This window comes from Pristiophorus japonicus, chromosome 7 (assembly GCF_044704955.1).
Source record: "Pristiophorus japonicus isolate sPriJap1 chromosome 7, sPriJap1.hap1, whole genome shotgun sequence".
Taxonomy (NCBI): Eukaryota; Metazoa; Chordata; class Chondrichthyes; family Pristiophoridae; genus Pristiophorus; species Pristiophorus japonicus.
This window is the reverse complement of record NC_091983.1, coordinates 227606930-227679018: the sequence shown is the minus strand read 5'-3', so window position 1 is coordinate 227679018 and position 72089 is coordinate 227606930. Positions and strand designations below refer to the sequence as shown.

Below are 72089 nucleotides of genomic sequence, written 5' to 3'. Positions count from 1 at the left end.
TTACTCATGTCTACAGTATTCAATCACATTACTCTATTCTGAACATAACAACTGGAGACGAGATAACGAACCATCATGCGAAAATGCGGAGAACTTTTGGTATCCTGGAGAAATTCTCAGAAAATGACAATTGGGAGGCCTTCCTGGAGCGATTCGACCAATACTTCATGGCCAATGAGCTGGAAGAGAATGAGAATGCTGCCAAACGAAGGGCGATACTCCTCACTGTCTGCGGGGCAACAATCTATGGCCTCATGAAGAATCATCTTGCTCCGGTGAAACCAACAACCAAATTGTATGAAGAACTGTGTACACTGGTCCGGGAGCAAGTAAATCCGAAGGTGAGCATTCTGATGGCAAGGTATCGATTTTACGCATGTCAACGGTCTGAAGGCCAGGAAGTGGTGAGCTACGTTGCCGAACTAAGGCGCCTTGCGGGACATTGTGAATTTGATGGATTCCTGGAGCAAATGCTAAGAGACTTTTTTGTGCTTGGCATTGGCCATGAGGTTATCCTTCGCAAACTATTGACTGTTGAAACACCGAACCTGAGCAAAGCCATAACAATAGCCCAGGCATTTATGTCCACCAGCGATAACATCAAACAAATTTCGCAGCATAAAGATGTTTCGGCAAGTACGGCACACAAAGTAATGTCGTTTTCGGGCAGGAATGCATATGGCAGAACGTACATGCCTGCAGCTGCACGACCTCAGATGACTCATAGACCACCATCAAGTGTTAATGCGAGGCAGTTAACACCTTGTTGGCGTTGCGGAGGTGATCATCGAACCCATCAATGCTGCTTCAAACACTATGCGTGCAAAGGCTGTGGAACAATGGGACACCTCCAGCGAATGTGCAGACGAGCTGCAAACTCTGCAAGCCATCACGTTGCAGAGGAAGACTGATCCATGGCGGATCAAACTGAACTAGAAACTCAAAGCGAGGAGGCAGAAGTGTATGGTGTACATACCTTCACCACGAAATGTCCACCGATCATGTTAAAAGTTGAACAAAATGGAATTCCAGTTTCCATGGAAATGGACATGGGTGCTCGTCAGTCCACCATGAGCAAAAAGGCCTTCGACAGGTGTGGTGCAACAAGGCACACAGGCCCAAGCTGAGTCCCATTCACACCAAGCTGAGAACTTACACTAAAGAGCTGATCCCTGTAATTGGCAGTGCAGCAGTAAAAGTCTCCTATGATGGAGCAGTGCACGAACTACCACTCTGGATAGTACCAGGAGCTGGCCCCACACTATTCGGCAGAAGCTGGCTGGGAAAAATCCGCTGGAACTGGAATGACATCTGAACGCTTCCGTCCATCGACAACACCTCATGTGCCCAGGTTCTGAGCAAGTTTTCGTCGTTGTTTGAGCCAGGAATCGGAAGTTTCTCGGGGCGAAGGTGCAGATCCACTTGATTCCCGGTACACGACCCATCCACCACAAGGCACGGACAGTGCCGTATGTGAAGTGAGAGAAAGTGGAGATCGAGCTAGACAGGCTGCAACGAGAGGGCATCATCGCGCCGGTGGAGTTCAGCGAGTGGGTCAGTCCGATTGTTCCGGTTCTCAAGGGCGATGGCACGGTCAGAATTTGCGGGGACTATAAAGAAACGATTAACTGTTTTTTGCCGCAGGACCAGTACCCGCTACCCAAGGCAGATGACATATTTGCGGCGCTGGCAGGAGGAAAGGTGTTCACCAAGTTGGACCTGACCTCGGCCTACATGATGCAGGAACTGGCGGAATCTTCGAAAGGCCTCATCTGCATCAACACGCACGACGGTCTGTTCATCTACAATAGACGCCCGTTTGGAATTCGATTGGCCGCGGCAATTTTTAAAGGATCATGGAGAATCTGCTAAAGTCGGTTCCGCGCACTGTGGTTTTCCAGGATGACATACTGGTCACAGGTTGGGACACCATCGAGCACTTGCAGAAACTGGAAGAGGTTCTAATTTGGCTAGATCGTTTAAACGCTCGAAGTATGTTTTCCTGGCGACAGAGGTTGAGTTCTTAGGGAGAAGAATCGTGGCATGTGGCATCATACACACTGACGCCAAGATGGAGGCCATCAAGAACACGCCGAGACCACAGAATGTGACGGAGTTGCAGTCGTTCCTGGGACTCCTCAATTATTTTGGTAATTTCCTAACCAGTTTTAGCATCTTGCTAGAACCTCGACACATGTTGCTACGCAAGGGACATGGCTGTTTATGGGGGAAATCACAAGAGACTGCCTTTGAGTAAGCCCGAAATCTGTTATGTTCAAACAAACTGCTTGTCCTGTATGATCCTTGTAAACGTTAATGCTAGCTTGAGATGCGTCTTCGTATGGGGTGGGGTGTGTGTTACAAGCAAACGAATTGGGAACATTGCAATCGGTCGCTTATGCGAAGACCGAAAGGGCCGACAGCATGATTGAAAAAGAAGCTCTGGCATGTGTTTACGGGGTGAAAAAAATGCATCACTATCTGTTTGGGCTTAAGTTCGAGTTAAAAACTGACCATAAGCCGCTCATATCGCTATGCTCAGAGAGCAAAGGTATCAATACCAATGCCTCTGCTAGCATCCAAAGATGGGCACTCAAGCTGTCTGCATGTAGCTATATAATTCGTCACAGGCCAGGCACAGAGAACAGCGCTGACGCCCTCAGTCGGCTACCATTGCCCATCACCGGTGTGGAAATGGCACAGCCTGCAGACTCGCTCTTGGTGATCGATGCATTTGAAAATGAATAGTCACCCGTTACGGCCCACCAGATCAGGACTGGGCCAGCCAGGATCCTTTACTGTCCCTTGTCCATGGGAGCTGGTCCGGCGTCCCAGTGGAGATGCATGAAGAGATCAAGCCGTTCCAGCGGAGTAAAGACGAAATGTCCATACAGGCGGACTGTCTTTTGTGGGGTAATCACGTGGTTTTGCCCAAGAAAGGCAGGGAAACATTCATATGCAACCTACACAGTACTCGCCCAGGCATAGTAATGATGAAAACAATAGCCAGATCCCATGTGTGGTGGCCCGGCATCAACTCAGATTTGGAGTGTTGCATGCGCCAATGCAACACTTGCTCTCAACTGAACAATGCACCCAGGGAGGCACCGCTAAGTTTGTGGTCACGGCCCTCCAAACCGTGGTCTAGAATCCACGTTGACTTTGCTGGCCTGTTTCTAGGCAAAATGTTCTTGGTTGTTGTGGATGCTTATTCAAAGTGAATTGAGTGTGTAATAATGTCTGTAAGCACATTCACTGCCACCATCGAAAACCTACGAGCCATGTTTGCCACACACAACCTGCCTGATGTCCTTGTCAGCGACAATGGGCCGTGCTTCACCAGCGCTAAATTCAAGGAATTCATGACCTGCAATGGGATCAAGCTTGTCACATCTGCCCCGTTCAAGCCTACATCCAATCACCAGCCAGAACAGGCAGTCCAAATCATCAAGCAAAGCTTGAAACGCGTGTCGGAAGGCTTCCTGCAGACCCGCCTGTCCCGAGTCCTGCTCAGCTACCAGAAGCCACTCTCTCACTGGGGTTCCCCCTGCCGAACTGCTCATGAAAAGGGCACTGAACACAAGGCTCTCTCTAGTCCACCCTGATCTCCATGATCATGTCGAGGGCAGGCGGCATCAACAAAGCATGTACCATGATCGCGCAAGTTTGTCATGCCATATTGAGGTCAATGACCTTGTATTTGTACTCAACTATGGACATGGTCCAAAATGGCTTGCTGGCACTCTCGTAGCCAAAGAAGGGAGTAGGGTGTTTCAGGTCAAACTTGCAAATGGACAAACTTGCAGAAAGCACTTGGACTAAAACAAACTGCGATTCACAGAAACCAATAAGCAACCTGAAGAGGACACCACCAATTTCGATCCTACGACACACACACAAGTGGCAACCGATATCACGGTTGACCATGAAGCTGAACTCATCACCCTCTGCAGCCCAGCAAGACCAGCTGCGCAGCAACCCAGTGAAGAACCAACCAACTCACCTGCACCTGCATTTGTACCGAGGTGATTAACGAGGGAACGAAAAGCCCCAGATCGTCTCACCCTGTAAATAAGTGTACGATTGACTTTGGGAGGGAGTGATGTTATATATGCAACCCTATGTAACCAGCATTCTACCGCCACCAGAGAGCATGTCTGTTGGAGTCCCAAGGAATCCCAGCATCCCTTGGGAGCACTGTATATAAGCAGGCCTCCCATGCTGTTCCAACACTCTGGAGTTAGAATAAAGAGACTAAGGTCACACTTACTCACGTCTACAGTACTCAATCACATTACTCTATTCTGAACATAACAAGATCCAGTCTCAACCCACTGAAATTGGCTTTCTTCCAATTAAGTATTTTTACTCTAGATTGCTCCCTGTCTAAACCTTATAATACTATGCTCACTGTTCCCTAAAGGCTCCCCGACTGCCACTTGCTCTACTTGACCCACCTCATTCCCAGAACCAGATCCAGCAATGCCTCCTTCCTCATTGGGCCAGAAACATACTGTTCAAGAAAGTTCTCATGAACGCACTTCAGAAAATCTTTGCCCTCTCTGCCCTTTACACTATTACTATCCCAGTCTATATTAGGATAGTTGAAGTCCCCCATTATCACTACTCTATAGTTCTTGCCCCTCTCTGTAATTTCCCTGCAAATTTGCTCCTCTATATCCTTCCCACTAGTTGGTGACCTATAGAATACACCAAGTAGTGTAATGGCACCTCTAGTGTTTCTCAACTCGAACCAAATAGATTCTGTCCTTGACCCCTTCAGGACATCCTCTCTCTCCAGCACTGTAATAATCTCCTTAATCAATACTGCCACCCCACCTCCTTTCTTTCCTTCCCTATCTTTCCTGAACACCTTATATCCAGGAATATTTAATACCCAATCCAGCCCTTTATTGATCCAGGTCTCCGTTATCGCCACAACATCATATTCCCATCTGTCCATTTGTGCCTGCAGCTCACCAACCTCATTTACCACACTTCATGCATTCACACACATGCACTGTAAACCGCTCTTACACCTTCTTGTGTTCTCTCTTAGTCTGACCCTACCGAATACCGTAATATTTCTTACTCCAGTGCTATCTGTCTCCCCAATCCTTTGTGCACCTTGTTTCTCCTTTCTAATATAAGAAATAGGAGCAGGCCCCTCTTGCCTGCTCTGCCATTTAATAAGATCATGGCTTATCTATTCTTGGGCTTAGCTCCACTTCCCCGCCCACTCCCCATAACCCTTCACTCCCTTATCGTTCAAAATCTGTGTCTCTCCACCTTCAATATATTCAATGACCCGGCCTCCATGACTAATGATACATCCTGGTGGCCATCGCAGCTAAATTAGTTTAAACCCTCCCCAACAGCGCGAGCAAACCCCCCCACTTCGCCCCTCCATCCACCATCCCCCGCCCCCCCCCAGGTCACCCACAAGGAAATTAGTCCCAGCTCTGTTGAGGTGTAACCCGTCCGGCCTGTACAGGTCCCCCCTCCCCCAGAACCGATCCCAATGTCCCAAGGGTCTGAAGCCCTCCCTCCTGCACCAAGCCATGTATTCATCTGCTCTATCCTGCTATTTCTCTACTCATGTGTTACTGACATATTTATAATTAAACACCAGCCTTTTAATTCAATGTAAACTGCACTGTAGGAGCAGTGACTGATGTTACTGGGATGCCGATATCAGGGCAGTCATTTCATTCATTAACATTCTCTGTGAATGTGGAGAAAATCGATGGTTTGTTCCTGACACCCACAGCAGGACAGACAGAGGGCAGGCAGGAGGGAGAATCACTTCATTCATTCTCCGCATGTTGGCGTTGCTGGCAAGGCCGGCATTTATTACCCATCTCTAGCCGGCCTTGAGAAGGTGGTGGTGCACTGCCTTCTTGAACCACTGCGGTGCGTGTGGTGAAGGTTCTCCCACAGGGCTGTGAGGGAGTGAATGTTTGAAGGGAAGAAGCCTTGGCGAGTTGCTTAAGTGCGTTTGTAGATGGTACACTCTGCAGCCACGGTGCGTCGGTGGTGGAAAGAGTGATTTTGGCACTAATTAGATGTCAGCTATGGCTCAGTGGGCAGCACTCCTGCCTCTGAGTCAGAAGGTCGTGAGTTCAAGAGCCACTCCAGACACTTAATCCCATAATTAATGCTGACACTCCAAGTGCAATACTCCCAGCTGTACTGTATGAGGGGCAATACTGAGAGAGTGCTGCACTGTCAGAGGGGCAGTACTGAGGGAATGTTGGAGTCAGAGAGGCAGTATTAAGAGAGTGCTGCACTGTAGGAGGGGCAGTACTGAGAGAGTGCTGCACTGTCAGAGAGGCAGTACTGAGAGAGTGCTGCACTGTCAGAGGGGCAGTACTGAGGGAGAGCTGTATTGTCGGAGGCTCAGAACTGAGGGAGCGTTGCGCTGTCATAGGCTTAGTATTGAGGGAGTGCTGCACTGTTGGAGGGGCAGTACTGAGGGAGTGCTGAGAGGTGCCATTATTGAGATGAGATGTTAAACCGAGGTCCCATCTGTCTTTTCAGTTAAATGTATAAGATCCCACTGCATTCTTGATGAAGATCTTAATGTGTGCAGATTGGCTGCCACGTTTCCTGCATTACAACAGTGACTACACTTCAAAAATACTTCATTGTCTGTGAGGCGCTTTGGGAAATCCTGAGGAGGTGAAAGGCGCTATAGAAATGCAAGTCCATTCTTTCTTTACTGTCTGCGGCTCAGAGCTGGGGGGTTTCAGACCTGGTTCTCGCTCAGAGTGAAACGACTGCCTTTGTTCCCTGGGGACGGACAATAAATGACGGCAGATTTCAGATTCCACTCTGCCCCCGAGTCTCGGCCTCAGCTGATGTTTCCCGTTATGTTTCTCAATTCTCCAAGTTCTTATTTTGATAGATCGGGCTGTCCATCGAGGATCGAATTCCATCGAGCTTTGCTCATTTATCTCGCCCTGTTTACAGATTGGTCTTTATTGCAAGGGGGATGGAGTATAAAAGCAGAGAAATTCTGCTACAACTGTACAGGGTATTGGTGAGGCCACACCTGGAGTACTGCATACAGTTTTGGTCTCTGTATTTAAGGGAGGATATACTTGCATTGGAGGCTGTTCAGAGAACGTTCACTAGCTTGATTCCGGAGATGAGGGGTTTGAATTATGAGGAAATATTGAGTAGGTTGGACCGATATATATTGGAGTTCAGAAGAATGAGAGGTGATCTTTATGAAACATATATGATAATCAGAGGGCTTGACAAGGCAGATGCAGAGAGGATATTTCCACTCATAGGGGAAACTAAAACTAGGGGACATAGTCTTAGAACTGAGATGAGGAGAAATTTCTTCTCTCAGAGGGTTGTAAATCTTTGGAATTCTCTGCCCCAGATAGCAGTGGAGGCTGAATCATTGAATATATTTAAGGTGGAGATAGACAGAATTTTCAGCGATAAAGGAATAAAGGGTTATGGGGAGCGGGCAGGTAAGTGAGCTGAGTCCATGATCAGATCAGCCATGATCTTATTAAATGGAGGAGCAGGCTCGAGGGGCCAAATGGCCTACTCCTGCTCCGAGTTCTTATGTTCTTATTGTCACTGTAAATCCTGTGAAATGAGCGGAGCTGGGAGTTGGGGGATTGGGACTAATATCACACGGAGTGATTCAGGGAAATCATGGTGTGTGTAGCGGGAAATCAACAGGCAATCATCGTTAATTCATTCTCAGGATGTGGGCGTCGCTGGCAACGCTGGCATTTATTGCCCATCCCTGGCTACATAGCAACAGGAGGAGGCTATTGTGCCCCTCGAGCCTGTTTCACTTTACTCTCCATATAACCCTTGCTATACCTGCCCTGGGAGTGTTTGATGGGACAGTGTAGAGGGAGTTTTACTCTGTATCTAAACCATTCTGTTCCTGCCCTGGGAGTGTCTGATGGGACAGTGGAGAGGAAGATTTACTTTGTATCTAACCCGTGCTGTACCTGCCCTGGGAGTGTTTGATGGGCACAAAAAAGGGAGCTTTACTCTGTCTCTAACGCGTGCTGTACCTGCCCTGTGAGTGTTTAATGGGACAGTATAGCGGGATCTTTACTTTGTCTCTAACCCTGCTGTACCTGCCCTGGGAATGTTTGATGCCGACACTGGGTGATGAAATGGGGATGTGTTTCTGTCTCAGCACCAACATCCTTCACCTTCAGGAGCACAAGAGGAATGAAAAAAACTCCAGATTCTCATGTGATAAAAATGCAATGTGACTTTACTCAGATTCCTAGACCATAAATAATTCATTCCTTAACAGCAAATATTCATTGCTTGAGAGCTCGGCTTGTGACTGGAGCTCTGCAGATTGATGGTAACCTGGTTACTCTCGATCACTGACTGCAGATTGATGGTAACCTGGTTACTCTCGATCACTGACTGCAGATTGATGGTAACCTGGTTACTCTCGATCGCTGACTGCAGATTGATGGTAACCTGGTTACTCTCGATCACTGACTGCAGATTGATGGTAACCTGGTTACTCTCGATCACTGACTGCAGATTGATGGTAACCTGGTTACTCTCGATCGCTGATTGATGGTAACCTGGTTACTCTCGATCACGGACTACAGATTGATGGTAACCTGGTTACTCTCGATCGCTGACTGCAGATTGATGGTAACCTGGTTACTCTCGATCGCTGACTGCAGATTGATGGTAACCTGGTTACTCTCGATCGCTGACTGCAGATTGATGGTAACCTGGTTACTCTCGATCACTGACTGCAGATTGAATTAATCCCACACTACCCGGGAGAATGGAATTGTCACTGTGAGTGTTTAATCCTCTCTCACTGCACTTCATGGGATTGAAGGCCGATAAATCCCCGGGGCTTGATAGTCTGCATCCCAGAGTACTTAAGGAAGTGGCCCTAGAAATTGTGGATGCATTGGTGATCATTTTCCAACAGTCTATCGACTCTGGATCAGTTCCTATGGACTGGAAGGTAGCTAATGTTACACTACTTTTTAAAAAAGGAGGGAGAGAGAAAACGGGGAATTATAGACCGGTTTGCCTGACATCAGTAGTGGGGAAAATGTTGGAATCAATTATTAAAGATGAAATAGCGGCACATTTGGAAAGCAGGACCAGTGACTTGGTCCAAGTCAGCATGGATTTATGAAAGGGAAATCATGCTTGAGAAATCTTCTAGAATTTTTTGAGGATGTAACTAGCAGAGTGGACAAGGGAGAACCAGTGAATGTGTGTATTTAGACTTTTGACACAATCCGTGTGGTGAAGGTTCTCCCACAGTGCTGTGAGGGAGGGAATGTTTGAAAGGAAGAAGCCTTGGCGAGTTGCTGCAGTGCGTTTGTAGATGGTACACTCTGCAGCCACAGTGCGTCGGTGGTGGAAAGAGTGAGTTTGGCATTAATTAGGTGTCAGCCATGGCTCAGTGGGCAGCACACTCACCTCTGAATCAGAAGGTCGTGGGTTCAAGAGCCACTCCAGACACTTAATCCCATAATTAATGCTGACACTCCCAGTGCAATACACCCAGCTGTACTGTAGGAGGGGCAATACTGAGGGAATGTTGGATTCAGAGGGGCAGTATTAAGAGAGCGCTGCACTGTAGGAGTGGCAGTACTGAGAGAGTGCTGCACTGTCAGAGAGGCAGTACTGAGAGAGTTCTGCACTGTCAGAGGGGCAGTACTGAGGGAGAGCTGTATTGTCGGAGGCTCAGAACTGAGGGAGCGCTGCGCTGTCATAGGCTTAGTACTGAGTGAGTGCTGCACTGTTGGAGGAGCAGTACTGAGGGAGTGCTGAGAGGTGCCATTATTGAGATGAGATGTTAAACCGAGGTCCCACCTGTCTTTTCAGTTAAATGTATAAGATCCCACTGCATTCTTGATGAAGATCTTAAAGTGTGCAGATTGGCTGCCACGTTTCCTACATTACAATAGTGACTACACTTCAAAAATACTTCATTGTCTGTGAGGCGCTTTGGGAAATCCTGAGGAGGTGAAAGGCGCTATAGAAATGCAAGTCCTTTCTTTCTTTACTGTTTGCGGCTCAGAGCTGGGGGGGTTTCAGACCTGGTTCTCGCTCAGAGTGAAACGACTGCCTTTGTTCCCTGGGGACGGACAATAATTGACGGCAGATTTCAGATTCCGCTCTGCCCCCGGGTCTCAGCCTCAGCTGATGTTTCCCGTTGCGTTTCTCAATTCTCCAAGTTCTTATTTTGATAGATCGGGCTGTCCATCGAGGATCGAATTCCATCGAGCTTTGCTCATTTATCTCGCCCTGTTTACAGATTGGTCTTCATTGCAAGGGGGATGGAATATAAAAGCAGAGAAATCCTGCTACAACTGTACAGGGTATTGGTGCGGCTACACCTGGAGTACTGCGTACAGTTTTGGTCTCCGTATTTAAGGGAGGATATACTTGCATTGGAGGCTGTTCAGAGAACGTTCACTAGATTCCGGAGATGAGGAGTTTGAATTATGAGGAAATATTGAGTAGGTTGGACCGATATAAATTGGAGTTCAGAAGAATGAGAGGTGATTTTTATGAAACATATATGATAATCAGAGGGCTTGACAAGGCAGATGCAGAGAGGATATTTCCACTCATAGGGGAAACTAAAACTAGGGGACATAGTCTTAGAACTGAGATGAGGAGAAATTTCTTCTCTCAGAGGGTTGTAAATCTGTGGAATTCTCTGCCCCAGATAGCAGTGGAGGCTGAATCATTGAATATATTTAAGGTGGAGATAGACAGATTTTTGAGCGATAAAGGAATAAAGGGTTATGGGGAGCGGGCAGGTAAGTGAGCTGAGTCCATGATCAGATCAGCCATGATCTTATTAAATGGAGGAGCAGGCTCGAGGGGCCAAATGGCCTACTGTCTTATTGTCGCTGTAAATCCTGTGAATTGAGCAGAGCTGGGAGTTGGGGGATTGGGACTAATATAACACGGAGTGATTCAGGGAAATCACGGTGTGTGTAGCGGGAAATCAACAGGCAATCATCGTTAATTCATTCTTAGGATGTGGGCGTCGCTGGCAAGGCTGGCATTTATTGCCCATCCCTGGCTACATAGCAACAGGAGGAGGCTATTGTGCCCCTTGAGCCTGTTTCACCTTACTCTCCATGTAACCCTTGCTTTACCTGCCCTGGGAGTGTTTGATGGGACAGTGTAGAGGGAGTTTTACTTTGTACCTAACCGCTGCTGTACCCTCCCTGGGTGTGTTTGATGGGAGAGTGGAGAGGGAGATTTACTCTATATCTAACCCCATTATGTACCTGCCCTGGTAGTGTTTGATGAGGCAGTGTAGAGGGTGTTTTACTCTGTATCTAAACCATTCTGTTCCTGCCCTAGGAGTGTCTGATGAGACAGTGGAGAGGAAAATTTACTTTGTATCTAACCCGTGCTGTACCTGCCCTGGGAGTGTTTGATGGGACAGTTTGGAGGGAGCTTTACTCTGTCCCTAACCCGTGCTGTACCTGCCCTGGGAATGTTTGATGGAACACGAAAAAGGGAGCTTTACTCTGTCTCTAACCCGTGCTGTACCTGCCTTGCGAGTGTTTAATGGGACAGTATAGCGGGATCTTTACTCTGTCTCTAACCCTGCTGTACCTGCCTTGGGAATGTTTGATGCCGACACTGGGTGTTGAAATGGGGATGTGTTTCTGTCTCAGCACCAACATCCTTCACCTTCAGGAGCACAAGAGGAATGAAAAAAACTCCAGATTCTCATGTGATAAAAATGCAATGTGACTATACTCAGAGTTCCAGACCATAAATAATTCATTCCTTAACAGCAAATATTCATTGCTTGAGAGCTCGGCTTGTGACTGGAGCTCTGCATATTGATGGTAACCTGGTTACTCTCGATCGCTGACTGCAGATTGATGGTAACCTGGTTCCTCTCGATCGCTGACTGCAGATTGATGGTAACCTGGTTACTCTCGATCACTGACTGCAGATTGATGGTAACCTGGTTACTCTCTATCACTGACTGCAGATTGAATTAATCCCAAAATTTACATGAGAATGGAATTGTCACTGTGAGTGTTTAATCCTCTCTCACTGCACTTCGTGGGATTGAAGGCCGATAAATCCCCGGGGCTTGATAGTCTGCATCGCAGAGTACTTAAGGAAGTGGCCCTAGAAATTGTGGATGCATTGGTGATCATTTTCCAACAGTCTATCGACTCTGGATCAATTCCTATCGACTGGAAGGCAGCTAATGTAACACGACTTTTTAAAAAAGGAGAGAGAGAGAAAACGGGAAATTATAGACCAGTTAGCCTGACATCAGTAGTGGGGAAATGTTGGAATCAATTATTAAAGATGAAAGATGGAAAGCAGGACCAGTGACTTGGTCCAAGTCAGCATGGATTTATGAAAGGGAAATCATGCTTGAGAAATCTTCTAGAATTTTTTGAGGATGTAACTTGCAGAGTGGACAAGGGAGAACCAGTGAATGTGTGTATTTAGACTTTCGAAAGGCTTTTGACACGATCCCACACAAGAGATTGGTATGCAAAATTAAAGCACATGGTATTGGGGGTAATGTATTGATGTGGATAGAGAACTGGTTGGCAGACAGGAAGCAGAGAGTCGGGATAAATGGATCCTTTTCAGAATGGCAGGCAGTGACTAGTGGGGTGCCGCAGGGCTCAGTGCTGGGACCCCAGCTATTTACGATATACATTAATGATTTAGATGAAGGAATTGAGAGTAATATCTCCAAGTTTGCAGATGACACTAAGCTTGGTGGCGGTGTGAGCTGTGAGGAGGATGCTAAGAAGCTGCAGGGTGATTTGGATAGGTTAGGTGAGTGGGCAAATGCATGGCAGTCTAATGTGGATAAATGTGAGGTTATCCACTTTGGTGGCAAAAACATGAAGGTAGAATATTATCTGAATGGCGGCAGATTAGGAAAAGGGGAGGTGCAATGAGACTTGGGTGTCATGGTACATCAGTCATTGAAAGTTGGCAGGCAGGTACAGCAGGCGATGTCGAAGGCAAATGGCATATTGGCCTTCATAGCGAGGGGATTTGAGTATAGGTGCAGGGAGGTCTTACTGCAGTTGTACAGGGCCTTGGTGAGTCCACACATTGAATATTGTGTCCAGTTTTGATCTCCGAATCTGAGGAATGGCATTCTTGTTATTGAGGGAGTGCAGCGAATGTTCACCAGACTGATTCCAGGTATGGCTGGACTGACATGTGAAGAAAGATTGGATCGACTAGGTTAAAATTCACTGGAATTTAGAAGAATGAGAGGGGATCTCATAGAAACATATAAAATTCTGACGGGATTGGACAGGTTAGATGCAGGAAGAATGTTCCTGATGTTGGGGAAGTCCAGAACCAGGGGACACAGTCTGAGGTTAAGGGGTAAGCCATTTCGGACCGAGATGAGGAGAATCTTCTTCATTCAGAGAGTTGTTAACCTGTGCAATTCTCTACCGCAGAGAGTTGTTGATGCCAGTTCCTTAGATATATTCAAGAGGGAGTTAGATATGGCCCTAACGGCTAAAGGGATCAAGGGGTATGGAGAGAAAGCAGGAAAGGGGTACTGAGGTGAATGATCAGCGATGATCTTAATGAATGGTGGTGCAGGCTCGAAGGGCCAAATGGCCTACTCCTGCACCTATTTTCTATGTTTCTATTCCCCTGTGGGACACAGTATCCCAGCACAGTCCCCCATTCCCCTGTGGGACACAGCCCAGTATCCCAGCACAGTCCCCCACTCCCCTGGAAGGTGCACGGCTGCACATGCATGGTATCTTGAAAAGGTCGCGCGGCCCGGAATTTTTTTTATGGGCAACAATAGTTTTAGGGTGGAAGGAGGTTACAGAGATAGGGAGGATGTAGGGCTGGAGGGGGTTACAGAGATAGGGAGCGGTGTAGGGCAGAAGGGTGTTACAGAGATAGGGAGTGTGTAGGGCTGGAGGAGGTTACAGAGATAGGGAGGGGTGTAGAGCTGGAGGAGGTTACAGAGATAGGGAGGTTTGTAAGGCTGGAGGAAGTTACAGAGATAGGGAGGGGTGTAGGGCGGAAGGGGGTTACAGAGATAGGGAGGGTGTAGGGCTGGAAGAGGTTACAGAGATAGGGAGGGTATAGGGCTGGAGGAGGTTACAGAGATAGGGAGGGTTGAAGGGCTGAGGAGGTTACAGGCATAGGGAGGGTTGTAGGGCTGGAGGAGGTTACAGAGATAGGGAGGGATGCTGGGCTGGAGGGGGGTTACAGATAGGGAGGAGTGTCGGGCTGGAGCAGGTTACAGATAGGGAGGGGTCTGGGGCTGTAGGAGGTTGCAGAGATCGGGAGGGGTATAGGGCTGGGGGGGAGGCGGTTACAGAGATAGGGAGGGGTATAGGGCTGGAGGTTATAGAGGTAGGGAAGGGTGTAGGGCTGGAGGAGGTTATGAGATATGGAGGGGTGCAGGGCTGGAGGAAGTTACAGAGATAGGAAGTGGTGTATGGCTGGAGGAGGTTACAGACATAGGAAGAAGTGTCGGGCTGGAAGGGGTAACAGAGGTAGAAAAATACAAACATAGAAAATAGGTGCAGGAGTAGGCCATTCGGCCCTTCGAACCTGCACCACCTTTCAATAATATCATGACTGATCATTCCATCAGTACCCCTTTCCTACTTTCTCTCCCTACCCCTGGATCCCCTTAATGTAAGGGCCATATGTAACTCCCTCTTGAATATATCCAATGAACTGGCATCAACAACTCTCTGTGGCAGGGAATTCCACAGGTTAACAACTCTCTGAGTGAAGAAGATTCCCCTCATCTCAGTCCTAAATGGTCGACCCCTTATCCTAATACTATGTTCCCTGTTTCTGGACTTCCCCAACATTGGGAACATTCTTCCCGCATCTAACCTGTCCAGTCCCGTCAGAATCTTATACGTTTCTATGAGATCCCCTCTCATCCTTCTAAATTCCAGTGAATAAAGGCGCAGTTGATCCAGTCTCTCCTCATACGACAGTCCAGCCATCCCTGGAATCAGTCTGGTGAACCTTCGCTGCATTCCCTCAATAGCAAGAAGGTCCTTCCTCAGATTAGGAGACCAAAACTGAACACAATATTCCAGCTGAGGCCTCACTAAGGCCCTGTACAACTGCAGTAAGACCTCTCTGCTCCTGTACTCAAATCCCGTAGCTATGAAGGCCAACATACCATTTGACTTCTTCATCGCCTGCTGTACCTGCATGCCCACTTTCAGTGACTGTTTAACCATGACACCCAGGTCTCGTTGCACCTCCCCTTTTCCTATCTGCCACCACTGATAATATTCTGCCTTCGTGTTTTTGCCCCCAAAATATATAACTTCACATTTATCCACATTATACTGCATCTGCCATGCATTTGCCCACTCACCTAACCGTCCAAATCACCCTGCAACCTATAAGCGTCCTCCTCACTGCTCACACCGTCACCCAGTTTAGTGTCATCCGCAAACTTGGAGATATTACACTCAATTCCATCATCCAGATCATTAATATATATTGTAAAGAGCTGGGGTCCCAGCACTGAGCCCTGCGGCACTCCACTAGTCACTGCCTGCCATTCTGAAAAGGACCCGTTTATCGCGACTCTCTGCTTCCTGTCTGCAAACCAGTTCTCTATCCACGTCACCCCCAATACCATGCGCTTTGATTTTGCACACCAATCTCTTTTGCCGGACCTTGTCAAAAGTAGGGAGGGGTGTAGGGCTGGAGGAGGTTACAGAGATAAGGAGGGGTGTAGGGCTGGAGGAGGTTGCAGAAATAGGGAGAGATGTAAGGCTGGAGGAGGTTACAGAGATTAGGAGGGGTGTAGGGCTGGAGGAGGTGACAGAAATAGGGAGAGGTGTAAGGCTGGAGGAGGTTACAGAGATCGGGAGGGGTGCAGGGCTTGATGGGTTTCCGAGAGAGGGAGGGGCGTGGCCCTGGAAGGATTTGAAAACAAAGATGAGAATTTGAAAATCGAGGCGTTGCAGAGATCCCAGTTTTATTTCAGTGACAGCAGAGTGTGGAATTTTGAAGGTCTGTTTATATTTGGATCGATTTCTTTGTCCTCAGATATCTTTTAAATCTAATCTCAGGATCAGTTTACAGAAGTCTTTTAAATATAAATAAATGGCGAGCTATTGCTTGTGTTGTTCTGGGGTTTATCAAACGGACACGTTGATTGTTGTACAGTGTTCCTTGGGGGAACAGTGTGGAGCAGAGTTTGGGAGAGAATTCCTTTCACCGTATCTAACCGCACGGCCGAGAGTTTGATCGAGTCGATGGTCCAGCCAGCGATCCGAAGCAACTCGACCTGGGTGTGTGGCGACGCTCTGATCCGGATTGACGGGCTGAGGAGTTGCTGCTGCAACAATTGAGATGCCTGAAGGACAGAAGTTTATTCGGCGAGTCTCCGCGATCCGGGCACTGGGCGTGTTGGTCACTGAGGCTTCGGAGCGGGAAATCTGCGGATGGTCCCAAATCAGGAGGGGTGGGTAATGGTTCAGAAGGTCCAAGGGCCCGGCACAGGGACATTATGGGATGGGGAATGGACTGGACAGAGGCAGGGGGATATTATGGGATGGGGAATGGGCTGGATTGCCTTCATTTCTCGAGTTAAATGCTGCAGGCCGATGTGTCCATGAACCCCCCACCCCAAGGTTTATGTGTTTAATCCTTCCATTCAATCAGACAGCACAGGAGGGGGTCATTCAGCCCATTGGGCCTGTACCGGCTCTTTGAAAGAGCGATCCAATCAGTCCCACTCCCTGCTCTTTCCCCAGAGACCTGTACAGATGGGATATTATTCAGCTCTCCCGGGAACATTGTAAACAGCAACAGGACAGATCCCTAAAGCAGTGAAGACATCTGACCTCCACCCTGACTGTCAGCTCCCCTCCCTCATATTATTAAATCTGTCAGTACCGCATTTCATGTGGAATTTTTTACACAAGTAACAGCAGAATACTTTTCACAGTTCACAACCGTGCTGAATATCCGATTCGTTTTGATTGGGACAGACGAGTGTTAAAGGATTTGGGTAGATAACTTGGCGGGCTTTAGGACCGCGCGGAATGCTGAGCTGGGGCGACGTTCCCAGTCTGAGCCCCTGGATTGAGATTTCAGTTTTCTCTCTCTGAGTCTCGTGATCGCGATCTCTCTCTCTCGTTTTTTTTTCCCTTTTCTCTTTCTCTATTTCTCTCTCTCTCAATCAAATTTTCTCTTTCTGTTTCTCACTCCCTTTCCTCACTTCTGTCTCTTTCTCTTTTGTTCCCTTCCCTCTCTCTCCCCTCCCTCTCTTCCTCTCTTTCTCTCCCTCAATCTCTCTCCTCTCCCTTTTTCACTCTCTTTCTGTTTCCCTCCCTCTCCCTCCCTCTCTCCCCCTCTCTCTCACTCTCACTCTCCCTCTCTCTTCCTCTTTCCCTCTCCCTCACTCTCTCTCCCTCCCTCCCACCCTCTCTCTCCCTCCCTCCCACCCTCTCTCTCCCTCCCCCTCCCTCTTCCTCACTCCCTCTCTCCCTCACTCTCTCTCTCCCTCCCCCTCCCTCTCCCCCCTCTCTCCCTCCCTCTCTCCCTCCCCCTCCCCCCCTCTCTCCCTCCCCCTCCCCCCCTCTCCCTCCCCCTCCCCCCCTCTCTCCCTCCCCCTCCCCCCCTCTCTCCCTCCCCCTCCCCCCCTCTCTCCCTCCCCCTCCCCCCCTCTCTCCCTCCCCCTCCCCCCCTCTCCCCCTCATTCTCCCTCTCCCCCTCATTCTCCCTCTCCCCCTCTCCCTCTCCCTCCTTCCTTCCCCTTGAGGGCAGATTCTGTGCTAAACTCCTCCGGTCCATTGAGGAGGCTCTTGGACTTGTTGCTGAGCAATGCGGAGCTGTCTCCGGGATCTCGCCGCGCCCGGAGCTCGCTGATCTCCCCCAGAGTGAGTCAGACTCTGTCCCGGGATCTCCCGGGATCGCCTTGCTGTTTGCAGCAGCGATTGGCGGCTTGGCGCGGGGATCAGGCAGGTTCCTGTGTGGATTGTATCGGAGGGCTGGAGAATTGGAGAGGACGATTCTGTGTGCATTCTAGAACAGCAATCTTCCATTGGATAAGAGTGCATTGTATCTGAGGATTGCAGGCATTGTACAGGAGAGCTGTGCATTGTATCGGAGCGCTGCAGCAATCTGTACGATGAAGGAACACATTATACAACAATTTGCATTTATAGAGCGCCTCAACCCAGTAAAATATCCCAAGGCGCTTCACAGGAGCGTAAATCAGGTGTGACTGGAGATGGTGAGTGTGTGTTGTGGGTGTGACTGGAGACGTTGGGGGTGTGACTGGAGACGGTGAGTGTGTGTTGGGGTGTGACTGGAGATGGTTGACGTGTGCTGGGGGTGTGACTGGAGATGGTGAGTGTGTGTTGGGGGTGTGACTGGAGACGGTGAGTGTGTGTTGGGGGTGTGACTGGAGATGGTGAGTGTGTGTTGGGGGTGTGACTGGAGATGGTGAGGGTGTGTTGGGGTGTGACTGGAGATGGTGAGTGTGTGTTGTGGGTGTGACTGGAGATGGTGAGTGTGTGTTGGGGTGTGACTGGAGATGGTTAGCGTGTGCTGGGGGTGTGACTGGAGATGGTGAGTGTGTGTTGTGGGTGTGACTGGAGATGGTGAGTGTGTGTTGGGGGTGTGACTGGAGATGGTGAGTGTGTGTTGGGGTGTGACTGGAGATGGTGAGTGTGTGTTGGGGTTTGAGCAGGAGGAGTGACGTCAGTCCCAGAAGGTGACTGTGGATTGTGATGCTCGAGCTGAAGGGGAACAGCATTACGGGGGAGGAAGTGAGACATTCAGAGACTATTCCTGCTCGCAGTGCAGCAGTTTGTAAAAGCTCATTGAATTCATTATAGAAAATAGATTATAAATATCCCCGTTACTAGTCTGTAGATCAGTCACAGCCCAGAGTAACACCTTGTGTCATAAAACAGGCTGTGGGAGGGTCACCAAACACAGAATCTGTCAGTGTTTAAAGGGGCGACTTTTTAAAGTAGGCAGTAGAATAATTTTGCCTTTCCAGTGTGAGCTCTGAGCTTGAGGTGAGATGATGGAGTAAGGAGAATAGATGTTGCTGAAAGAGCTGACTCACTCCCACTCCGGAGACTCGAGCCCAGCATCCAGGCTGACACTCCCAGTGCAATACTGAGAGAGCGCTGCACTGTCAGAGGGGCAGTACTGAGGGTGTGCTGCACTGTCAGAGGGGCAGTACTGAGGGTGTGCTGCACTATCGGAGGGGCAGTACTGCGGGAGTGCAGTACTGGCGGAGGGGCAGTACTGAGGGGGTGCTGCAATGTCGGAGGGGCAGTACTGAAGGAGTGCAGCACTGTCAGAGGGGCAGTACTGAGGGGGTGCTGCAATGTCGGAGTGCAGCACTGTCGGAGGGGCAGTACTGAGGGAGTGCTGCACTGTTGAAGGGGCAGTACTGAGCGACTGCAGTAATGTCAGAGGAGCAGTACTGAGGGAATGCTGCACTGTCGGAGGGGCAGTTCTGAGGGAATGCTGCACTGTCGGAGGGGCAGTACTGAGGGAGTGCTGCACTGTTAAACACTCCATCTTTTGGACAAGGCGGTAAACCGAGGCCCCGTCTGCCCTCTCTGCTTCACATCAAAGATCTCTCGGCTTTATTTCAAAGAAGAGCAGGGGAGTACTCCCCAGTATCCTGAGCAATATTTATCCCTCAACCAACATCACTAAAATAACATAATTGTTCATTTGTTTCATTTGGTATATTAACGAGAGTGATTTAGCCACCTCCTATTGGTTGCAGTGATTCCCAACTGGTGATTATTTCTGTGTAACGCTACAGCTAATGGGAGGCGGAGTTGGAGGGTGGGGTCGAAGGTCAGGAGCAGCATCTGTTCCGAAATGCATTGATTATATTTCTCTCCTCACAGGGAACTGATGGCAGAAGGAAGAGATGATCGATGGGAAACAGACTCTGGTCAGGAGATAGTCATCACGTTGGCTCCCAGTACTGAATGATCAGCCAATCAGAGCATCTGTCTGACACAGCGGGCAGCTGGGGGGAAAACAGCTGGGATCCCAACACCTGGAACATCTGCACCAACACTGAGAAAACAACTGGAATCCCAACATCTGTAACATCTGCACCAACACTGGGAAAACAGCTGGAATCCCAACACCTGGAACATTTGCGGCAACAGTGGGAAAACAGCTGGAATGTTAACATCGAGAACATCTGCACCAACTGGGGAAACAGCTGGAATCCCAACGTCCAGAACATCTAGCAATGCTGGGAAAACAGCTGGAATCCCAACACCTGGAACGTCTGCAAGCATAGAGATCGCCCCTCTCTGAGCGGGTCCAGTCAGTGCAGGGCCCCCCTGAATCACCCCCAGACGGACTAAGTTTGCCCCTCTCTGAGCGGGTCCAGTCAGTGCAGGGCCCCCCTGAATCACCCCCAGATGGACTAAGTTTGCCCCTCTCTGAGCGGGTCCAGTCAGTGCAGGGCCCCCCTGAATCACCCCCAGACGGACCGAGATGGCCCCTCTCTGAGCGGGTCCAGTCGGAGCGATGTGTCTGTCCGGTTTGTTGCCCCTTCAGGCCCTTTGGGTGGCCCTGTCTTTCGCCGTGCAGCATTTCCAATCCTGGGGTCACTACGACCTGTGTAAGGCCCAGCTTCACTGGGACCAGGCCATGAGTTGGGATTACATGGCCTGCCATCCCGAGGCCACCCTGCTCACCAGGTCACTGAAGGTCAGCTTAGATCCCTCCGACAGTACGTGTGGAGAGATCCCCGAGATGTACTGCACACTGGTGAGTAGAAGCCTTTCTGAGACAGCCTCTGTTGTGTGTCGCGCTGTGAATGGACGCTCACTGAACGGCCTTTATCAAAGTGAATTCCATCCAAACTCCTACATTTGCTTCATTAACAGAGGCATTGAGTGCAAAAGCAAGGGAGTCATGGTGAACCTTTATACATCATTGGTTAGGCCCCAGCTAGAGTATTGTGTCCAATTCTGGGCACCACACTTTAGGAAGGATGACAAGGCCTTGGAGAGGATGCAGAGAAGATTTACTGGAATGTTTCCAGTGATGAGGGACTTCAGTTATGTGAAGAGACTGGAGAAGCTGGGATTGTTCTCCTCAGAGCAGAGAAGGTTAAGGGGAGATTTGATGAGGTGTTTAAAACCATGCAGGGTTTTGAAAGAGTAAATAAGGAGACACTGTTTCCAGTGGCAGGAGTGCCGGTAACCAGAGGACACAGATTTCAGATAATTGGCAAAAAAGCCAAGGGGGGGGAGATGAGGAGAATGTTTTAATGCAGCGAGTTTTTATGATCTGGAATGTGCTGCCTGAAAGGGAGGTGGAAGCAGATTCAATAATAACATTCAAAAGGGAATTGGATAAATACTGGGAAAGGAGAAATGTACAGGGCTATGGGGAAGGAGCAGGAGAGTGGGACTAACTGGACAGCTCTGAGCCAGTGGCAGAGACAGATGATATCACGGAGGTGAAAGTGGGCGGGCTTGGTGAAGGAGGAGATATGGGGATGGAATAACAGTCTGATAAGTTGCATTTCGTGGAACTGTGAGGAGATGTAAAACTGCTGGACTGAACAGGAAAGGTCAGGACACGTAAACCACAAAACTCGCTGCTTCCCAGTGTCGCACCGTAAGGGGTGGCAGTGTTTGTAAAATTAGACACAGTAATAGATGTGAGGAGGGAGGTCGAATGTTTATAAACACTCACTGGAGCTCCTGACCCCTGTGTCTGAGCCCTGCCCAATATCTCCAGTGGGGAATATGTCCCATTGTGTCTGAGCCCTGCCCAATATCCCCAGTGGGGAATATGTCCCATTGTGTCTGAGCCCTGCCCAATATCCCCAGTGGGGAATATGTCCCATTGTATCTGAGCCCTGACCAATATCCCCAGTGGGGAATATATCCCATTGTGTCTGAGCCCTGCCCAATATCCCCAGTAGGGAATATGTCCCATTGTGTCTGAACCCTGCCCAATATCTCCAGTAGGGAATATGTCCTTGAGATGTAAATTCAAGCCTGTTTCTAAATATTAATGATGCTCTTGTTGAGTGAATCATCTCCTCAGGATAATTGGTTCCTACATCATTGTTCGAGGGGAAACGCCTGGTTTAATAATCAGCCGTATGTTTCAGCAATAATTGAAAATGTATAATTTATTGCAGAACATGCAGTTTATCAGAGGGAATTATTCTCCAGCTCAATTAGTAATCTGTTATAAAAATAATACGAGTCTTTGAGGTAAATCTTCCAGCTGTTCCATATCCCACTGTGAGAGCTGTGTGTGAAACAGGGCGCGGACCCAGTGAGACCACACTAGATGTTACTGTCTCAGTTTCACATCTCAGGACATCCCAAAGTGCTTCACAGCCAATGAAGGACTTTTTGAAATCGCAATAATTTTTCTTTCACCGATTAAAAACGCGGCTGAATTTATCGGCCTTTATCTCACAGTTTGCATTTTTTAATATGTAACAGTTTTTGACAGGTGTACTCGCTCCTTCTTTCCCGATGTGTCCCGACTCCTGAACTTGTGTTCCCTGATTGTGTGTTGACTGTGAGTGGGTGAGTGAGACGGAAAGACCCCTGGGTGAGAATGTATTCAGACTGTGGCTGTAACCTTGGTGCAAAGACACGAATTCCTGGTCACAAGCTGTTGTGATCGAATATACCGGGGCACGGTGGTGCAGGGCTTCTGTGACTGGACTAGTAATCCACAGAACCGCACTTCCAATCCCTTCATGGGCTGTCAGACTGGGCAGAGGGAGACACTGCCGGTCCTGCTGGAAGACTCAGTCCCAGGCACATCCTTTAGTTTTTCATTTGTTCCTGGGATGTGGGCATCGCTGGCAAGGCCAGCATTTATTGCCCATCCCTAATTGCCCTTGTGAAGATGGTGATGAGCTGCCTTCTTGAACCGCTGCAGTCCGTGTGGTGAAGGTACTCCCACAGTGCTGTTAGGGTGGGAGTTCAGGATTTTGACCCAGTGACAATGAAGGATCATTGAATATATTTCCCAATCAGGATGCAGTGTAACTTGGAGGGGAACGTGGAGATGGTGGTGTTCCCATGGAGACCATGGGTTTGTGAGGTGCTGCTGAAGAAGTCTTGGTGAGTTGCTGCAGTGCTTCTTGTAGATGTTAAACACTGCAGCCATGGTACACCGGTGGTGGAGGGAGAGAATGTTTAAGGTGGTGTTTGGACTGCTTTGTCCGGGATGGTGTGAAGCTTCTTGCGTATTGTTGGAGCTGCACTCATCCAGGCAAGTGGAGAATATTCCATCACCCGCCTGACTTGGGCCTTGTAGGTGGTGGAAAGGCTTCGGGGAGTCAGGAGCTGAGACACTCGCCGCAGAATACTCGTCTCTGACCTGCTCTTGTACCACAGTATTTATGTGGCTGGTCCAGTTAAGTTTCTGGGCGTTGGTGATCCTCAGGATGCTGATAGTAGGGGGTCCAACAATGGTAACGCCGTTGAATGTCATGGAGAGGTAGTTGGACTCTGGCTTGTTGGAGATGACCATTGCCTTCCACTTGTGGACCACAAATGTTACTTGACACTTTGGTGTTGCCGGACTGGGAAACAACATCAGTGAGTGAACACAGAGGTGATGGGGAACAGGACTTGTATGTGTTAGGACACGGGCAGCACAGGTTTGGATGAGCTGAAATTTACGGAGAGTGGAAGATGGGTGTCCGGCCAGGAGAACATTGGAATGGTCGAGTCTGGAGGGAACAAAGTTTGGATGAGGTTTTCAGCAGCAGATGTGCTGAGGCAGGGGTGGAGATGGGCAATGTTACCGAGGTGGAAATAGGTGGTCTTGGTGATGGAGCGTATATGATTGTTTGTTTTAGTTCTTCTCGACCAAAAGGCACCAGTTAATGCTCATCGATCTCCGTGTTGGAAATAGAATCTCCCGCTGGTCTGTAATCCCCAATTTGATTAATCTCTGGCACCAGCTCAAAGTATTCGCCTCCAATTCCACTTCAGTGCCAATTTGTTCATTGATTTGAGTGTTTCTCGTGCTGCAAAGCAAAAGTCACAGTGTCTGAGCACAAATCGAGGGAGAGGCACATCTGGAATACTGCGGGCAGAGTGAGCTCCTCATTGTAGTGGCGAGATGGGACATGGGGCACAGGGACACAGTGTGACCGGAGGTAAGGGGGTGAGGGGAGAAAGAGATGGGGCACAGTGACACAGTGTGACCAGGGGTGAGGGGAGAGAGAGATGGGGCACAGTGACACAGTGTGACCAGGGGTGAGAGGGTGAGGGGAGAGAGAGATGGGGCACAGTGACACAGTGTGACTGGGGGTGAGGGGAGAGAGAGATGGGACATGGGGCACAGGGACACAGTGTGACCGGGGGTGAGGGGAGAGAGAGATGGGACATGGGGCACAGTGACACAGTGTGACCAGGGGTGAGGGGGTGAGGGACTGTGTTATGAGGTTAGCTCGAACAGTCGAATTAAAGGGAGGATCGTGATCACTTCTGTAGAAACACAGTCTGTGCCTTGCTCGGGTAAAAGTCTGACAGCCAATTATTTCTGAATCCGATCACCAATTCTGGAAATCCCAGCGAGTGGTGACAGCTGGTGAATGTTAACGTGGAGTTTCTGGGTAATTTCTGTAAGCTGAGTTTGAACTGATTGTAAACTGGTGCCTGGAGATTGTGTCTGATCCTCTCGGGATTGTTAACATCTGTATCCATTCCCCCGCCAGCTGTTCACACAATCTCACAGCACAGCAGGAGGCCATTCGACCCATCGTGCCTGTGCCGGCTCTTTGAGAGAGCGATCCAATTAGTCCCACTCCCTGCTCTTTCCCCATAGCCTTGCAAATTTATTCTTTTTCCCAAATTTATCAAGTATATTTTTCCCTGTTTTCAGGGAGTTTAGTTGAAGCAGGTTCAAACAGCTCTTCAAAGAGCGTGCACAGGCACGATGGGCCGAATGGCCTTCTGTGCTGTGAGATTCTGTGATATTGCCCCTGTTTTAAGGGAGTTTATTTTCAGCAGATGCGAGCAGCAGATAAGATTTCAGATGAATGAACCAAACATTCTCTTTGTAATATTGCAGTCCGTTCTATTGGGTCTGGGACTAAAACTTTAATACTCAGATGGGAAATCGAGGGTTTGGGAGAGGCCTACAGGAAGTGGATTAAACCTGAGGCCATAGACTTTATCCCCATGAATCCTCCCCCTGCCCAATATCTCACTCACTGCCCACTGTCCCCATTAAACCGGCTGCACATTAAACTTTCCCAGTCTCTTGATTCCTGGATCAGAGCTCCCTCACTGCGCTGCTGTCTGACAATGTTCCACTCACTTTAGCAGCTCAGACAGGAGAATATTTGAAGAATGATTTACTGTTGTTGTGGCACTGACTGACTGATCCCTGACACTGTCATCAGTGGATGGATTTTTCTATCAGGCAGTTTGAATGATGAGGAATCTCGGTTCCATCTCCTGTTATTCTCTGTTCCCCATTTTCTGTATTGGCCATGCGCAAATTTCATTATAAACACAGATAGAGGCAGACAGGCAAGGTCGAGGGTTCATGTCCCACTCCAGAGACTTGAGCACAAAACCCAGGCCGAGACTCTCAGTGCAGTACTGAGGGAGTGCTGCACTGTCGGAGGGACAATACTGAGGGAGCGCTGCACTGTCGGAGGGGCAATACTGAGGGAGCGCTGCACTGTTGGAGGGGCAGTACTGAGGGAGTGCTCCACTGTCGGAGGGGCAGTACTGAGGGAGCGCTGCACTGTTGGAGGATCAGTACTGAGGGAGCGCTGCACTGTCGGAGGATCAGTACTGAGGGAGTGCTGCACTGCTCTCATCCTGAGCTGGTGAATGGTGCTTTAGAATTCAGTCTTTGCTCTCTCTTTTTCTCCTCTCTCTTTCTCCCTCTTGCTCCCTCCTCCCCTCCCACATTACACGGGCTCATTCACCAGAAACACCCTTTTGCCGAATTTGCCCTCCGACCGAAAGGGGGCGCACTCACTGAGCGAGACGATTTTCCCCGCCCCAATCCATGGAGTGGAGAGTTGAGCAAAATTCAGCTCTTTGTAGATTGTTTTTGTTGCGGGCGGTGCAGTCAGTTTGCGGCGGGGTGGAAGTGCGTGGGGAGCGGGGCGGACGGCGGTATATGTCTGCGAGCTCCTGTTTTATTTCCCACCCCCAGGAACCTGCTGACTGACGGAGCTGAAATGAGCCTGGGATTAAAGTGTTTGTTTGAACCTGGTTTGACAGACAGTCGGTGGGTTCCCTGAACACCTGCTCACAGCCCTGAGTCTCCGTGAGGCTGGGGCACTGGGGACATTAGTTTGGGGAGAAGGCCCTTTATTGGGGACCTTTCATTAGAAGGAGGTCACCCATTGGGGACGGATGGTTTAAAATTGGAAGCTGGGTGTTTAATGAACGATGGCTGTGGTCTATAAGGGCCGATCGACACAGGCCGGTCAATAATGTGGGATTACACCACAGCTGGTTGAAGATTTGCTGCAGATTCTCAATCTTTCCCCAGTCTGGTTTCTTTCTCTGAAACCTCCCTCTGGTCTTCTCATTGCTGAAATGTTTAGACACAAACACCAGGTGCAGAGTTCTGGGTTTCATTAACTTGAACAAACATTCATTTCTGCCGGCTCATGTTCTTTATAATTAAATTCCAAAGTGTAGAATCCCATTGAGCTCCCTGGCAAGATGTTGACTTAAAACCGCCGTTCCTTTATTAAATTAATTCTGGGGATGTGGGCATCGCTGACATGGCCGGCATTTATTGCCCATCCCCAGTTGCCCTGAGAAGGTGGGGGTGGGCCGCCTTATTGATCCGCTGGGAGCAGGTTTGATACAAACTGAGTGTCTCGCTCGGCCACTTCAGAGGGTCATTAATAGTCAACCACGTTGGTGTGGGCCTGGAGTCACATATAGGCCCGGGCAGGGTACGGAGTCAGGTTTCCTTCCCTAAAGGACATTACTGAACCAGTTGGGCTTCACGGCAATCTCCCTGAGCTGTGGGCCGTGGGGAGATGGACCCTCTCCCTGACCCACTGTGGGCCGTGGGGAGAGGACCCTCTCCCTGAACCACTGTGGGCCGTGGGGAGAGGACCCTCTCCCTGACCCACTGTGGGCCGTGGGGAGATGGACCCTCTCCCTGACCCACTGTGGGCCGTGGGGAGAGGACCCTCTCCCTGACCCACTGTGGGCCGTGGGGAGATGGACCCTCTCCCTGACCCACTGTGGGCCGTGGGGAGATGGACCCTCTCCCTGACCCACTGTGGGCCGTGGGGAGAGGACCCTCTCCCTGACCCACTGTGGGCCGTGGGGAGATGGACCCTCTCCCTGACCCACTGTGGGCCGTGGGGAGAGGACCCTCTCCCTGAACCACTGTGGGCCGTGGGGAGAGGACTCTCTCCCTGACCCACTGTGGGCCGTGGGGAGATGGATGATACCAGAAATGAGAGGGTATACATATCAGGAAAGGATGAACAGAAAAGAGAATGCTGAGGGGTGATCTAATTGAGGTTTTTGAAATTATGAAAGGTTTTGATTGAGTGGATACAGAGAGAAGCAAGAAATCCAATAGAGAATTCAGAAGAAACGTCTGTACCCAAAGAGTGGTGAGAATGTGGAACGCGCTACCACAGGGAGCGGTTAAAGCAAATAGTGTAGATGCATTTAGGTGAACTTGACAAGCGTATGAGGGAGACAGGAATAGATTTAGATGAGGAAAGACGGGAGGAGGCTCGAGTGGAGCATAAACACCGGCATGGACTGGTTGGGCCGAATGGCCTGTTTCTGTGCCGTGTATCCGATGTAATCCTAAATGTAATCCTATGTAATCTTTCAGCTCAGCACTGGCCCACTAAATGCTGCTAACTGAGCAACTCTGCTCGAACATTAACTCCAACAAAGGGCCTGATTACTGGGTGATGGGAAATGACAGCAATCTGTGGGATTGTACTTTATGGAGCCACTAACTTCTGCACTCAATAATACACTAATTAACATCATTAACCAGGGGACTGAACCGTGCTGACAGCGAGTGCTTTAGTTAGTGATAACGACAGGCTCTTCGTCACACCACACAGTGTAAATGCGAGACAGCAACACTTAAAGCCCGAAATAAATGTCAAGGGATGAGTGGATTTGAGAAGGAACAATGATTTATAAGATGCTCCGTTTATGCTCCAGTGTTGCAGGAGCAGTTTCTGTAATACATGATCCTTCTATTGAAATATCTTCCCTTCCCGCGTTGATGCAGCCACACACAGCAGGAGCCTCTTATGTCTCTCTCTCCCTGGGCTGTTTGGTGATGTTTAATTATTATCTTCTTCTTAGGCTGTCCCCCAGAGTCGAGGATGAATTGCTTCCACATTCAAATGAGTTCTAAGGTGACTGATGAGACCAATGTGGGATCCACAGTCTCTGTCACAGGTGGGGTAGATGGTGGTTAGAGGGACGGGTGGGTGGGGTGCTTGGGTTGTCGTACGCTCCTTCTGCTGTTTGTACTTGGCTTCCACATCCTCCCGGCAAAGAGACTCGATGTGTTCGTCGCCTTCTCGGATGCTTCTCCTCCATTTTGAGCGGTCTTGATCCAAAGATCCAAGATGCGGCCACTCACAACATCATCGAGCAGACAATAGGGGTGCTCAAGCAGCTTTTCCGAAGCCTGGACCACTCTGGAGGCAGCCTTCAATACTTCCCTCAACAGGTGTCGCTATTCATTGTGGTGTGCTGCATGTTGCACAACTTGGCCATCATGAGGGCCCAGGCCTTACCAGCGGGGAGTGCAGCCCCAACTCAGGAGGAGGAGAAAGAGGAACAGGAGCCTGGCGAGGCCCCGACTGGCCAGCCAGAGGAGGAGGTGCAGCAGCCACGGAGGAGACACCGTGGCACTGCTCCCGATACAAGGGCCACATGTCAGCGGCTCATCATACATCGGTTCTCCAACAACACAACACAACCTCTGACCAGCAACTAATAAACATTTAACAACAGCCCCTTGAAACACCATAACACACAATTAACATCAACAATATCTGTACACAGGCCCCTGCCATTTGTCATTCCACAACAGTATCCATGTGCCATATTAGGCACATACACTTACAACAATAGCAGGCGTCAACAGGCCAGATCGTGACAAATACAGAGTGATGCCATGGATATTTACAGGGTGAGGCCTTCTGTCCATTGTGGCTAAAGTTTTTATTGAGACTAGCTCTGGCATTTGCTACCCCTTACCTCAACCTCCTCCCACACCTCCTGCTCCTCCTCAATGTTGCCCCAGTGCCTGCAGCAAGGCTGCTTGAGGGCTGCTGTGTGTGTAACAGACACTACAGATGGCCGAGTAGGATACATTGGACCAGCTCTGGGCCTGGAAGGCCCGGCTGCGGACTGCACCACCTCAGCATCGGCGGCAGCAGTCTAGGTTGGCTGGTGTGTAGACCGCGGCAGGTGCAAAGGCAGAATGGCAATGGTGGGAGCCAGAATGCTGTCATCTTGAGCAAAGACAACACGTTCCATTTCCCACGGCCCACTGTCACCTCCCCCAGGGCGGAGCCTCAAATATCCGGAGCAATATGTGGGAGCGCGGATTACTGGCCTGCTTCGGCACCGTTACCTCCCCGTTGGACTGTGGGGAACAGAGAGGATGGCAGCAGTCAGTGTTTGCATGGCATCACTCTGTGACTGACTCAGGACAGCCTGAGTCTCAAACGCAGCGTTCTGAGAGTTGTTGCCACAATCATTGACAGTATCACATCACAAAGACCTTGCGTGGCTTGGGTCTGTGATGCGATAGCTACTGCCACATCAACCATGGCACGCGCTCTCCCCTCTGCGACTCCACTGTCGCTGGTTGAGTCCATCTCCCTCTGTAAATGGGCAAGGATGGGTTCATTGAACTGCTGAGAGGCAGGGACAATGCTTGAGGCGGTCTCCCCCAACCTCAGTGCAAGTGTATCCATGCTCTGCGGGACCTTCTCCAATGCACCCATTGGCTCGCGGTGCATTTGCGTGGACTCTCTGAACATAGCCTCCAAGTCCAGGTCCACGTCTGACTGTCTCTGAGCAGGACTGATAGGCCGACTCACTCGCCGGGGCGATGGCCCCCGAGCTTCCCCTCGCTCTGGGCGCTGCTGCATGCCACTGGATTCAGGAGCCTCAGGCTCTTCAAAGCCCAGGAATGTTGGCTCTTCCACCAAGGTGGTGACCCCACTCGATGCAACTGATGGAGGGTCCCACACAGACAACACACATTCCTCACCTTCCTCATCATCTTCCCCGTCAGTCGAAGTGCACGGCGCTTGCTGTCAAGGGTCAAGGATCTCACAGAAATGCCAAAGGGCATACACATACCGTCACGGTCCACAGGGGGCGCTGCTTCTCCGGCCACTATCGCACCAACTGGTGTGCCCATGGGGATGGACACTCGCTCCTTCACGTCACTGAGGGCTTGTATGTCAGGCTCCCCTCCACCGGTGCACTGCTGCTCTCTCCTGTTGTGAACCAGTTTCACCTGCAGTAAGAAGCACAAGAAGGTGTGAGTGAGTGTGCAGCTCATCGTGTGCCACATGTGTCTTCCATAGTTGAATAGCTGCTGCTATGTGGATGTGTGCAAACGTGCATTTGAATCTGCGTGGCTGCTCACAGTGCATGTGTGAACGGTGGGATGAGGTGAGAAGGGCCTCAGATTAGGGTTGAGGCTGAAGTCTTGAGAAAGGGTAGTGTGAGGAGGGGTGAGGCTGAGTAGGGAACCAGAAGGTGAGCGAGGTTTGGATGGGCCGGGCATGGCTGGTGACCTGAGTCTGAACCTTTATGGTGCCTTCACCAACAAAGACCACGGCCTGGGACACACAGTGATGGAGCAGTCGGAGGTCAGTTGTAGCGCTGGGGCATGGTGCTGTTAATTATGTCCCGAGGACACGGCATTTCAGGAGCACGTCACATCTGCACCGTTCCATTATTCATTCATACTTTACACAGCTTTAGGATTCTGGTACTAATGTTACTCCATTCCTTCTACATTGAGTATTAAAAATAACCAATCCAATATGCGGCTTTAGTCACTGCCTTTAGTCGATGCTGTGACGATTGTAGATTCATTAATCTCTATGATCTCTGTATATTGCCGCGCTCTCCATCTTTATCACACACATTAGTTTTATTGATTGCTGCAACAGCCACTTGCTGGGGATGAGGATGTTACAGGTGAGCTGTCTGATCATTTGGAAAAGGATGTCGGGCTGATTCTGTGTTGCCGATGTCAGGCAGAGTCCCAGTGTGTCCGATCCACAGGATGCACTGCAGCAACTCGCCAAGGCTTCTTCAGCAGCACCTCCCAAACCCGCCACCTCCAGCACCTAGAAGGACGAGGGCAGCAGGTGCCTGGGAACACCATCACCTCCAAGTTCCCCTCGAGTCACACAGTGTCCCGACTTAGAATCACAGCATCATAGAATGATACAGCACAGAAGGAGTCCATTCGGCCCATTGTGCCTGTGCTGGCTCTTTGAAAGTGTTACCCAATTAACCCCACTCCCCGCTCTTTCCCGGAGCCCTGCAAATCTTTCCCCTTCAAGTATTTCTCCAATTCCCGATTGAATCTGCTGCCACCGCCCTTTCAGGCAGCGCATTCCAGATCACAACATGTGGAGCTGCCGCTGTGTCCATCGCTGCTTTACCGCGGAAGGTCAATGACCTGAAGTGACCACGAGGGAGCCCTGCCACCTCTGACTGCTCCCTCACAAACCAGCCTGAGGTGAAGCATCATTCGGCCCACAGACCCAGGGATATGGCTTGAGCACAAATAAGGGACTTTTTTCACAACAGACGATAAAAAGACAAGTTCCCGTTAATCATTCCGCCCACAAAACTCTTGCCCTTTCTCTCTCTCTCTCTCTAACCCAAACAGTCAGCTGCAGTGAGACTCATTTTCCTATCTCCAGAGGTCAGAGGTCGAAGATTCTTTCACTGAACATGAACTTTGGAAAATCTCAACAAAGAAAACGTCCAAAATGTCGTCATGTCAGAAATCTGTCCAAATATCAGCTCCCTGGTCTCTTTACAATCCATTTTATTTTGCTCAAAACGATTCCCAAGGATAATTGGGGAACTGAGAGGATCTAACTATGGGGAAAGGCTGAACAGGCTGGGGCTCGTTCCTGATCCCAGGGATGTGGGACATCAGTTACAAAGAGAGACTGGAGAAGCTGGGATTGTTTTCCTTACAGCAGAGAAGGTTAAGGGGAGATTTAATACAGGTGTTCATGGTCATGAGGGGTTTAGACAGAGTAGATAGAGAGAAACTGTTCCCATTGACGGAAGGCTCGAGAACCAGAGGACACATATTTAAGGTGATTGACAAAAGAACCAAAGGCGACATGAGGAAAATTGTTTTTGCGCAGTGAGTGGTTAGGATCTGGAATGCACTGCCTGAAAGGGTGGTGGAGGCAGAGCCCAGCGGGAGAATTGTGTCGAATTCTGGGCACCACACTTTAGGAAGGATGTCAAGGCCTTGGAGAGGGAGCAGACGAGATTTACTGGAATGGTCCCAGGGATGAGGGACTTCAGTTATGTGGAGACTCTGGAGAAGCTGGGATTTTCTCCTCAGAGCAGAGAAGGTTAAGGGGAGATTTAATACAGGTGTTCAAAATCATGAAGGGATTTTGATTGAGTAAATAAGGAGACACTGTTTCCAGTGGCAGGAGGGTCGGTAACCAGAGGGCACAGATTGAAGGTGATTGGTGAAAGTACAGAGGGGAGATGAGGAGACCCCACTTTCTGCCTTCTGACACTCTGAATAGCTGCCCTTTACCCCGACTCTCTGCTTTATGTCCTGAAGCCAGCTAGCTATCCATTCTGCTACTGGCTCCCTGACTCTGCATTCTCTGACCTTATTCATTAGTCTATTATGTGGTCCCTTATCGAAGTTCTTTTGGAAATCTGGATAAATTATATCTAATGTATTACCCTTGTCTGCTCTCTCTGTTACCTCTTCAGAGAATGCAATGAGGTTGGTCAAGCAAGACTTTCCCTTTTGAAATGCATACCAGGTTATTAAAAAGATGGCGGAAGTTATAGCAGATGCATTCGTTATAATCTACCAAAATTCTCTGGACTCTGGTGGCAGACAAAAGGCAGGTAACTATAGGCCAGTTTGTTTAACATCTGTCGTGGGGAAAATGCTTGAAGCTGTCATTAAGGAAGAAATAGCGGGACATCTAGATAGGAATAGTACAATCAAGCAGACGCAACATGGATTCATAAAGGGGAAATCATGTTTAACTAATTTACTGGAATTCTTTGAGGATATAACGAGCATGGTGGATGTGGTGTATTTAGATTTCCAAAAGGCATTCGATCAGGTGCCACACGAAGGTTACTGCAGAAGATAAAGGTACGCGGAGTCAGAGGAAATGTATTAGCATGGATCGAGAATTGGCTGGCTAACAGAAAGCAGAGTCAGGATAAATGGGTCCTTTTTTGGTTGGAAATCGGTGGTTAGTGGGGTCCCACAGGGATCGGTGCTGGGACCACAACTGTTTACAATACACATAGATGACCTGGAAGAGGGAACAGAGTGTATTGTAACAAAATTTGCAGATGACACAAAGATTAGTGGGAAAGCGGGTTGTGTAGAGGACACAGAGAGGCTGCAAAGAGATTTAGATAGGTTAAGCGAATGGGCTAAGGTTTGGCAGATGGAATACAATGTTGGAAAATGTGAGGTCATCCACCTTGGAAAAAAAATCAGTAAAAGGGAATATTATTTGAATGGGGAGAAAGTGCAACATGCTGCAGTGCAGAGGGACCTGGAGGTCCTTGTGCATGAAACTCTTTTTGGAGTTTATCTGCAAAACAAAAAACATTAAACCGTGCCACCTGCCGTGGATGACACAGCAGACATTTACAAGGCCCCTTTTTTTTTTCTTTTTTTTTGGTTTTTTTTTGGGCGCTAAAATCACATTTTTTCCAGTGCCCCCTATAAAAGGGGAGGGGGACACTAAAAGCACCGGCAATTAAAACAAATTAAACTTTAAAACGTAAAATCAAATAAAAATTTGGTTGCCGGACGTGATGATGCACTCCAGTCCCTCCGGTGCCCACCTCTCGCGGAAGGCCGCGAGCGTACCGGTGGACACCGCGTGCTCCATCTCCAAGGACACCCTGGACCGGATGTAAGAGAGGCAGGCAGTCAGGTTGAATGACCCCCTCGACCGCCTGCTGCCTGGACCGGCTGATGGCACCCTTGGCCATGCCCAGGAGCAGTCCTACGAGGAGGTCTTCGGACCTACCCGCTCCCCTCCGCACAGGGTGCCCAAAGATCAGGAGAGTGGGACTGAAGTGCAGCCAGAATTTCAGGAGCAGCCCCTTCAAATAATAAAACAGGGGCTGCAACCTCGTGCATTCCATAAAAACATGGAACACGGACTCTTCCAGACCACAGAAATTGCAGGCAGCCTGGGAGTCCGTGAACCGGCTTAAAAATTTGTTGCACGGCACTGCTCCATGCACCACCCTCCAGGCCAAGTCCCCGATGAATAGTGGGAGGACTCCCGCATAGAGTGCCCTCCATCGGGGACCCCCGCCTCCTCCGGACGGCAAGATGGTACGCCATGGCGTGTCCGGACAGTCGGCGAGGATGGCAAAGTTGAGAGTGTGCAGGAGCAGCCCGTACAGGAAACCCCTCCGCGCGGAACTGAAAGGCACGGAGGGGATTTCCCCGAGGCGGCTCAAGTTGTGAGGCGCCGGCCCCCGAGGGAGGTTCCGGGATTTGGCGCCAATGAGGAATTCCGTCCGGACGGGGGTCAGTTCCGACGGGATCTCCACACATGCTCGAGCCTCCTCGATGCACCTAACAGAGTCAGGGCCCAAAGCTGTTTTTAGCAACTCGATGGCTTCGGCTGCGTGGTGGACGTCGGCTGAATTTAGGCGCCATCCAGCCCGCTCCTCCGCCATTGAGCAGGTCCCTGACCCTGGTCACCTCACCAGCCACAGCCCTCTCTTCCGACCGCCACATAAAACCTCGGTCGTGGAGGTACGGATTCCCGAGCAGCGGCTCCTGCAGGACAGCCGCCACTCCAGCCGGCGGAGAGCTGCGCTTGGTGGAGACTTTGTTCCAGACCCTGATGAGGTCCCTGTAAAAGACAGGCAGCTCCCGGAGGGTGGTCCTGACACCCCCCAAGTTCACAAACAGGAGCTGCATGTCGTAGTTGAGGTCGCGCTGCTGGCGGAAGAAATACGTCGCCAGAGCGCACCACCTAGGAGGGGGCTCGACGTAAAGGTATCTCTGCAGGGTCTGAAGACGGAAAGTCGCGAGCTGGGCGCTGACGCACACCAACGACTGACCGCCTTCCTCAAGCGGGAGACTCAAGACCGCAGCAGAGACCCAGTGCTTCCTGTTGTTCCAGAAGAAGTCCACCAGCTTCTTCTGTATTTTGGCGACAAACGCAGGGGGAGGGGTCAAAGTGACCAGCCGGTACCACAACATTGCGGCCACCAGCTGGTTTATGACTAGCGCTCGACCCCTGAAGGACAGCACTCGGAGCAGTCCTGTCCAGCGCCCTAGGCGAGCGACGACCTTGGCCTCCAGCTCCTGCCAGTTCGCCGGCCAGGCTCCCTCGTCGGGGCTAAGGTAGACTCCCAGATAGAGGAGATGGGTCATGCTCCAGGCAAAAGGCCTGAGCTCCTCCGGCAGGGAGTCCACCCGCCACTGACCCACCAGGAGTCCGGAACATTTCTCCCAGTTGATTCTGGTGGAGGATGCGGCCGAGTAAATCTCTTGGCACTCACGCATCCTCCGCAGGTCAGCGGGATCCTCTACCGCGAGGAGCACGTCATCGGCGTAAGCCGAGAGGACGACCTCCACGCCCGGCCCTTGCAGAGCCAATCCCGTCAACCTCGTCCGCAAGAGGCGCAGGAAAGGCTCCACGCAGATGGCATGTTAGTTTGCAGGTGCAGAAGGTAATCAGGAAGGCGAATGGAATGTTGGCCTTCATTGCGCGAGGGATGGAGTACAAAAGCAGGGAGGTCATGCTGCAACTGTACAGGGTATTGGTGAGGCCGCACCTGGAGTACTGCATGCAGTTTTGGTCACCTTACTTAAGGAAGGATATACTAGCCTTGGAGGGCGTACAGAGACAATTCACTAGGCTGATTCCGGAGATGAGGGGGTTACCTTATGATGATAGATTGAGTAGACTGGATCTTTACTCATTGGAGTTCAGAAGGATGAGTGGTGATCTTTTCGAAACATTTAAAATAATGAAAGGGAGAGACAAGATAGAGGCAGAGAGGTTGTTTCCACTGGTCGGGGAGACTAGAACTAGGGGGCAGAGCCACAAAATATGGGGGAGCCAATTTAAAACCGAGTTGAGAAGGAATTTCTTTTCCCAGAGGGTTGTGAATCTGTGGAATTCTATGCCCAAGAAAGCAGTTGAGGCGAGCTCATTGAATGTATTCAAATCACAATAGATAGATTTTTAACCAATAAGGGAATTAAGGGTTATGGGGAGCGGGCGGGTAAGTGGAGCTGAGTCCACGGCCAGATCAGCCATGATCTTGTTGAATGGCGGAGCAGGCTCGAGGTGCTAGACGGCCTACTCCTGTTCCTAATTCTTATGTTCTTATGAAGTCCATGCTGACTATTCATTATTATACTTTTGCTTTCTAAATGTTCTTCTATATTCTCCTTTAGTAAGGATGCCATTATTTCTTCAACACCGATATTAAGTTGACCGGTTTTCAGTTCCCTGGACATGCTCTATCTCCCTTCTTAAATATAAATATTACGTTCCCTATCTTCCCATCCTCAGGTACGACACCTTTTTATAACTAATTATTAAATATGTGCCTCTGCTATTTTTTCCCCAGGTTCAATTCTAAAGCACAGAAGTGTTCCGTCCAGACCTGGGGTTATATTTAACCCGTGCTGTACCTGCCCTGGGCGTGTTTGATGGGACAGTGTAGAACGAGCTTTACTCTGTATCTAACCTGTCCTGTACCAGTCCTAGGAGTGTTTGATGGGACAGCTTAGAGGGAGCTTTACTCTGTATCTAACCCATGCTGTACCTGCCCTGGGAGTGCTTCAAGGGACAGTATAGAGGGAGCTTTACTCTGTATCTAACCCGAGCTGTACCTGCCATGGGAGTGTTTGATGGCACAGTGTAGAGGGAGTTTTACTCTGTATCTAACCCGTGCTGTATCTGCCCTGGGAGTGTTTGATGGGACAGTACAGATGGAGCATTACTCTGTATCTAACCCATGCTGTACCTGCCCTGGGAGTGTTTGATGGGACAGTGTACAGGGAGCTTCACTCTATATCTAACCCGTGCTGTATCTGCCCTGGGAGTGCTTCATGGGACAGTGAGAGGGAGCTTTGTTCTGTATCTAACCCGTGCTGTACCTGCCCTGGGAGTGTTTGATGGGACAGTGTAGAGGGAGCTTCACTCTGTATCTAACCCGTGTTGTTCCGTCTCTGTTTCCAGGAGAACCCGTACATGTGCAACAACGAGTGTGATGCTCACATGCCCGAGCTCGCACACCCGCCCGAGCTGATGCTGGATGATGAGGGGCGGATTCCCAACACCTTTTGGCAAAGCATCTCCTGGAGGAGTTTCCCCGAGCCCCTCCTGATCAATATCACTCTGTCCTGGGGCAAGACCATCGAGCTGACCGAGGACATAGTCATCACCTTTGAGTCGGGCCGGCCGGAGCAGATGGTCCTGGAGAAGTCTCTGGACCATGGCCGGACGTGGCAACTCTACCAGTTCTACGCGGCCGACTGCCTCACCTCCTTCGGGATGGAGCCGAGAAGCGCCCGGGATCTGAGCCCGGCCTCGGTGCTGGATATCATCTGCACGGAGCAGTACTCCAGGGGCTACGTGTGGAAGGTGGACAAGATGGTCCGCTTCGAGATCCAGGAGCGTTTTGCCCTGTTCGGGGGGCCCCGTCTCCAGGACATGGCCTCGCTGTACGGCCAGCTGGACACCACCAAGGACCTGAGGGACTTCTTCACCCTGACCGACCTGCGGGTCAGGCTGCTCCGGCCGGCCACTGGGGCCACCAGTGTTGACCAGCACAACCTCTCCAAATACTTCTACGCCATCTCCAACCTGGACATTCGTGGCCGGTGAGAGCTCCTCGCCCCTTCTGGCCAGAGTCGCTGACCCCACACTTCACACGCAGGAGGCGTCGTGTCTCATGCCAACATATGGGGCACTCACACGGCCACGTTCTGGGGCACTCACAGGACCAACATCTGGGGGTAATTCACAGGGACACCTGGGGGGGAACTCACAGGGTCAATATCTGGGGCACTCAGGGTCAACATCTGGGGGCACTCACAGGGCCAACATCTGGGGGTAACTCACAGGGGCAACATCTGGTGGTAACTCACAGGGGCAACATCTGGGGGTAACTCATAGGGACAACATCTGGTGGTAACAGGGACAACATTGTGGTTAACTCACAGGAACAACATCTGGGGGGCACTCACAGGGCTAACATCTGGGACACTCAGGGTCAACATCTGGGGGCTCACAGGCCAACATCTGGGAGGGCATTCACAGGGTCAACATCTGGCGGGGCTTAGGGTCAACATCTGGGGCACCCAATGTCACCATCCGATGGGAACTCACAGGGCAACATCTGGCGGCACGCTATCGGGGCCAACATCGGGAGCACGCTTTCTGGGTGCACATCTGGGGGCACCCACGGGGCCAACATCTGGGGGCACTACCAAGGAGAAATCTGGGACACTGTATCAAGGCAACATCTGGGGAACTCTATCAGGGCCAACATCTGGGGGATACTCTCAGTCTATCAACTTGGTGATACTCCATCAGGGCAAATAGCTGGTGTTCCCTATCAGAGCTAACATCTGGGATACTCTATCAGGGATAACATCTGGCATGGCACTCTATCAGTTATCATCTGGAGGGCACTATATCGGAATAAACATCTGACACACAATTTCAATGAACATCTGAAGGGCAGTCTATCAGGGCCAACATCTAATTACGAGGAGGGATTACACAAACTAGGGTTGTGTTCCCGAGAATTTAGAAGGTGATTTGATTGAAGTGTTCAAGATATTAAGGGGAACTGAAAGGGTAGATACAGAGAAACTATTTCCCTGGTTGGGGATTCTGGGAGTAGGGGCATAGTCTAAAAATTAGAGCCAGACCTTTCAGGTGTCAAATTCGGAAACACTTCTACACACAAAGGGTGGTAGAAGTTTGGAACTCTCTTCCACAAACGGCAGTTGATGCTGTACCAATTGTTAATCTTAAATCTGCGATTAATAGATTTTATTAGCCAATGGTATGGGGCAAAGGTGGGTGAATGGAGTTAGGTCACAGATCAGCCATGATCTCATTGAATGGTGGAGCAGGCTCGAGGGGCTGAGTGGCCTCCTCCTGTTCCTGTGTGAACGCTGGGTAACTGGGGAGGTTTGACAGCGATAGATGGGGATCTCTCCCCTGGCCCACTGGGCACCGCCAGCTGCCCCTGTGTCGGGTGTTTGAGCTTTCCTGAATGGCCCTGCGACAGTGGGCACAGACCAGCACTGTGCCAGCTCCCCCTGCCCCTGTCGATGGGCCCATTAGCGAGCTTTCACAGTCCTGCTGGCTGACTGGCGATGAGTCAGCGAGTTCCTGCTCAGTGTTCAACCAATCGAGCAGCACGGAGCGAGCAGAGTCTGTCCCTTTACTCTCAACACTGCCGAGCTCCAGTCTGATCAGGATTCAGAGAGTGAGAGGATCACACAACACAGGGGGAGGCCATTCAGACCATCGGGCCTGTGCCGGTCTTTGAAAGAGATACCCAATTAGTCCCACTCCCCGCTCTTTCGCCATAGCCCTGCAAATCTTTCCCTTGAAGTATTTATCCAATTCCCTTCTGAAAGTTACGAATTAATCTGCTCCCACCGCCCTTTCAGGCAGCGCATTCCAGATCACAACAACTCGCTGCGTAAATAAACTCTCCTCATCTCCCCTCTGGGTCTTTTACCAATTACCTTCAACCTGTGACCTCTGGTCCCCGACCCTCCTGCCACTGGAAACAGTTGCTCCCTATTTACTCGCTCCAAGCCCTCCCTGATTTGAGGAATGATTGTGACTGAAGGCTTCCTTCGTGTTGGATCTATATTCAGTCTGGGTCAGCGAGTTCCCATTCTCCCATCACACAATCTCCGGGGCTCGGAGCCATTCCCTCATTATTCCACACTCAGCTTCTGGGAGGCTCGTTCCAGCTTTTAGCCGAGGACAATCTTCAGACACTAATTAGAGAACAGGAGCAGTAAAATGTTTACGCTGCCGTTAATGTGACTCCAAGGAACTGTCTGGGTATCTGCTTAGTTCAGCAAACAGTGCCCAGAACTGACAATTTGCTGAATGTGCAACGTACAATCTGCGGATTGTGAAGCTTCACCCTCGCAGTGAGTTAAACTGCGGCTCGATGCTGTTAGCACAGAGTCACCGAGACCAGCGTTCTCACGCTTCACGGCACAGAGACCGTCACAGCACTTTGGGCCTTTCCAAATCGCAACAACAACAACAATTTCTCATCCTTGTCTAAAAATCCCTCCTTGGCCTCTCCCACTCCCTATCTGTGTAACATCCTCCCACCCTACAGCCCTCCGAGATCTCTGCTCTCCTCCAACACCAGGAACAGCCCTCCGAGATCGCTGCTCTCCTTCAGCACCAGGAACAGCCCTCCGAGATCTCTGCTCTCCTCCAACACAGGCCTCTTGTCCATCCCCCACTCCCTTCGCCCCACCATTGGCGGCCGTGCCTTCAGCTGCCTGGGCCCTAAGCTCTGGAATTCCCTCCCTAAACATCGCCGCCTCTCCACCTCTTTCTCCTTTAAGACGCTCTTTAAAACTGACCTCTTAGACTAAGCTTTTGGTCACCTGACCTAATATCTCCTTATGTGGCTCGGCGTCAGTTTATCTGATTTATGCTCCTGTGAAGCACCTTGGGACGTTTTACTAGCTATAGGCGCTATATAAATGAAAGTTATTGTTGCAGTTGTAGATGTTGTTGTTGTTGTTGTAAAGAAATAACTTGTGAGAGGCGCTCTATAAATGCAAGCTCTTCCTTTGAGGGGCCTGGAAGGCCGGAGCTGATCAGAAACTCTCTCCTAACGTGTTCTTATTGCTGCCCAGAATCTGATCGTCAATCAGCGGAAACACACCCAGAAACTGACCCGCCGCCTGGGTTGAAAGGCAGTAAGTGGGAGAAAAATGTTGCTGTTTCCAGAGCGAAGCTGGGAAAGGGAGAGCGGACTCGCGGAACGGCCAGTCCCCAGTCTAACCCGGCTGCTCAGCTTATTTTAAACCAGCTTGCTGTTGTTTTTTGCCAGGTGTAAGTGCAATCTTCACGCCAACAACTGTATCTGGGAGAAGGGGAAGCTGAGTTGTGAGTGTGAGCACAACACCACGGGGCTGGACTGCGGGAGATGCAAGAAAGGCTTTCAAGGCCGAGCGTGGAGAGCAGGCTCGTACCTCCCAATCCCCAAAGGGACGGCCAATGTCTGTGAGTAACCAGAGCTGCTCCGGCCCGGCCCAGTGCCGGCACCAGATTCCCTTCACATTTCATTCTCAGCCCAACTCCCGCAACGTGCCAACTCCAAAATACAACCCACCCATCTTTGTCATTGTGTTCATGTGGGAACAGAGACTCACAGCGGGAAATTGGACAGAGCCAGGGACAGAGATAGGGTCCGTGCCCACAGCTCCATGCTGAGGGAGGCGGGGCGGAGTGGGGGGGGAATAGGGGGAGGGGGGTGGAGAGAGAGAGGGGGAGTGGGAGGGAGAGAGAGAGGGAGTGTGGGGGGGGCGGGGGAGAGGGAAAGGGGGGTGAGGAAGAGAGGGAATGTGAGGGAGATTGGACAGAGCCAGGGACAGAAATAGGGTCCGTGTCCATAGCTCCACACAGAGGGGCGGGCGGGGAGAGAGAGAGAAGGGCAGAGGGAGGGAGCGAAAAAGGGGGGAGAGAAAGAGAGATGGAGGGAGAGAGAGAGGGGTGTGTAGAGAGAGAAAGAGAGAAGTAAAGAATGAAAGAGAACAAACAGAAAGTGGGAAACAGTGAAATAGAGAATGTGAGAAAGAGGGAGAGAGAGAAGCAGAGTAAGTAACTGAGAATGAGAGATGGAAAGTAAGGGAGAAGAAAAGAGAGAGAAAAGGAAATTGAGAAAGAGAATGGAAGAGATCTGGAAAAGGAAATAAAAATGAAAGAAAGATTATCCAATTAGTCCCACTCCCCGCTCTTTCCCCATGGACCTGCAAATGTTGCCTTTTCAAGTATTTATCCTACTCCCTTTTGAAAGTTACGATTGAATCTGCTCCCACCGCCCTTTCAGGCAGCGCATTCCAGATCACAACAACTCGCTGCGTAAAAATAATCCTCATCTCCCTCTGGGTCTTTGGCCAATCACCTTCAATCTGTGTCCTTGGGTTACCCACCCTCCTGCCCCTGCAAACAGTTTCTCCTTATTCACTCCGTCAAAACCCTTCCTCATTTTGAAGCCCTCTGTCAATATAATGTCGGGGTCAGTGAGCGAGGGGGGATCGCTGGCATTATGTAGAGGGTGAGGTTGTCATAGCCGCAGGGGTTGAATTTGCTGAAACCTCACTCCGGACACCCACACATACAGAGCCAGCAGTGAGGTGCAGACTGATGTGAGAATGGAATGTTCACAGCTGGATGAACATCTGGGGAACAGCTGGGGAGGGTGAGAGGAGAATAAGCCTCTGTGTAATCAATATCTGAAGCAGATCAGGAAGTGAAGGTTGTGAGGGACATCTGTGGCCTGCTGTGTGTGGAATGTCCAGAGATCAATATCCAGATAGTGAGCTGACTGGGCAGTGGGGGAGGGGTGTGTGTGACCACTGATGCCCTTCCGTATTAACTCTGCGTACTTACACACTAATCGCACGTAGTGGGAGCGTCCCCACGTACTACTCTCACACACCTTACGGGAGCACTTTAGCAACTCTACCTGGTCTCACACAGGGCTGGTGTGAGTGCTCAGAGGATGCAGCACGCCAATCCCCCATCAGTTCCTTGTTCGTGAGTTTGAGTGACGTCGATCTGATGAACACTCCGTGTAATGGGTTGTGGTAATGTGTTTATCGATAAAGATTGTTAATCAGATGTCTCTCTAACTCTCTTTCCGTTTCCCTCTCCAGGCCTCCCTCACCCCTCCGTGGCGAGTGGCCGTAAGTATGCTCTCTGACCTGTGACTTGCTGACCCAGAGCTCATTTCTGTATTGGGAATGATCCGCTTCCCTCAAACCTCCCTTGTCGCTCAGTGAGCGAGGAACAGGTGTAGGTGTGAGCAGGGATTGAGTGTGAGCAGGGGCTGAGTGTGAACAGATGAAGGTGTGAGGCAGATTAGGTATGAACAGGGCTGGGATCAGGAGTCTGCTTGCCCGTGTATCTATGCAGTAAAGTATAATCTCCTCGAGCAGTGCAGCAGATATAAAGCAGGGAAGATGTAATATATACGACGCACATCTTAGCTGAGACGAAAATGCTTCTTAACTGTGTCTCAGTGAGAACGTTCAGTGGGAAGTGGAGGGAAGATTTGTAGAAATCCATATGGTGGTTGAGGCCGAGATCAATGGGGACCTGTTGTTATCCCAGATGCAGGAATGGGAACTGGGTGAGTGTCTCGGCCTCAATCTGTTCCCCTTTGTTCCTGGATCTTACATCAACTTGTTCCCGTTTATTTAACCCTTCGCATGCTGTCCATGTCATTCCAAACCATCCGCCATATCGCAACCCTGAACCAACACCCAGACTGACCAGGAGCAGAGTGACCATAATTTCTCACACTGACCAGGAGTGACCATAACTCCCCATACCGACCGGGAGTGACCATAACTCCCCACACTGACCAGGAGTGACCATAATTCCCCATACTGACCGGGAGTGACTATAACTTTCCACACTGACCGGGAGTGTCCTCAACTCCCCACACTGACCAGGAGCGACCATAACTCCCCACACTGACCGGGAGTGTCCTCAACTTCCCACACTGACCAGGAGTGACCATAACTCCCCACACTGACCGGGAGTGTCCTCAACTCTCCACACTGACCAGGAGTGACCATAACTTCCCACACTGACCAGGAGTGACCATAACTCCCCACACTGACCGGGAGTGTCCTCAACTCTCCACACTGAGCAGGAGTGACCATAACTCCCCACACTGACCGGGAGTGACCATAACTCCCCACACTGACCGGGAGCGACCATAACTCTCCACACTGACCAGGAGTGACCAAAACTCCCCACACTGACCAGGAGTGACCATAACCCACCACACTGACCGAGACTGGGGGTCAATGAAACGTTACACTTTGACCCCAAACCTGCTCCTTTCTTGCCCAGGTACAGCCAGAACTGATACTCAAAACCTTCATCACCGACACAAACTGAACGAAAGACAAACTAGTTCTAATATCTGGCGAAGAATCTCCATTTTCTGCTGAATTACTGAGTGAGTTGTTGCTGTATTCAGTCACACTGAATAATAACAGGGAGACTCCGTCACATCTGGCATTACACAGTTTGCCTTTCAAACTCTCAACCCACTCGAATGTACCCCCGTAATCCCACAATAACAGCCTGTCACGGCCTCACCCCATTTAATCATCGCTCCGCGGACCAGATTCCCACTAATTATCCATCGATCCGCTTCGAGCGACAGCCCGGGCAGTGAGTAGACCCGGGGAAGTGATTGATTGATCCGACATTGGTTCCCGGTCCAGCAACGCCTCCAATTTATAATTCTCATCCTCGCGTTCAAATCCCTCCGTGGCCCCACCTCTCCCTATCAATAAAGCCTCACACCCTACAGCCCTCCCTATCTCTATAACCCCTCCCACCCTACACCCCTCCCTATCTCTATAATCCCCTCCCACCCTACAACCCTCCCTATCTCTGTAACCTTCTCCATTCCTACCGCCTTCCCAAGCCTCCAGCTGCCTGGGTCCAAAGCTTTGGAATTCCCTCCCTAAACCTCTCCATACCACCTCGCTCTGCTCCTTTAAGAATTTCCTTAAAACCTATCACTTTGACCGAGCTTTTCGTCTCCTGTCCTAATATCTCCTCCCGAGTCTCGGTGTGAGTTTCTGTCTGATTGGCGGTGTAGCGGAGATGGAAATGTCCGTTTACTTGTCTCTCGGATACTCCTGCCATCCCGGACAGTGTCCACTCGATGTGTGTGCGTACAGTACTGATGTTCTGTTCAGAACGCGTTGTTCTCCAGCTGGGATTAATAATTGCTGATTTCTCCTGACACATGCAGCTGACCCAATGCTCGGTCGCACACGGCCAAGAATCTCATCACTAGCGGTCACGACCCCAGAGCAAGGTAGGAACTCTCAAACACCGCGACTGGCTCAGAGCACATGAGAAAGCAAGGATTTGCATTTATATATTGTTCCCTCAGGACTGCCCCTCCGGCAGGGCAGCAATCCCTCAGTACTGCCCCTCAAACAGTGCAGTGTTCCCTCAGTACTGTCCCTCCGACAGTGCCGCACTCCCTCAGTACTGTCCCTCTGGCAGTGCAGCAGTCTTTCAGTACGACCACTCCGGCAGTGCAGCAATCCCTCAGTAATGCCCCTCACACAGTGCAGCACTCCCTCAGTACTGCCCCTCCATCAGTGAAGCAATCCCTCAGTACTCCCCATCACACAGTGCAGCACTCCCTCAGTACTCCCCCTCACACAGTGCAGCACTCCCTCAGTACTGCCCCTCCATCAATGCAGCAATCCCTCAGTACTGTCCATCTGACAGTGCAGCGCTCTCTCAGTACTACCCCTCCGACAGTGCAGCACTCCCTCAGTACTGTCCCTCCGACAGCACAGTGCTCCCTCAGAACCGCCCTTCCGACAGTGCACCACTCCCTCAGTACTGCACTGGGAGCGTCAGTCTGGATTATGGGCTCAAATCTCTGGAATGGGACTTGAACCGATGACCTTCTGACTCCGAGGCGAACGTGCTGCCCACTGAGCCACAGTTGAAAGGCCCCTAACTTGGCAGTGCTGTGTAAAACCCGGCACAGAATCTATAACCTGGGATTGGGACCATCCATTGCCATCTGCCTGATTCAATGCAAACCGTAACTAGCCAGGAGTCTGATGTTTTCCCCTCACTGCTAAAAGCCTCAGTGTTCCCTCCCTCCCTCCCATTCCAGCCATTTCCTCCCCACCTCTCATTCCTGCAGCATGTGACCCTCTCACAGTCTGCAAACTGTCTGTGTCCCATCTACACTCTCTGTCTTTTCCCTGCAAGCCTGCGAATGCTTCGGCCATTCGAACCGGTGCAGTTACCTCGAGCTGCTCACCACCGCCATTTGCGTGAGCTGTAAGCACAACACTAGAGGCCGACACTGCCAGTTATGTCGGCTGGGCTACCACCGAAACCCTTCAGCACAGCTGGACCACCACAACGTTTGCCTAGGTCAGTTCCTGTTACAATCTCTGCTCTCTCCTTCTTTCACCCTTCTGCTTTCAGCCCAAAACAAGATAAAGAAACAAAGAAAATACCTTCAATAGGGCTGAGCAAAGCACGTCGGAAATCAGCCCCTCTTTCCCCAGTGACCAGCCTCAACCCAACCTTTCCCCAGTGACTAGACCATGACCCAACCTTTCCCCAGTGACTAGACCCCGACCCAACCTTTCCCCAGTGACTAGACCCCGACCCAACCTTTCCCCAGTGACGAGACCCCGACCCAACCTTTCCCCAGTGACTGGACCTCGACTCAACCTTTCCCCAGTGACGAGACCCCGACCCAATCTTTCCCCAGTGACTAGACCCCGATCCAACCTTTCCCCAGTGACTAGACCCCGACCCAACATTTCCCCAGTGACTAGACCCCGACCCAACCTTTCCCCAGTGACTAGACCCCGACCCAACCTTTCCCCAGTGACCACCCTCAATCCAACCTTTCCCCAGTGACTAGACCCCGACCCAACCTTTCCCCAGTGACTAGACCCCGACCCAACCTTTCCCCAGTGACTAGACCCCGACCCAACCTTTTCCCAGTGACTAGACCCCCAACCCAACCTTTCCCCAGTGACTCGACCCCGACCCAAGCTTTCCCCAGTGACTAGACCCCGACCCAACCTTTCCCCAGTGACTAGACCCCCGACCCAACCTTTCCCCAGTGACTAGACCCCGACCCAACCTTTCCCCAGTGACTAGACCCCCGACCCAACCTTTCCCCAGTGACTAGACCCCCGACCCAACCTTTCCCCAGTGACTAGACCCCGACCCAACCTTTCCCCAGTGACTAGACCCCCGACCCAACCTTTCCCCAGTGACTAGACCCCGACCCAACCTTTCTCCAGTGACTAGACCCCGACCCAACCTTTCTCCAGTGACTAGACCCCGACCCAACCTTTCTCCTGTGACTAGACCCCGACCCAACCTTTCCCCAGTGACTAGACCCCCGACCCAACCTTTCCCCAGTGACTAGACCCCCGACCCAACATTTCCCCAGTGACTAGACCCCGACCCAACCTTTCCCCAGTGACTAGGCCCCGACCCAACCTTTCCCCAGTGACTAGGACCCGACTCAACCTTTCCCCAGTGACTAGACCCCAACCCAACCTTTCCCCAGTGACTAGACCCCGACCTAACCTTTCCCCAGTGACTAGGACCCGACTCAACCTTTCCCCAGTGACTAGACCCCAACCCAACCTTTCCCCTGTGACTAGACCCCGACCCAACCTTTCCCCAGTGACTAGACCCCAACCCAACCTTTCCCCAGTGACTAGGACCCGACTCAACCTTTCCCCAGTGACTAGACCCCAACCCAACCTTTCCCCAGTGACTAGACCCCAACCCAACCTTTCCCCAGTGACTAGGACCCGACTCAACCTTTCCCCAGTGACTAGACACCGACCCAACCTTTCCCCAGTGACTAGGACCCGACTCAATCTTTCCCCAGTGACTAGACCCCAACCCAACCTTTCCCCAATGACTAGGCCCCGACTCAACCTTTCCCCAGTGACTAGACCCCGACCCAACCTTTCTCCTGTGACTAGACCCCGACCCAACCTTTCCCCAGTGACTAGACATCGACCCAACCTTTCCCCAATGACTAGGCCCCGACTCAACCTTTCCCCAATGACTAGACCCCGACTCAACATTTCCCCAGTGACTAGGCCCTGACCCAACCTTTCCCCAGTGACTAGGCCCCGGCTCAACCTTTCCCCAGTGACTAGACCCCTACCCAACCTTTCCCCAGTGACTAGACCCCTACCCAACCTTTCCCCAGTGACTAGACCCCTACCCAACCTTTCCCCAGTGACTAGACCCCGACTCAACCTTTCCCCAGTGACTCGGCCCCGGCTCAACCTTTCCCCAGTGACTAGGCCCCGACCCAACCTTTCCCCAGTGACTAGGCCCCGACCCAACCTTTCCCCGGTAACTAGGCCCTGACTCAACCTTTCCCCAGTAACTAGGCCCCGACCCAACTTTCCCCAGTGACTAGGCCCCGACCCAACCTTTCCCCAGTGACTAGACCCCGACCCAACCTTTCCCCAGTGACTGGACCTCGACTCAACCTTTCCCCAGTGACTAGACCCCGACCCAACCTTTCCCCAGTGACTAGACCCCGACCCAACCTTTCCCCAGTGACTGGACCTCGACTCAACCTTTCCCCAGTGACTAGACCCCGACCCAACCTTTCCCCAGTGACTAGACCCCGACCCAACATTTCCCCAGTGACTAGTCCCCGACCCAACCTTTCCCCAGAGACTAGACCCCGACCCAACCTTTTCCCAGTGACTAGACCCCGACCCAACCTTTCCCCAGTGACTCGACCCCGACCCAACCTTTCCCCAGTGACTAGACCCCGACCCAACCTTTCCCCAGTGACTAGACCCCGACCCAACCTTTCCCCAGTGACTAGACCCCGACCCAACCTTTCCCCAGTGACTAGACCCCGACCCAACCTTTCTCCAGTGACTAGACCCCGACCCAACCTTTCTCCAGTGACTAGACCCCGACCCAACCTTTCCCCAGTGACTAGACCCCCGACCCAACCTTTCCCCAGTGACTCGGCCCCGGCTCAACCTTTCCCCAGTGACTAGGCCCCGACCCAACCTTTCCCCAGTGACTAGGCCCCGACCCAACCTTTCCCCGGTAACTAGGCCCTGACTCAACCTTTCCCCAGTAACTAGGCCCCGACCCAACTTTCCCCAGTGACTAGGCCCCGATCCAACCTTTCCCCAGTGACCAGGTCCCCGACTCAACCTTTCCCCAGTGACTGGGCCCCGACCCAACCTTTCCCCAGTGACTAGGCCCCGACCCAACCTTTCCCCAGTAACTAGGCCCCGACCCAACCTTTCCCCAGTGACTAGGCCCCGACCCAACCTTTCCCCAGTGACTAGACTCCGACCCAACCTTTCCCCAGTGACTAAACCCCGACCCAACCTTTCCCCAGTGAATTTTCCCCAACCAGTCTTTCCCTAGTGATGAGGCCTGGCCCAGGCTTTCCCCAGCGATGAGGCCTGGCCCAGGCTTTACCTAGCGATGAGGCCTGGCCCAGGCTTTCCCTAGCGATGAGACCTGGGTCCACCCTTTCTCTGGCGATGAGGCCTGGCCCAGGCTGTGTTGAGATAAATTGAAAGCTCTGTGTTTTGACGATATAATCATTGCCTCCCTGTCTCCATTGTTTTTTAGGAATTTGTATGTTGTTTGTAATATGTCCTTACTATACAGTATAAATGCACACGAGGCCCACATTTGAGAGAAGGTCACTCTGTGACCAGTTACCTTTATTGCCAAGACCTCAAGAGACAGACGGTGGGTGGAGCTTCCCCTTTTGTACCAGGAAGTCCAGGTTAGGAGTGTCTCCCACAAGTTCGCCCCCTGTGGTCAGTGTTCTCAAGGTGTACAACTTAGGTTAGCTTAAACATGGGTCACAATGACAGTTGAATACATCACCACCCCCCCAAAGTCTTATTGGGATCACAGGTTAAGTCTCTCTGGTGGTTGATGCTCCCTTGTAAAGTGCCTGAGTTGGGGCTCCGGTTGTTGGGCGCTGGCCTGAGTGTCTGCTGTTTGCAGTGCCTCAGGCGTGTCCGGACTGCCCACAGTGACTGGGCTCTCCTCCACTTGGTTCTGGTGTTCGGTCACCTGTGGTGGAGTAAACTCTACGTAGTGTTCTTCCTCTGCTTCTTCTATGGGGTTGCTGAACCTCCTTTTAGTTTGATCCACGTGTTTGCGGCAGATTTGTCCATTGGTAAGTTTAACTACCAAAACCCTATTTCCCTCTTTGGCAATCACAGTGCCTGCAAGCCATTTGGGCCCTGCAGCGTAATTAAGGACAAAAACAGGGTCATTGACATCAATACACCTTGCCCTCGCATTCCTGTCATGGTAGTCACATTGTGACTGACGCCTGCTCTCAACAATTTCTTTCGTAGTAGGGTGTATAAGGATAACCTGGTTTTGAGCGTCCTTTTCATTAGCAGCTCTGCAGGTGGAACCCCTGTGAGCGAGTGTGGTCGGGATCTATTGGCCAACAGGAGACGTGACAAGCAGCTTTGTAGGGAACCCCCTTGGATTCTGAGCATCCCCTGTTTGATTATCTGCACTGCTCGTTCCGCCATTTGAGGCCGGCTTGAACGATGCCATTCTGACATGGTTGATTCCATTGCCTGCCATGAAGTCCTGGAATTCAGTACTTGTGAAGTACAGGCCATTGTCGCTGACCAAGACGTTCGGTAGACCATGGGCGGCAAATATTGCCCATAGACTTTCTACCGTGGCAGAGGATGTGCTTCAATTTCAAATGGCACACTCAATCCATTTGGATTAAGCGTCTACAACAACCAAAAGCATTTTTCCCATGAAAGGACCTGCGTAGTCCACATGGCTTGGCGGGCCAGGACCAGGGCTATGGGGGGCTTCCCTGGCTGCGTTGCCCAGCTGAGCACATGTGTTGCATCTGCGAACACAAAGTTCCAGGTCTGCATCTATCCCTTGCTACCAAACATGTGACCTGGCAATTGCCTTCATCATGACAATGCCCGGGTGCTCATTGTGAAGTTCTCTGATAAACACCTCTCTGCCCTTCGGTGCATGTCTACTCGGTTTCCCCACAGTAGGCAATCAGCCTGAATCGAGAGTTCATCCTTGCGCCTATGAAACGGTTTAAACTCCTCAGGGCATGCCCCGTACATGGCTGCCCAGTCCCCATTCAGGACACATTTCTTAACTAAAGACAGCAGCGGGTCTTTATTTGTCCAGACCTTAATCTGATGGGCTGTCACAGGTGAGCCTTCGCTTTCGAAAGCTTCAACAGCCATGACCATCTCAGCATCATGCTCAGCTGCCCCCTCAGTGGTGGCTAGTTGGATCCTGCTGAGTGCATCGGCGCAGTTTTCAGTGCCCGGTCTGTGTCAAATTGTGTAGTCATAGGCAGCTAAGGTGAGTGCCCACCTCCGTATGCGGGCCGATGTACTCGCATTTATGGCCTTGTTGTCGGCCAAAAGGGATGTTATTGGTTTGTGATCTGTCTCCAGCTCAAATTTCCTGCCAAACAGATACTGATGCATTTTTTTTACTGCATATACACATGCTAGCGCTTCCTTTTCTACCATCCCGTAGCCCCTTTCTGCCTGGGACAGACTTATGGAGGCATAAGCTACCGGCTGTAACTGACCATTGGATTTCATATGCTGCAACACACACCCGACCCCATAGGATGACGCATCATCTGTTAAAATTAGTTTCTTACACGGGTCATATAACGTTAACAGTTTGTTAGAGCACAACAAATTGCGTGCTCCATCAAAAGCCCTTTCCTGGCTGTCCCCCCAGACCCAATCACGACCTTTGCGTAGGAGCACGTGTAGCGGCTCTAACAGCATGCTCAATTTGGGAAGAAAGTTACCAAAATAGTTCAGGAGCCCCAGGAGCAAACGCAGCTCTGTCGTGTTATGGCTCTCTGGATCGTTTCCGTTTTGGACGCAGTAGGTTTGATTCAGTCTGCTGCTACCCTCCTCCCGAGGAATTCGACCTTTGGAGCTAAGAAGGCGCACTTCGCCTTTTTCAGTCGCAACCCTACCTGGTCCAGTCTGCATAGCACCTCCTCCAAGTAGTGGAGGTGTTCTTCAATATCGTGACCCGTGATGAGCATGTTGTCTTGAAAGACCACTGTCCTTGGAATCGACTTGAGGAGGCTTTCCATATTTCGCTGAAAGATCGCGGCGGTCGAATGAATCCCGAACGGACATCTGTTATACTCAAACAACCCCTTGTGTGTCGTGATGGTGGTCAGCTTCTTTGACTCACTCGCCAGCTCCTGGGTCATGTAAGCTGAGGTCAGGTCCAATTTTGAAAAAAGTTTGCCACCGGATAGCGTCGCAAAGAGGTCCTCCACTCTCGGTAGCGGGTACTGATCTTGGAGTTATACCCGATTGATGGTGGCCTTGTAATCGCCACATATCCTGACCGACCCATCCACCTTGAGCATCGGCACGATTGGGCTCGCCCAGTCACTGAATTCGACTGGCGAGATGATGCCTTCCCTCAGCAGGCGGTCCAATTCGCATTCTATCTTTTCCCGCATCACGTACGGCACCGCTCTGGCCTTGTGGTGTACTGGCCTGGCGTCCGGGTTTATGTGAATCACTACCTTGGTCCCCATGAAAGTGCCGATGCTGGGTTGAAATATTGAGTCAAATTTGTCCAGGACCTGTGAGAATGATACTCGCTCCACAGAAGAAATTGCATTGACATCGCCCATTTCCAGTTCATGACAGCAAGCCAACTCCTCCCCAGTAGTGCGGGACCGTCCCCCGGGAAAATCCAGAGTGGCAACCTGTTCTCCGAATCTTTGTGGGCCATGGCTACCGTGGTGCTACCTAGCACCGGAATGATCTCCTTTGTATATGTCTGTAGCAGTGCGTCAATCGGCAATAATTTTGGCCTCCTGGCCTTGGACACCCACAACCTTTCGAACTGTTTGATACTCATCAGGAACTGGCTGGCCCCCGTGTCTAGCTCCATTAATACTGGGATGCCATTGAGGAGCACTTTCATCATTATCGGTGGCATCCTGGTGTATGAACTGTATATGTGCTCCACCTGAACTCGCTGAACTTCAGCTTCCAGTGATTTCCCCCAGTATTCATTTGGCTTCGTAGGGCTTACATCGGGCCCGTCCTCCTCGTACATCAACCTGGCTGCAGGATTCCTGCACATACGCGCCAAGTGACCGCTGATGTTGCAGTTTCTGCAGGTATATTGCTGATACCTGCAAGCTCTGGCTGGGTGTTTGCTTCCACACCTGCAGCATGAGCTGGAGGCTCCATTGTTGGAAACAAAAGATCCCTTACCAGTCGATCGTCTCTGACTATCGCTGTAACTGTCCTTATGCGCACCATTAACAGATATTGATGAACCCATTATTGGCCGCACATTGTCCATTGCGATGGCCTGAATCGCCGTTCAGCTAGCCATTGTCTCTGTTGAATTCCCCCTTTGGGTTCGACTGCATGCTGGGGCATGTCTGATTGCCCATGTCTGCCTCGAGAACTGTGTGCCGCGTTAACAATGTTGACTCCCTGGTCATTTGACGCATTTGAGCCAAGATTTTTGCCAAAAATCATTCTAGTCTCTTCCTCCCCTGAGATAATTGTCTGGGCTATCAGAGCCGCCACTTCCAAGGTCAAGTCTTTGGTCTCAATCAGTTTCCTGAAAACCCCAGCATGCCCGATGCCCTCAACAAAAAAGTCTCACAGCATCTCCGCTCTGCATGCATCTGGGAACTTACAGAGTGACCTTCTCTCAAGTATGGGCCTCGTGTGCATTTTTACTGTGTTGAGGTAAATTGAAAGCTCTGTGTTTTGACGATATAATCGTTGCCTCCCTGTCTCCATTGTTTTTCAGGAATTTGTATGTTGTTTGTAATATGTCCTTACTACACAGTATAAATGCACGCGAGGCCCATATTTGAGAGAAGGTCACTCTGTGACCAGTTACCTTTATTACCAAGACCTCAAGAGACAGACGGTGGGTGGAACTTCCCCTTTTGTACCGGAGAGTCCAGGTTAGGAGTGTCTCCCACAAGTTCGCCCCCTGTGGTCAGTGTTCTCAAGATGTACAACTTAGGTCAGCTAATACATGGGTTACAATGACAGTTGAATACATGACAGTTTGTATTCTCGTTAAACGACCATCCTGCATCGTAGCAGCGTTGCTTTCCTCTGCTCAATGTTACCCCTCCCCCCCAGTGTCCACCAACAATCCTCTCTCTCCATTTCCTCATCTCCTCCCATTCTCCACACACACAATTACACAGAATGTGCAGCACTGAAACAGGCCATTCGGCCCAACCGCTCCATGCCGGTGTTTATGCTCCACACGAGCCTCCTCCCACCCCTCTTCATCTCACCCTATCAGCATATCCTTCTATTCCTTTCGCCCTCATGTGTTTATCTCGCTTCCCCTTAAATACATCGATACTATTCGCCTCAATCACTCCCTGTGGTAGTGAGTTCCATTCTCTGGATAAAGAAGTTTCTCCTCCATACCCTATTGGATTTATTAGTGACGATCTTATATTTTTGACCCGAGTTTTTGACTCCCCACAAGTGGAATCATCTTCTCTACGTCCACCCTATCAAACCTCTTCACAATTTTAAAGACCTCGATCAGGTCACCCCTCAGTCTTCTCTTTCCCAGCAAAGAGCCCCAGCCTGGTCAGCCTTTCCTGATAGGTACAATGTCTCAGTTCTGGTATCATCCTTGTAAATCTACTTTGTACCTTCTCCAGTGCCTCTATGTCCTTTTTATAATACGGAGACCAGAACTGTGCCCAGTGCTCCAAGTGCGGTCTAACCAAGGTTCGATACAAGTTTAACATCACTTCTGTGCTTGTGCATTCTATCCTCTATTGATGAACCTGGTTTGTTTTTTCTGGCCTTGTTAACCTGCGTTAATTCTGTGCAGTCGCCCCAGGGAGTGGAACACGGGCCGTGTGCAGTCAGTGTGTGGAGGATTGAAGCTGTTTGTAAAGTGTTGGAGACTTGTTTCACCCCCACAGTCTGAGGCTCCCTTGTCCTGGCTCGCACTCATTCCTGTCGCTGAGATTGTGTCGCTGTATTTATTGGGAACAGCCGTGTGCAGTGTGTGTGTTGTCTTGTTTCTGCAGACTGTGAGTGTCACCCTGATGGCTCGCTCCACCATCGCTGTAATTCCACGGGATATTGTGACTGTAAGGAGGGGGCGACCGGGCCCAAGTGTGATAGGTGCCTGCCCAGATATTACTGGCACAGGGGCTGTCGAGGTAAGTAACCGTTCCAGCACCAGCCCCTCCCCTCACTCCGCCCCGGCTTCTGGGTGTCAGGGTCAGCAGAGTATCCGATAGCAGAGGTACCGTGGGGGGAAACACAGAGGCTTTTAGTGAGTGAATCCCCCTGGACTCTCCCATCACCTGCCACACAATTAGTGGCACAGCTCCTCGCAAAGGGAGGCCTGGAGTTCAGTGAGGGCGGGTCATAGAATCAGACAGCACAGAAGGAGGCCATTCGGCCCATCGGGCCTGTGTTGGCTCTTTGAAAGAGCGATCCAATTACTCCCACTCCCTGCTCTTTCCCAATAGACCTGCACATCTTTCCTTTTCAAATATTTAACCAATTCCCTTTTGAAAGTTACGATTGAATCTGCTCCCACCGCCCTTTCAGGCAGCGCATTCCAGATCACAACAACTCGCTGCGTAAATAAATTCTCCCTATCTCCCCTCTGGTCCTTTGCCAATTACCTTCAACCTGTGACCTCTGGTCCCTGACCCTCCTGCCCCTGGAAACAGCTTCTACTTATTTACTCGATCAAAAACCTTTCATAATTGTGAACACCACTATTAAATCTCCCTTTAACCTTCTCTGCTCGAAGGAGAAGAATCCCAGCTTTTCCAGTCTCCCTCATAACTGAAGTCCCACATTCCCAGTATCATTCCTGTAAATCTTCTCTGCTCCGTCTCCAAGGCCTTGACATCCTTCCTAATGTGCCCAGAATGAGACAGAATAATTGGACACAGAATTTAATCCTCAGTTTCTGCCTCAATATTTAATCCCATCCTAACTTGCACCAAGTCCCGTTCACCCATCCCACCTGTGCTCGCTGATCCTCATTGGCTCCCAGTCTGGCAATGCCTCGAATTTAAAATTCTCATGTTTGTGTTCAAATCCCTCCATGGCCTCATACCTCCCTATCTCTGTAATCCCCTCCACCCGACACCCCTCCCTATCTCTGTAATCCCCTCCACCCGACACCCCTCCCTATCTCTGTAATCTCCTCCACCCGACACTTCTCCCTATCTCTGTAACCTCCTCCCACCCTACACCCCTCCCTATCTCTGCAACCCTCTCCAGCCCTACACCCCTCCCTATCTCTGTACCCACCTCCAGCCCTACACCCCTCGCTATCTCTGTAACCCCCTCCAGCCCTACACTCCTTCCTATCTCTGGAACCCCCTCCAGCATTAAACCCCTCCCTATCTCTGTAACCCCCTCCAGCCCTACGCCCCTCCCTATCTCTGTAATCCCCTCCAGCCCTACATCCATCCCTATTTCTGTAACCTCCTCCAGCCCTACACCCCTCCCTATCTCTGTAATCCCTCCAGCCCTACATCCCTCCCTATAACCTACTGCAGCTCGACACCCCTCCCTATCTCTGTAATCTGCTTCAGCCCTACACCCCTCCCTATCTCTGTAACCTCATCCAGCCTCATAACCCTCCCTATCTCTGTAAACCCCTCCAGCCAAATAACCCTCCACAAACTCTGTGCTCTTCCAGTTCTGTCCTCTTGCATATTCCCGACTCTAATCGCTCAACCATTGGCGGCCGTGTCTTCAGCTGCCTGGGCCCGAAGCTCTGGATTTCACTCCCTGAACCTCTCCACCTCTCGCTCCTCCTATAAGACCATCCTTAAACCCGACTTTTTGGGCCAAGCTTTTGGTCCCCTGTCCTAATATCTCCTTTTGTGTCTCGGTGTTAAATTTTGTCTGATAACCTGTGAAGCACCTTGGGACGTTTTATTACGTTTAAGACGCTATATAAATGCAAGTTGTTGTAAAGGTGAGAGAGAGTTGGAACAATCTGTAACGTGGGAGAGTTTCTATGACCTGACCTTTCTTTTCTCTGACCTCTTGCAGCGGGCGTGTGCGATAACTTTCTGACGCGGTGTGAGAACGGAGGAGTGTGTGAGGACAATGGGAGGTGTGTGTGCCCCGCTCCCTACACCGGGCTCCTGTGTGAGAAAGGCCAGTGTAGGGAGGAAGTGGGAGGGTGTGTCTCCCAATCCCCGCGGGACCCCACCTTACACCGGGTGCTGCTGTCGCTGACTGCGCTGCTAACCACCGCTAATGGCCGCCCGCCGCTCTGACCGGCTTCCAGCGCCATGGCCGCTCACGGGAAGGTGCGAAGAGCGTAGGAGTATCCAGCGTTTACTGCGTCGCCGGTAAAACACGCTCCCCTCCCCCGCCCCCAACCCTGGGAAAGGCAAAGTGGAACCGAGGCCGGAGCCCACCCAGCCCGACTGGACATGAGAGGCCGGACGGAATGGGCAGTCAGTGGGGACTGGACTCTCGGACTCCCCGCGGGGCCCAGGCAGCTGCTAATATTCATTCTGTAATCGCTAGCCGCTCGGCCCATGTCCAGCTTTGGGACAAAGAAAGAAAGAAAGGACTTGCATTTCTACATCGCCTTTCACCCCCTCAGGACGGCCCAAAGCGCCTCACAGACAATGAAGGACTTTCTCAACAAACAGCAATGTGATAATGACCAGACAATCTGTTTTACTGATGTTGGTCAAGGGATAAATATTGGCCAGGACACTGGGGATAACTCCCCCACTCTTCTTCCAAATAGTGAAATGGGATATTTTACACCCACCTGAGCGGGCAGACGGAGCCTCGGTTTAATGTCTCATCCGAAAGATGGTACCTCCGATAGTGCAGCACTCACTCACTCACACTTGTTACTGTTATGTCTGTAATGCACTTATGAATGACTCCATGAGGCAATGTGTTGTACTCAAACTGTAGTGACCTTGTTCCTTTATTCATAACTCCAGAGTCAGGCACAAACTTGGTGGGCAGTCTTTTATACTGGGCCCTGCAGATCTATGCAGGTGATCCTCAGGTCTCCCACCGCAGTGCCCTCTGGTGGACATCCTCTGCCACAGGGGCAGGAAACCCCGGTCTCCACCAGTTGCACCCTCTAGTGGTGCCAGCATAATATATACACAGTGTAAACCTTATTGACAGTACATCAGGTAACAAGTCTCCATCTTATGCAACTATACAGTGACTACACAGAGAGTATATCTATAGTCTGCACATATAACAGTTACACGCTATCACTCTCAGTCCATCCACTCCCTCCCTTCCTCACTCTATTTGACAGTGCAACACTCCCTCAGTACTGCCCCTCCGACAGTGCGGCGCTCCCTCAGGACTGCCCCTCCAAAAGTGCGGCGCTCCCTCAGTACTGCACCTCCGACAGTGCGGCACTACCTCAGTACTGCGCCTCCAACAGTGCAGCACTCCCTCAGTACTGCCCCTCTGACAGTGCAGCACTTCCTCAGTACAGCCCCTCTGACAGTGCAGCAGTTCCGCAGTGCAGCCCCTCTGACAGTGCAACACTTCCTCAGTACAGCCCTCCCTCAGTACTGCCCCTCTGACAGTGCAGCACTCCCTCAGTACTGCCCCTCTGAAAGTGCAGCCCTCCCTCAGTACTGCTCCTCTGACAGAGCAGCACTCCCTCAGTACTGCCCCTCTAACAGTGCATAGATGAGATGACATCACTCCTTCGGTACTGCACTGAGAGTATCTGCCTGGATTATGGGCTCAAGACTTTAGGGGCCAACTTGAACCCATGACCTTCTGACTCAGAGGCAAAATGCTGCCCACTGAACCACAGCTCATACCTAAAGTTCAACTTTCCTTTAAAAATCTCTGAAATTTCTCCGAACCTGTTTCTCATCGACTGTCACATCGAAACCTGAGCAAACAATGATACCAACAGACTTCCTCAATGAAATATTTACTGCCTCTTTTGACAGGATGTCGAATGAGAGTTAAAAGAAGTTGAAATAAACAGGTCGAAAAGATCAATAATTCAAAGATGTGTTTCTTATTTCTGACTGAAGTCAGCTGAAATATAAATCTCAGGCCCGGGCACACGGGACAGGGAGAGCCTGTGGAAAATATTTGGGTTTCTTTGTATTCACTTTCCAGTGACCTTTTTATCAGTATTGATGTTTATTTGTAAACTTCTCCCTTCTTCCTCCTTCATTGTTACAACCATTCCATCTTCCTTTTCCCTCCCTCTCACTGCCCAACATTGACTGGATGTGAGGGTGGGCTTGTAACTCCCTCCCAGGCCTCTGACACAGCTGCTGCAACATCTGGGGAAGGGCCTTAGACTCAAACATCAACATCCTTTAAAGAAAGATCTTGCCTTGATATAAATGGTGCTCAGGAGATAGAAAGTCCTTGAATATAGAAATATTTCTCAAACCTCCATTATTTTTCGAATTGGGCGTTAAACTAATGAAGGGTGGGTGGGAGGTTTCAGGAAAGAGTAAATTTAAAAGCAGCAAGAGAAATGTCAAGGCACTGGAGCAGAGTCGAGTTTTGGGTAAAAATAAGCAGAGTGGGTCAAGAAGAGTCAGAGAAAGTAACAACGGTAATACGGCATCAGTGACTAAGGTGACATCAGGGAAGAATATAAATAAGTCAAAGCTAAAGGCACTACATCTGAATGCACGAAGCATTCACCATAAAATAGATAAATTAATGGCGCAGATAGAAATTAATAGGTTTGATCGAAGAGCCATTACAGAGACGTGGTTGCAAAGTGGCGAAGGTTGGGATTACAGGGATATTTTAGAAGAGATGGGCAACATGGAAAAGGAGGAGGGGTAGCATTGATAATAAAGGATGGGATAAAGACAGTAGAGAGAAAGGACCTTCGCTCCAAAAATCCAGAAATAGAATCAGTTTGATTGGAGTTAAGAAATAGCATGGGGATGAAAACTTTGGTGGGAGTTGTTTATAGGCCCCCGAACAGGAGTTGTAATGTAGGGCAGAGTATAAATCATGGGAATTTGGAAACGCATGTAATAAGGGTAATGCAGTAATCATGGGGAACTTTAATCTACATATAGACTGGGCAAACCAAATGTTCAGTAGTAGTGTAGAGGACGAATTCATGGAATGTATACAAGATAGTTTTCTGGATCAACATGTTGAGGAACCTACTGGGGAACAGATTATTTTAGAATTAGTATTGTGCAATGAGGAATGGTTCATTATTAAGCTGTAGTAAATGGGCCTTTAGGGAAGAGTGACCATAATATGATAGAATTTTACATAACTTTGAAAGTGATTTAGTTAAATCCGAAACTAGGGTCTTAAATCTAAACAAAGCAAACTACGTAGGTATGTGGGGTGAGTTGACTAAGGTAGATTGGAAACTACATTAAAAGTTATGATGGTGGACAGACAATGGATAGCATTTAAAGAATTAATACATAATTTATAACAAAAATACATTCCTTTAAGGTACCAAAATCCCACAGGAAATGTGGTTCAATCGTAGCTAACGATAAGTTAAAAATAGTATTAGATCAAAGGAAGAGGCTTATAATGTTGGCATAAAAAGTAGCAAGCCAGAGGATTGGAAGGATTTTAGAATTCAGCAAAGGAGGACCAAGAAATGCTTAAAGAAAGAGAAAATAGAATATGAGAGTACAAACAGACTAAAAGCTTCTATAGATATGTAAAGAGGTATAGGTATATAAACAGGAAAAGATTAGTGAAAGTAAATGTGGGTCTCTTACAGGCTGAATTAGGAGAAATTATAACGGGGAATACAGAAATAGCAGAGAAATTAAACAGATATTTTGTGTCTGTCTGTCTTCACCGAAGAAGATGCAAACAACTTAGTGGAAATAGTGGAGAACCAAGTGTCTGGCGAGAATGAGGAACTGAAAGAAATTAATATTAGTAAAAAAATGGTGCTGGAGAAATTAATGGCATTGAAAGCCTATAAATCCCCTGGACCTGATGGCCTACATCCGAGGGTTTTGAAAGAGGTGGCTATAGAAATAGTGGATGCATTGGTTATCATCTTCCAAAATTCTATAGATTATAGGATGGTTCCCGCGGATTGGAAGATAGCAAATGTAACCCCACTATTTAAGAAAGGAGGGAGAGAGAAAACGCGGAAATACAGTCCAATTAGCCTGGCATCAGTTGTAGGGAGAATGCTCGAATCTATTATTAAGGGCACATAGAAAATAATAATGAGATTGGGCAGAGTCAACATGGATTTATGAAAGGGAAATCTGTCTGTCTGTGGATCATCAATACAAGGGACATAAGGCCAGAATATTAATCCTCAAAATAATTAAATCCTGTTCACTCTTAATAAATATGCATCATTTTCTGCAAATTAATGCAATTCCTTACGAAAATTGATCTAATCCCCCTCCAATATCTAATCCTTTCTGATATCACCATTCTAAAAACCTGATCCTCTTTCCACAAATATGAAATCTCAGTCATAGGTTCAGTCTCAAAGGCCCCAATCTTTGCTCCTGCTGTCTCCTGTCTGGGCTCAGATGCTGCAATGTAGTTTCTGTTTCATTTCTCCTGGTATTTGTCAAAGAAAGATTTCTCCCTCACTAACCTCATGATGTGCCTGAGATCAGACAGCTCCAGCATTCAAACCCAGCGACCTTACCCTCATATCCACCTCACATCACAGCAGCTCCCACACTTTCTCATTTTACTCCTTGGGTTTTGCAGCTTGTGACCTCCTTCCACCAATCTCCCGTCATTGGAAAATGGTCACATTGCTTTCTGTAACTGTCGGGACCAGAGCTCAGGATTCCGCCCCTCTCTGAATGTAAAAAGAAATCAGATTCTAATCATGGGTTCAGTATCCAGGGTCAGTGTGAGCAAAGTATAAATCAGGACATTGCTGGTACAGGATAATAAGCAGCAATCATCCCAATCCCAACCCCAACCAGACCCCAAACCCCAAAATAATATAATATAATCCCTGCAAGGTCAACACCCAATAGTTCAAGGGTCAATCTGATGGACACCATTCGGTCCAAGGGTCAGTCTGAGGTCACTACTCGGTTCAAGGGTCAGTCTGACGGACACCACTCAGTCCAAGGGTCAATCTGAGGTCACCACTCGGTTCAAGGGTCAGTCTGATGGACATCACTTGGTCCAGGGGTCAAGGGTCAGTCTGATGGACAGCAGACTCGGTCAATTTGATTGACGGGGAATTGTTGAAAGGAAAGTTGTTGTTATATCACAGTTTAATAACGGGAGTGAAATAAAATTGAAATCCAGAGACGAGAAGCAGGATGAGAATCTCAATAACCCGTCAGATTGCAAACACTGAAATCTCTGATCCTTTGTGTGCAGGAAGCTCTTTATGGAATAATCCCAGGGATTAGAGGAATGAGACTGACATTGTCCCAGTCCGGCCACATTTCTTTCTTCAATCTCCAAACTGACCTCGTTTCCTCATTCGATGCATCAGTGAAAAAACAATTTTAACCAACAGCTCAGTGTCAGCCGTGGCTCAGTGGGCAGCACTCTCGCCTCTGGGTCAGAAGGTCGTGGGTTCAAATCTCACTCCTGAGATTCAAGCACAGAATCCAAACTGACATTCCCCGTGCAGTACTGAAAGAGCGCTGCACTGTCGGGAGCACTGCATTGTCGGAGGCACAGTACTGAGGGAGTTTTGCATGGTTTTTTTCGCTCATTATACAACAGAGTGTGTGGAATATACTGTGGTTGGGAATAATTGTAAGGTATTTGGGATAATGTAAATGAAAGATTTGTCAAGGATTTCTGGGAAACAGTGAGGATTATCCGATGGTTAATGATTGTAATAAATCGAGGCCAACACACTCTATAATTGAACGTTACCGCTGGAAATTCTTGATCTGCACCAGGCCATTACGGTGAGAGATGGGACTCGACCACTCAGTGAGAGCGTTGAGCGAGACTTAATCTTGTCTTATTCCAGTAATTCTGTGTAATTTTACCGCCTGTGTAATGCTACTGATGTTCTCGGTATTGATATTGTGTTAACACAATCTGTCAGGGTTATGGGTCAGGTTATTGATACTATTAGCGCTCCCAGTAATACCAGGAGATCTGAGTATCAATGGCCTGAATATCAACCAGGAGGCACTCGCTGATTCCTGGAAAGTTTGGGCTCAATTCAGGCCATCGTTAGTTAACACTGCGCTCTCTCACAATAATTCTTCATTCATCACTATGGTAACAGTATCATGGGATGTATCAGCGGGGCACGGTTAGAGTTGTGGCCATCCTATAACAACATCCATTTGCATTTATATAGCACCTTTAATACAGTAAAATATCCCAAGGCACTTCACAGGAGTGTAAATCTGACAAAATATGACACCGAGCCACATAAGGATAGGTTAGGGCAGGTGACCAAAAGCTTGGTCAAAGAGGTAGGTTTTAAGGAGCATCTTAAAGGAGGAGAGAGGTGGAGAGATGGATTGGTTTCTGGAAGGAATTCCAGAGCTTCGGGCCCAGGCAGCTGAAGGCACGGCCACCAATGGCAGGGTGATATAATTTAGAGATTCACAAGAGGCCAGAATTGGAGGACCACAGAGAGCTCAGAGGGTTGAAGGGTGGGAGCAGGTTACAGAGATAGGGAGGGGCAATGCCATGGAGGGGTGTGAAAACAAGGATGAGAAGTTAACATCGAGGTGTTGCCAATGTAAGACAGCGAGCACAGGGGTGATGGGTGAGCGGGACTTGGTGCGAGTTAGGACTCGGGCAGCAGAGATTTTGATGAGCTGTAGTTTACGGAGGGTGAAAGATGGGAGGCCGGCCAGGGGAGCTTTGGAATAGTGGAGTCTAGAGATAACAAAGTCATGGATGAGGATTTCAGCAGCAGATGAGCTGAGGCAGGTGCGGAGTCGGGTGATGTTACGGGGATGGAAATAGACGGTCTTGGTGATGGGGAGGATTTGGGGTGGGAAGCTCAGCTCAGGGTTAAATAGGATTCCAAGGGTGTGGACGGTCTGGTTCAGCCTCAGACAGTGGTCAGCGATGGGGTCGGGGGTCAGGGAACAGAGTTTGTGACGGGGACTGAAGATAATGGCTCTGGGCTTCCCAAAATGTCAATATGTAAAGGTCTTGTTTCAGTGTAAATTCTGTTCTCCAACAAGAGACCTGGTATTGGGATATTCATCATTCACACAGAATAACAATCGGAAGAATCCCAATGGATATTCAACAGAAATTACCCTTCACAAACCATGAGAATATTTGCCAGCACTCTGCCAGTTTCTGAGCCAGACCTTTAACTCTTTCCCTGTTCACAGTGGGGATCCCGAGACAGACGGTCCCTGGGCTGTGAGTCTGTTCCAGCAAATTATCACATTGTTCGCAATAATAAGCCGTATAAATCCCAGCCTTGTTTCTGAAATGAACAAATGTGTAAAGCACAAAAAAACAAAAGGATCATCAGGCGATAAAGCAATCTTATTTCAAATAAAGCTGGTCATTGATAATGAGAATGGTTGGAATGTCTCCCGGCTGATTGTCCCCTCTCAGAATCTGGGTCCTGTTCAGGGTTACGGTTACACAGGGAGGGGCAGTGGGCCCAGACACTTCCTTTGGGATTCTGGGGAAGAGATTTTCTGGAAGGAGGATGTGGTAGAATCAATTAGAAATGGGACTGGATCAGCCCAGGCATGTTTGGGAGAATCTAGCACCAACACTCTGAACTGTGACTCTCCCTCTGGGAATGAGCAGTGAAGTTTAAAGCTTGGGGAGGAGGGCTGATGGGAGCCAATCGAGGACTGAATCTCCGTCTTTAAAGAGTCTCGGGAGAGACAGTCTGAAGATGAAGTTATAAATCACAGAATAGGGAGAGATTCCTCGGAGGAGCAGTTTCAGTTCAGTGAGATTCTGACTGAGATCCTGGAGGCAAATATGGGAATAAAGGGCCGATGTAAAACAGGACAAAGAGACAGGCTCCCAGTGCAGGCACAGTGTGGGAATATTGGAGTAATATGGGAATAAGGGCCGATGTAAAACAGGACACAGGGACAGGCTCCCAGTGCAGGCACAGTGTGAGAATACTGGAGTAATATGGGAGTAAAGGCCGATGTAAAACAGGACACAGGGACAGGCTCCCAGTGCAGGCACAGTGTGAGAATACTGGAGTAATATGGGAGTAAAGGCCGATGTAAAACAGGACACAGGGACAGGCTCCCAGTGCAGGCGCAGTGTGGGAATACTGGAGTAATATGGGAGTAAAGGCCGATGTAAAACAGGACACGGGGACAGGCTCCCTGTGCAGGCACAGTGTGGGAATACTGGAGCCTTGTCTCCGTTCAACGGGTTGGGATTTACGGTCGACCAGAATCGATCTGCTCTGGGATTCCAATCCCAAGGACATGGGGAAGAGGTGAGAAGAATGGCATTTTTAAATGCACTTAAAACTCGTGAGAGAGATTCACAAAATTCACAGGAGGATATGTCACAGTCATCAGGGACCGCTGCACTGTCAGAGGGGCAGTACTGAGGGAGTGCTGCACTGTCAGAGGGGCAGTACTGAGGGAGTGCTACACTTTCAGAGGGGCAGTATTGAGGAAGCGCTGCACTGTCACAGGGGCAGTACTGAGGGGGCACCATACAATCAGAGGGGCAGTACTGAGGGAGCTGTTCGGGACGGTGTTGCAGGAATTTGACCCAGCGATGATGAAGGAATGGCCGATATATTTCCAAGCCTGGATGGTGTATGTGACTCAAAGGAGAACTTGCAGGTGATGATGTTCCCATGCGCCTGCTGCCCTTGTCCTTCGAGATGGTGGAGTTGGTGGGTTGGGAGGCGCTGTTGAAGAAGCCTTGGCGAGTTACTGCAGTGCATCCTGTGGACTGTACACACTGCAGCTTCGTGCGGTGTGGGTGGAGGGAGTGGGTTTGGGAGGTGCTGTTGAAGAAGCCTTGACGAGTTGCTGCAGACACTAAGGTAGAGAAGAGCAGCAGTGAGGAGCCGGCTGCAGGGAGATCGGGGTTAAATCCGTTCACCCCCATTTCTGGTCACGATGGGATCTACTGCTCCCGCTGTATCCGCTCCTCCAGTGAAATGAAACGCCCGTGTTCACCAGCTGATATATCACAGCTCCCACACACTTCAATGTTATTAGATTGTTTCATCCGAGACCCGCTGAGCCTCAATAATCTGTTTAAAGATTCTGGTTAAACGCAACAACACTGAACATCTGAACATTGTCTTTAAGTGCGATCTTTCACAAAGATTTCTGCCACTGGCAGCGAATGAAAGCTGACCTCCCAAACAGCCCATAATCCGGGGGCTCCGCTCTCTCGCTTTGATGCTCAGTTCTGATTCTGGGCCACATTTGGCTAATAGTGATCTGTTCATCGCTCTAATTAATGTCTCATTATGTTAACCCGGGTCCCACAGTCCATGGGATTTAGTGCAACACTCGCCCATATCTCCGATCCTCAAACACAGCTCAGTGTGTGAATGGGAACATGTGAGAGAATATTCAACTGTACAGAAATCCAACCCCTTATTACTGCCACCTTCTGGTCTTCTCCCTCTGCCTAATATTTCTGGTGATCAATCGATATGATTAACCCCGGGACAGGCCAGGATACCAAGGACATAATTGCGGCCAGCAATCTGTCAATCAGCCTCGCGAATTGATATCAAACGGCTCACTGTTAGAATAGAATAGCAAAAACATTGATATATCACTCCTCCTCCCCACCTCAGAGTAAACACATTGATATATCACTCCCCCTCCCCACCTCAGAGTAAACACATTGATATATCACTCCCCCTCCCCACCTCAGAGTGAACACATTGATATATCAATCTCCCTCCCCACCTCAGAGTAAACACATTGATATATTACTCCCCCTCCCCACCTCAGAGTGCAAACATTGATATCTTGGATCTCACAGCTCTCTGTATAATTATTACTTCAGGGGTATAATTAAACCACGACACAGCTATTTGCTACAAAATGCTCTGTTTGGCTCTACTTGATCACATGATCTGATTGCTAATTGGTCCCCTTGGAGGGTAAGACACACCCAGAAGTTTCTCTGGAATGTGTAATTGGAACTGCCCAGCCCAAGTTCTAAGTGACTTTGAAAAATGTAATTCGAATCATTCTGACTTCAGAGCCCAGACAGGATAAAGCTTCCTCCTCCCAGCCCAAGTTCCTACCCCATTCCCACCATAGATGGGGCATTGTATGTGGGTCACGGATTGTAAACAGATTTATTGGGTATGAAGTGAATAGTGACAGTGGCGTGACTTCCAGATTTTATCCATTCCAGTGATGTCCCTTGTCATACATGCACCGAGCTTTCTGAGAAATCGGGTGTGGGCGTAAAGGGGGATGGAATAACATGATCTGTCTCCCGCTTTCCCTCTGTCTTCCTCCCCCAGTCTCCATCTCTCTCCCCCAGTCTCCATCTCTCTCCCTCCCCCAGTCTCCATCTCTATCCCTCCCCCAGTCTCTCTCTCTCTCTCTCTCTCTCTCCCTCCCTAGTCTCTCTCTCTCTCTCTCTCCCCAGTCTCTCTCTCTCTCTCTCTCTCCCTCCCCAGTCTCTCTCTCTCTCTCTCCCTCCCCAGTCTCTCTCCCTCCCCAGTCTCTCTCTCTCCCCAGTCTCTCTCTCTCTCTCTCTCTCTCCCCAGTCTCTCTCTCTCTCTCTCTCTCTCCCCAGTCTCTCTCTCTCTCTCTCTCTCTCTCCCCAGTCTCTCTCTCTCTCTCTCTCTCTCCCTCCCCAATCTCTCTCTCTCTCTCTCTCTCTCCCTCCCCAATCTCTCTCTCTCTCTCTCTCTCCCTCCCCAATCTCTCTCTCTCTCTCTCTCTCTCCCTCCCCAATCTCTCTCTCTCTCTCTCTCTCTCTCCCTCCCCAATCAATCTCTCTCTCTCTCTCCCTCCCCAATCTCTCTCTCTCTCTCTCTCTCTCTCCCTCCCCAATCTCTCTCTCTCTCTCTCTCTCTCCCTCCCCAATCTCTCTCTCTCTCTCTCTCTCCCTCCCCAGTCTCTCTCTCTCTCTCTCTCCCTCCCCAGTCTCTCTCTCTCTCTCTCTCTCTCCCTCCCCAGTCTCTCTCTCTCTCTCTCCCTCCCTCCCCAGTCTCTCTCTCTCTCTCTCTCCCCAGTCTCTCTCTCTCTCTCTCTCTCCCCAGCCTCTCTCTCTCTCTCTCTCTCCCTCCCCAGTCTCTCTCTCCCTCCCCAATCTCTCTCTCCCTCCCCAGTCTCTCTCTCTCTCTCTCCCTCCCCAATCTCTCTCTCCCTCCCCAATCTCTCTCCCTCCCCAATCTCTCTCCCCAATCTCTCTCTCTCCCTCCCCAATCTCTCTCTCTCTCTCCCTCCCCAATCTCTCTCTCTCTCTCCCTCCCCAATCTTTCTCTCTCTCCCTCCCCTATCTCTCTCTCTCTCTCTCTCTCTCTCTCCCCCCAATCTCTCTCTCTCCCTAATCTCTCTCTCTCTCTCTCTCCCTCCCCAATCTCTCTCTCTCTCTCCCTCCCCAATCTCTCTCTCTCTCTCTCTCCCTCCCCAATCTCTCTCTCTCTCTCTCCCCAATCTCTCTCTCTCTCTCTCCCTCCCCAATCTCTCTCTCTCTCTCTCCCTCCCCAGTCTCTCTCTCCCTCCCTTCCCTCCAATGTTTTCTTTCCCACAGACGACTGTGAAAATGTTCCAAATAATCCAAAAGCTAGAAGCAGCTCCAGCTCCAGCGGCTGTCTCTCTGCCTCGCGCCCCATTTCCGACTTCCTCGTACGTCGCAGTGCGCATGCTCAAAAAGCGGGCGGAGTCCAATACGCATGCTCAGAAGGACACAGAAAAACCTGGTGCAAATAGTCACTCACTCTGAGGATTTAACCCGCACTCCCATCGTTCCCAAGGCAATGGCACCCTCTAGTTTTGGACTGTCGAATATAAAAATCAATCCAATAACCAGAGATTAACCACAGCTTGTATTAATCATTCTGCTACTTGTGCCCTGACTCCACATTCTCTGACCTTGTTCATCAGTCTATTATGGGCTACCTTATCGAAGGCCTTTGAAAATCATTACCCTTGTCTACTCTCTCTGTTACCTCTTCAAAAAATTCAATGAGGTTGGTCAAGTAAGACTTTCCCTTTTGAAATCCATGCTGACTATTCATTATTATATTTTTGGTTTCAAGATGTTCTTCTATTTTCTCCTTTAGTAGGGATTCCATTACTTTCCCTACCACCGATGTTAAGTGACTGGTCTAAAATTCCCTGGACATGTTCCATTCCCCTTAAATATAGGTATTATGCTTATATGGAGGATATAATTTTTTTCTACGCAGAAAAAGAATGTAAAAAGTTATATATGGAGACAGGATATGGAATTGAGATTAGAGTAGATTACTCCAGTTTAATCGCTAAATACGGTGGAATGAAAGACTTCTATCTGTGCTGCAATTTCTTTGATTCTATAAAGGCAAACAAATTATAAATGAATCTTCAATTGTTACATCATTCTTTCAATGTTCTTGCAAACCACACATGGAAACAAGTTGAAACACTACCCAGTTTTTCTGTGTGTAAATGGCATGTGAATGAATGTACCATTGAAATAAATCTCTTTATGTAAATGGAGGGGGTGGCCATATCATTGAAAGAAGGACCATTGAAAGAAAGAAGAAAAGCATTAATGAATGTACAATCATAAAATGAAACTTTCTTCAAATAGTGATGAACGTCATATTTGGTGACAATTATAACATTCTCCCGTTACTCAATTTTGAAAATGAAAAATTTATTTGATTCTATACAGGCAAACAAATTATAAATGAATCTTCAATTGTTACATCATTCTTTCAATGTTCTTGCAAGCCACACATGGAAACAAGTTGAAACACTACCCAGTTTTTCTGTGTGGAAATGGCATGTGATTGAATGCACCATTGAAATAAATCCCTTTCTGTAAATGGAGGAGGTGACCATATAATTGAGAGAGCGACCATTTAAAGAAAGAAGAAAAGCATTAATGAATATACAATCATAAAATGAAACTTTTTCAAAAGTAATTTTTGGAGACAATTATAACATTCTCCCGTGACTCAATCTGGAAAATGAAAAATGTCTGAATGGATTTGTGGCAGATGCTACCAAAACTACTGGGCAGCCAACCATTAGAATGGGTACAAGAGGTTTCCAATAATTTGTCCCTACTTCTGATCTGACAGGTATGGTCATTCTCATAATCTGTTCACACTTGGAGGTAGTCCCTAACCACATACAAATCCATTTACGAGCAATATAATATGCAAAGAGCTGTCTGCTTATATACTGATTATATCCCATCTGCTGGAGGAGAACCAAATATCTTTCAGATGACAGCAGAAGAGGAGCGAGATCGGGGCAAAAGAACGGCGAGGTCGGGGCGAAGGAGCGGCGAAGTCAGGGCGAAGGAGCGAGGTCGGGGCGAAGGAGCGGTGAGGTCGGAGCGAAGGAACGGAGAGGTCGGAGCGAAGGAACGGAGAGGTCAGTGCGAAGGAATGGCGAGGTTGGGGCGAGGTCGGGGGGAAGGAGCGGGAAGAGACCGTAGAGGGACATGATCATGGCCCAGAAGAGGCAAGGGCCCAGGGGCAGCACGGACCAACCCACACTGTGATATGTGTGCGCACTAGGTCAATGCAGCAGAGCTGGTCTCTAGTCGTCTTGGTTAATCCTTGCCACTGGTCCAAGACCTAGCTCTGCCAAGCCCGTGTGGTGGCTGGTGTGCAACGGCCACCACAAGTTAAAAAAATCCACGCACAGGCATCTTCCACCTTTCAAGATGTAGCTCGGGACCTGGAATATTAGGTTCTTCATTGAAACTCCAGGGAACTCATCCCTTTTTGGCGTGGAAGCAAGTCATCCTCGTTTTGAGGGACTGCCTATGATGATGATGATGATAATCATACTCCGAAACCAGAAACCCCGATATACAGCAAGTCTATTCGTGTGTTAACCATGAGCCAGCTAAGAGCACAAGCCTGAGACGTTTGATGGTGCATGCCACCCAACCAATAACAACAGTAATAATAACAATTAAATATTGTTAAAAAGTGCGTGTTGTCATTGGGGCCTGCAAGCCCTGGCGATATTACATTCTCAAACATTCCCACATGACAGGATCGATGCTAAATGTCATTGCCAACGGGTCATCTCACACATAGCTTCAGAAAAGGTTCACTAGGTTGATTCTGGAGATGAGGGGGTTGACTTATGAGGAAAGGTTGAGTAGGTTGGGCCTCTACTCATTGGAATTGAGAAGAATGAGAAGTGATCTTATCGAAATATATAAGATTATGAGGGGGCATGACAGGATGGATGTAGAGAAGATGTTTCCACTGATAGGGGAGACTAGAACGAGGGGGCATAATCTTAGAATAAGGGGCCGCCCATTTAAAACTGAGATGAGGAGGAATTTCTTCTCTCAAAGGGTTGTAAATCTGTGGAATTCTCTGCCCCAGAGAGCTGTGGGGGCTGGGTCATTGAATATATTTAATGGTGGAGATAGTCAGATTTTTGGGCAATAAGGGAATAAAGGGTTATGGGGGGCGGGCAGGGAAGTGGAGCTGAGTTCATGATCAGATCAGCCATGATCTTATTAAATGGCGGAGCAGGCTTGAGGGGCCAGGTGGCCTACTTCTGCTCCTATTTCTGATGTTCTTATGTTCTTATATAGAATGCTGAACTATTTGGCCAAAACAATACAGTAAATCGGAGGATGTGGTGCTACACTGTTTTCGTGCTGGGGCCATGCCATACCTTGAGCACTGGGCCCTGTTCTGGTCACCAAGGCAAGAAGGGAGATTTTCAGTACCATGATGCACTGCACGAGACTGATCCCTGGGGAAAGGGACTGAATTATGAGCAAACACAGCAGAAACGTGGGCTTTCTAGCTGGGAAAGGAAGCGTTTAGAGATCCTTAAAATAATAAATGG

General features: G+C 49.8%; 1 protein-coding gene across 1 annotated transcript; it reads left to right on the top strand.

The window, feature by feature from the left end:
• Positions 1-37735: 37735 nt before the first annotated feature.
• Positions 37736-57437, top strand: LOC139266682 (netrin-G1-like). The gene is made up of 7 exons (XM_070884272.1): positions 37736-38148; positions 41382-41554; positions 43210-43239; positions 45336-45401; positions 46325-46492; positions 55206-55340; positions 57208-57437. The coding sequence occupies exons 1-7, from the start codon at positions 37736-37738 to the stop codon at positions 57435-57437; spliced, it is 1215 nt and encodes a 404-aa protein (XP_070740373.1).
• The last annotated feature ends 14652 nt before the right edge of the window (positions 57438-72089 follow it).

Coding starts and splice junctions, on each gene's coding strand:
- LOC139266682 (XM_070884272.1), top strand. CDS start 37,736: ATGGTCCTGGAGAAGTCTCTGGACCATGGCCGGACGTGGCAACTCTAC. Junction 38,149..41,381: donor AACCTGGACATTCGTGGCCG/GTGAGAGCTCCT, acceptor GTTTTTTGCCAG/GTGTAAGTGCAATCTTCACG. Junction 55,341..57,207: donor CTGGCACAGGGGCTGTCGAG/GTAAGTAACCGT, acceptor GACCTCTTGCAG/CGGGCGTGTGCGATAACTTT.